The sequence below is a fragment of the Artemia franciscana genome, chromosome 3 (genome assembly GCF_032884065.1).
Source record: "Artemia franciscana chromosome 3, ASM3288406v1, whole genome shotgun sequence".
Classification (NCBI taxonomy): domain Eukaryota; kingdom Metazoa; phylum Arthropoda; class Branchiopoda; order Anostraca; family Artemiidae; genus Artemia; species Artemia franciscana.
The window spans coordinates 15,025,078-15,097,166 of NC_088865.1; the positions used below are offsets into that span (position 1 = coordinate 15,025,078).

Sequence of the window (72,089 nt, forward strand, 5' to 3'; positions counted from 1 at the left end):
AATAGAATTTTACGCTTAATATGGAAAATGTTTTATCTAATTTGTGACTGAGTGACCCCTTTTCAGTTTTTGCCAGACATTTTTTCTATATTATTTGGTTGGAACCAAAAAAAAAATTCTTAGCAATGAATGGTAAGTAAACAACGGTCATTGTCAATAACGAAAGTATAAGAGCCGAACTATTGATAACTTTCACTGAGAGAATCAGCTTTTTATGGTGATCCTAAACAGGTACTTGGTTATTAGTAATTAGTTCAGTTATTAGTACACAAGAGAGTTCATATAATTATAGAAAACATAAGGAAAAAACTTAATAAGGGGTAATTTCGGTAAAAAATGTCACCAGCTTTTGCTTGCATTGCAAGAGGACCCATGAGCTGATATATGAAGCCACTATAATCAGAAATGTTTATCCGTAACGGAATGCTGGAAATTTTTATATTTTCCTTCTGAGCATTTTTTTATTATTATTAACATTTTTTTTTTAGGAGTGATTGTACTTATCAAGTTGTCACTTCGAAAAAGATGTAATATTTTTCAGTTATGAAGCGTAAAGGGATCGAATATATTAGTTTTTGGTCTTCAAATTTAGATTAAACATATTGAATTAAAAACTTTATTTGATTTTAATAATTTTAGTTTTAAATTTTTACTTTTAACAAATTATTTTGACAATACGTTACTTCTTATAAATAATTGAGTCTAAGGGCCAAAAAATGAGAAAAAAACAATTGAGTCTAAGGTCTATCAATATTGTCAAAAAATATTGTCAATATTGTCCAACACTTCGTCATTGCTCCACAGAACTTAATAATGGGATATCTTAGTATCTTAATAATTTATCTTAATATCTTAATAAAATAAATGTATCTTAACATCTTAATATCTTAGTTTTTGTAAGTAAGCTATTGTTTTGTGTGTTTTTTGTAATTAATTACTTTTTTTCCTTACGATATACTTTTGCTTTAATTGACATACTTTTTCCATTGCCATTAGAAAATATTTGTCTCTAAGCTTCATTAAATTAAAAAAAAAAAACAAGTTTTTTCAACTGAAAGTAAAAACCAACATTTAAACTTAAAAAAACAGAAATTATTACGCACATGAAAGCTTAAATTTTATGAAAGCTAAAATATCTTAATATCTTAATAATAGGATATCTTAATATCTTAGTTTTTGTAAGTAAGCTATTGTTTTGTGTATTTTTTTTGTAATTAATTACTTTTTTTTCATTTTGATATACTTTTGCTTAAATTGACATACTTTTTCCATTGCCATTAGAAAATGTTTGTCTCTAAGCTTCATTAAATTAAAAAAAAAAACAAGTTTTTTCAACTGAAAGTAAAAACCGACTTTTATATTAGCTTATGGAACAAAAACCAGTTTTTTGACGTAACACCTAAGCGTACCACTTTTCGAAAGGGTCCTTTTTGGTTTAGAACCGACATGTCATCACCTTCCTATTAGCCTATGAAGCAAAACAAGTGTTGTAACGTCAGGTCTTAAATGTGCCCGGATTCCATATTTGTATCTTTTTTAATCAAATTGGCATGGCCGCAAGAAACCTGTTTTGTAGCATGCCATGAAAGGCTCGGCCTGTTTTCGACTGACCTCAATAGATGCCATAAATTCCAGGAAAGAAACACTTTTACATACAGCTGTTAAGAATAGAAATCTAAATATATGTCATCTATTAATTTCTAAGGGTGCAACAATAGATGCCATAGATTGTAGGAGAGAAACACCTTTACATGTAGCTGTTACGAATGGAAATCTAAATATATGTCAGCTATTAATTTCTAAGGGTGCAACAGTAGATCCCAAAGATCGTTGGAATAGAACACCTCTACAGACAGCTGTTAGGACTAGAAATCTAGATATTTGTCAGCTATTGATTTCAAGGGGTGCTACAATAGATACATTAGATACTTGGAATATAACACCTCTACATACAGCTGTTATGAATAAATATCTAGATATGTGTCAGCTATTGATTTCAAAGGGTGCTGCAATAGATTCAATAAATTATAGGATAGAAACACTTTTACATACAGCAGTTAAGAATAGAGATCTAAATATATGTCGGCTATTAATTTCTAAGGGTGCAACAATAGATGCCATAGATTGTGAGAAAAAAACACCTTTACAAAGAGCTGTTGCGAATTTGAATTAGAAATTTGTCAGCTATTAATTTCAAAGGGCACTGCAATAGATGCCATACATTCTTGGAATGAAACATATTTACATATAGCTGCTGCGAACAGAGATATAGATACTTGTCGACTACTAATTTCAAAGGGTGCTAGAGTAGATTCCATAAACTCATTTCTTCAAACGCCTTTACATAAAGCTGTTGACACTGATCTAGACATTTCTCTGCTATTGATTTCAAACGGTGCTACAATAGATGCCATAGATTTTATGAATGAAACACCTCTACATTATGCTGTTTTGTCTGGAGAACTAAAAGCCTGTCAGCTATTGATTTCAAATGGTGCTACAATAGATGCTATAAATTCTAGTAACTCAACCCCTTTTTATCTTGCCGCGCAGAACGGTCACTTGGATGTGTGTAGATTACTATTGTCAAAGGGAGCAGGCATTAATTCTTTAAACTCAAATAGTGAGACACCTTTAATGCTTGCTTCTTTCTCTTACACCTCAAACGTAAGAGTGGCTAAATATCTTTCAGAAAATATCGCAGTTTTTCATCCTTACACGTTGAAATCCATACCCCCAAATTTGCGATAATATTTTGGATATACCGGAAAATTTGAAAAAATACCTAAGTTATAAGGATGAACTTAAAAGTTTTACGACTAATTTTTTTTTATTCATTTTGTATGTTTCGTTGGTATACCGTAAAATACACCAGAAATATGAGAATTTGGGCTAGGAGAAGGAGTGCTTTAAACATGATTTTCTATAGCAATAAAAAGCCATATTTAGGTAGATTCATTAAGACTACTGGTTTGGTTCATTCCCTATAAGTTTTGTTTAAGATATATTTTATCTGGTTAAATTTTTATATATAGTTGCATGAGATTGGTCATTTGATTTGTTAGATGAAGACTCAAATTTATGAGTTTCAAATTTGATTTAGATCATATCTAATATGATGCTCTGTCTGTAGTGACTTGTCAAAATTCCAAAAGAAGATTCCTTATAAATAAAAAATCCAAAACAGTTACTTTGCAAAAATTCGTATTACCTTTATTATTACATTCATATCTTGACTAAAATGAGAAGCAAGAAGGGTTTTATTTTCTGAGATTATATACCCTTCTGCTCTCCAAATGGCACTTGAGATATTTTTTTCTTAAAAGAATTCAAACATGTGGAAGTTGATCACGCATGAAAAACGGCACTTAAAGTGTAAAAACACTAAGCTAAGCATTAATGTAATGGATATTAAATGAAGGTTTTTTTTCTGAAAGTAAGGAACAGCATTAAAACTTGGAACGAACAGAAATTATTGTTTATGAAGGGGTTATTCCCCTCCTCAATACCTTGCTCTTTACGCTAAAGCTTTTAAGTGCTTTAAAAAAACTTCCTTTTCTAATTAAGCGACCCATGTTTCAGTAGCTGTTCTTAAAAAATTATGACAAACAATCAAACTAGCGTAAATAGCAACGTATTGAGGGGGGGGCAGCCTCTTCATATACAAAAAAATTCTGTTCATTTGTTTTAATGATCTTTACTTATAGTTAAAAAATCGTATTTTTAATTCTTTCAAATCGCCCCAGGTAGAAATTCCTAAAAAATTCCCCCCAGAAATTTCACTCTCCATGAAAAACTCTACCACAGAAAGTCTCTATGCTTCCCAATAACAAATGATGTACGTAGATTTTACAAATTTCATAGCTTAAAGGCGTCTGAAAGGCCTTAGATATAATACGTAGTTAACATACAGATTGTATATTCTTAGCTGAAAAGATACTTAGGGATATGCAACCGTTTTTTACGCGTTTCTTTAACTGATCATAACGGTAAAACATATTTGTTTTAGAATGTCAAGATGGAGTTTATTCCATCATAATCTTAAGATTTAGTCATTTTTAAATAACAAAATGTCATAACAAATTTGTAAGTTTTTGCACTTTTTACTCCTACAAAACAATAATTATAATGGATATTAACTGAAGTTTTTTTCGGAAAGTAAGGAGCAAAATTAAAACTCAAAACAAACAGAAATTGTTTATGAAGGAGTCGCTTCCTTCCTCAATGCTTTGGTCTTTACGCTAAAGCTTTAAGGACTTTGCGAAATGCTTCCTTTTCTAATCAAACGACCAATGTTTATGTAGCTGTTCTTAAAAAATTGGGACAAACAGTCAAACTTCAGTGTAAATATCAGTATTGAGGTGGGGGGTATTCCCTTCATATACAAAGTAAATTCTGTTCATTTTAGTTTTAATGATCTTTACTTTCAGTTAAAAAATATGTTTTTTTTTATTCTGATCATTTTTTAAATAACGCCCGTAAATTTGGTCCACTGTTCTTAAATATTCCCTTCTCACAGGAAACTCATGCGTAGAAATTTCTACCACGTAAATTAATTCCCGTAAAACCCCTCCAGACAGTAAAAAACTCGCCCCCGTAAATTTCCTTGCGGTCGATTCAGCTTGAAAAATCAGATTTACCGACATTATTTTAAAACTTATCAGAAACTTTATTAACTTTTTGTTCGACTGAAAGTAAGGAGCATCCCTAAACTGAGAACAGCGAGAAATTACTCCATATATGAGGGAGTTCGGCTATTTGTCCCAAGTTTTAAGAGCGACTCCTGAAGCCCAAAGGGTATCTAATTAGAATAAAAAGCTCTTTCAAAAGGACTAAAAGCAATAGCTCAAATAGCAAGGTATCGAGGAGCAAGATAAAGAACAAAAGATGACCCCCCCCCCCCTTGTATGCAGAGTAATTCCTGTTCGTTTTTACTTTTAATGCTGCTCCTAATTTTCTTTTTTTTTAAACAAAAAGGAATGGACAATTCATAGTCTAAAAATAGGCACCAACTACAGATTGAATCTGAATATGGCTATGTATAGTACTTTTTCGACGACCAACTTTCAGAAATATGGTCAGTTATGTGAATAATTTGAGAACATTAGCTGGAATAATCATTTTCTCTTACAGCTAGGATTGAAGCTGAATGAGTTCCGTACCTATTTCGTATATTTTGCTCAGAAAAATTAATATTTATAAAAAGCTCCAAAGCTAACATTAAATCTGTTTTGGGGAGAGGGAGCTTCGAAATTTTAATTGCTGTACATGTTAAACAACATTACATATACCTTACAATACATTTAGTTGTTTGACGTCATTAAGTCACTTACTCTGACCTACTATACCAAATGATTACGTTGTTGTTTTTGGGTCTTTGATTAGACTATAACAATCGAAGAAAAAGACAGCACTTATTGAATCGCTATGTAATCAGTAGAAAAATTCGTGAATCTAAAAGAAAGACGTTTTTCCTTGGCTCGTAGATGCTTTCATCAACACTCATTAAATCTACTCGAATTGGGTTCATTTTCTTGTTTTATTTACTATGTTTTATGGCACAGATAAAGGAATAGTATTACAAGTACCTCTTGATGTCATAATTCCCTCATTTTTAAAGAAATTAGAGCTTATCAACGGCCCCTTTCACAAAAGTAATATTATAAAGTTGGTATACATTTCTTAAAGTCAAATTTTATTGAACATAACATATACACGTTTTTTAAACATTAGTAAATAACTCTTAACATGGTAATATTAATTAAATCCTATTCGAAATACTCATTAAGCTAACACACGCTTTTGAAAACATCATGGGATCTTTTGTTTCATTGTTTTAGTTAATTATCAAGAAAACGCTGGATAGATAATGCTTAAAATAAGCTCCTTAAAATAAAAAAGCCCTTAAAATAAAATTCTGACACTTTAAAAAAAGAAAAAAGACTATATTAAGCCTGAAAACAAAGAAATATAAGCTGTGCATGGTTATTTCCCTTAGAATTACTCGTAGATAGATAACAACACATGAACTACTTAAGCTGGGAATGTGAAGGAATTTCTATAGTTAGGACTTAGGTAAAAAGTTGTCCCCTGGCTTCTGTGACATCTCTTGTCTTTTATTTTTAGCTAAAGCACCCTTTTTGGAGTGGTACTATGCAGTAGATTTATACATATGTTATCAATGGTACAAAAAGAGGACGTGGTCTTATCTGAAAGCAAAGTTCACCTCTAACTTCTCAGCAAAAAGCTAGGCAGTTATTTTCATTAATTGGTTTAAAAGTTAGAACGTTCTAACGATCAGATTCTGATGTGAATCTGTCTCTAGGAAAGAAACTCCTTGACTTCGTCTCTTCGTGTGTGCAACCGAATTTTTATTTTAACGGAGCATTGGTGACTTCTTTTTGAGAACCTCAACAAGACCCCAGACCTCAGCCTAAATACTGCAAACCTCCTAAGCAGTTGATGTCAATTCTAGATGCGGTACCAGTGAAAGCGTGGGAAAAATCCCTGGTGAAAAACAAAAACCAAGTGGAGATATCTGGGACAAAAGAAAGGAAGGATCACCCAAAACCAACATGTTAGATATTGTCGGTGACAATTGAAACAAAGCTATACCTCTGGCTATGCACAGTACCAAAAGCAAGAAATTTCGAGTTATGGCCGAAGGAATAGGTGATGGTTCTGATTTTGAGTCAAGCACTTCTGAAAGTGATAATGAACCAAGAGAGTTGTTGGCTGGTGCTGTCGATGTTGCAGATAAAACAGGCAGTGATACTAAACATAAAAGGAAGAAAGCAGGACCAAAAAAGCGAGAGGTTGAAGGAGTAGCTGATACTTCTTATACAGGTTCGAGCAGTTCTGAATGTGAACTAGAAGAGCTGGTGATCGGTACTGTTGCGGATGTAGACAAGCGGAAAACGGGTGCTGGCTCTAAACGTAAAAGAACACAAGTGGCAACAAAAAGACGACGCTTTGTATGCTCGTGGGAACAAGATAAAAAGCTGAAACATTTTGTGATGAGATCACTACATGACGGCAAGACAGCATGGTACAAATTCTGGTATAAAACTCTGAAGGGGTCAAAATACAATATGTTTGTACACAGCCAGAGGGAATCCCACAAAGAGAAGGTAATGATAAGTTCTAGTGCCTTTTTTAAGTGACCAAAAAATTGGAGGGTACCAAGGCCCACTCCCACGGTCATTTTTCCCCAAAGTCACCGGATCAAAATTCTGAGATAGCCATTTTGTTCACCATAGTCGAAAAACCCAATAACTATGTCTTTGGGGACGACTTACTCCCCCGTAGTCCCAGTGGGAGGGGCTGCAAGTTACAATCTTTGACCAGTGTGTACATATAGTAATGTTTAATAAGAAGTGTGCAGACGTTTTCAGGGGAATTTGTTTGGTTTGGGGGGGATATTTCTCATGGGGGACTTCTCATGGGGGAAGAAATTTCAATGGAGGGGCGCAGGATTTTCTAGCATTATTTAAAAAAAACAATGAAAAAATAAACATGAAAAGTTTTTTTCTACTGAAAGTGAGAAGCAGCATTAAAACTTAAAACGAACAGAAATTATTACGCATATAAGGGGTCTACCTCCTCTTAATACCTCGCTCTTTACGCTAAAGCATTTTTAGTAATTTCAACTATTTATTCTACGGCCTTCATGATTCAGGGGTCATTCTTAAGGAATTGGGACAAAATTTAAGCTTTAGTGTAAAGAGCGAGGTATTGACGAGGGTTGAACCACCTCATATACGCTATAAAAACATACGAATATTGAAGTTCGCTACGTAATTTAATTCGTAAGTTACGCATATTTTTCACTTACGAAAACGTTCGTAAAAATTATAAGTTATAGTTGCCTTTTTAAGTAATCAAAAAATAGGAGGGCAACTAGGCCTCCTCCCTCGCTCCTTTTTTTCTCAAAATCTTACGATTAAAACTGTGAAAAAAAAAACATTTAGCTCAAAAAATTAATATTCAAATTTCGTTTTAATTATTTATATGTTGAGAGCCAAGATCGAACCATGCATTAATTCAAAGACGTCCAGAAATTAAACCAAAAAAACAAGTTTTTATAAATGAAAGTATGGAGCGACATTAAAACTTAAAACGAACAGAAATTACTCCGTATATGAAAAGGGCTTTTCCTCCTCAACGCCCCACTCTTTACGCTAAAGTTTGACTTTTTCTCTTAACTCTACATTTTAAAACAGTAAAAAACTTTAGCGTAAAGAGCGGGGCGTTGAAGAGAAAAAGCCCCTTTCATATACGGAGTAATTTCTGATCGTTTGAAGTTTTAATGTCGCTCCTTACTTTTACTTAAAAAAACTTTTTTTTGTTTGTTTAATTGTAGATAGGAGCTTGAAACTTCTACAGTAGGATTCTCTGATACGCTGAATCTGGTGGTGTAAATTTCGTTAAGGTTCTATGATTTTTACGGGTTGTTTCCTCCTCACCTGTGCTTCCAAACTTTAGTCTCTAGATCGTGCACGAAAGATTCAGGATCAAAAATCCGTCGGTAATCCTTCAATTCGTCGCAATCCAAGTTTCTATCACCAGTCACGATCCGGTAGGGCAATGGGGAAGAAGCTACGGGGTTCTGCTCCACCTCAAAGTTTGTCCCTTGACCTAAATCTCTTGACTTGTCTATTTCTTCGGCGTACCACATTATTAGGTATTTTGGATATTTACATCTACCAAGAATTCAATTCAAGAGTTTAAGTTTGGAAAATATTAAATATGAAAATTATCATATGGTAGACCGGACAACGATCGGAACGGCCAACGTTTACCCAAAACAAATAATCTCAGTATAAAAACCTATTGAGAACTTCTGATGGATTATAAAAGCTCTGACGGATGGCAGTGTATGTTTTTAAGATATCTGGTGTTGAATAATTCTTTCACCAAAAATATCGGATTGGATAACGTCTTATGGTGATTGATGCTAACAATTCAGTCATTCTCAGCTCTGTTTTCATCAGCACTTATCTTAATTCACCATGATTCACTATTTCTAATGTATCTGTAATGCACTATTCACAATCTTCATACTCTAATTGTGACCATCAATCCCCCCCCCCTCGCGAGTAGCTCTGTTTTCTTTTCTGTTTTCACAAAAAAACAGAACAGGAACAGAATCTGGTTCTTGCTTGGCTGTCCTTTTTTATTCAGGCCCTGTTTATTTTTTTTTATGTTCCTTCAGAAAGACACAACAGTGCCAATACTTAGAGAGGGCTGACCAGGTAGGGAAGGAATCACTTCTCTCCAAAAACTTAATTGACTTAATTGAATTAACTTAATCGACGCTATTGGATCCCGCATAAGATTTTTAAAAATTACTTTACTGAATCTTGACTTAATTTATTTTATCAGTGTGTTTTTGGGTAAGTCAGTTATTTTTATATATTTTTCTTATATAATATAGCATTGATGAGTGCTGTTGATTATATTAACTTAATAAAGCTTTTTAAACAAGACAAGTTTTTCAAAAAAAATTAAAGAGCTCCATTAAGCCAAGAATGAGTAAAAGCAAAGTCGAATAATCCTCAAAGCATAAAACTACAAGAAATCACCATCAATAAATAAATTAAAATCAAAACAAACAGAAACTACAATAAATAACCGAGTCAGACTCAAAATGAGCAAAAATTAATATGAGTGGGGCTGATAACCCATATATTGTCAGTTTCTTTGATATGTACTGACATTTGTTCTTTAAAGTTTTGATAATATTTCCGTTACGAAAGTAAGAAATTTGAAAAAATTTCAAATGTATTTTGTTTTAAGTAAAGCGCAAATTGTGTTCTGGGCCCCCACAAATGAAGCCAAAGAAAAAGAAAGGTTTGAGTTCTGTAAATGAAGCCCTACTAAGTTCCAAGCTTTTGTAGATATCTCCCCATGACTACCGCGCCCTCCTAGGAAATATGAATCCTATTACTTCAAATAAGTCAGGCATATAAGATTTCGCCTTTGGACCATAGCAGTTGATAGCCTAAATTACAATTGAGAGATATTGCTGAAATACTGTCTGGCCCACAATCTTACCATTGCAAACCCTTGGCTCCAGATATCTGATATACCTAGTATCGTGCCAATGGGTCAACGAAGAAGATGCTCGACTAGATTATCATGCGTCAGTGATGGCTATCGTCTATACATGATTGTTGCACCTTTCGAGGCGCTGAATTTGGAACACTGCTTATTGCAGTCAAAATCAGATTTCGCTTTAAAGCTGTATAAGAAGGCCAATCACCGCGGAAAATTGACACCTACGGCATCCAGCAAGACCCCACTCTGGCTGAGGCGGTATCCGGTGGAAGTATCCAACAGATTCAAGATCCTTGAGCAGTACAATAATAGTGAAGCGGCATTCAAGGTCTTAAAAGAAGATTTTCTTGCTGCAGCAACTAGTGTTGCTGGATTCCAGAAGTGTAAGAAAAAATACTGGATCAGTAATGAGTGATTTGCCATCATTGTCTGCAGACGAGAAGTCAGCCATTTCGGGAACGACGACATATATTCAATCAAACAACTCATAGTAACAAACTGTGAGTAAGGAGCTATGTGGATCAATAGTAACCAAAACTCAATAAGAAACATATTCTTGATAACAACAGATAAAAGATACAGATTGTAACGCTACGTATCAACAGTTATAAGCCTGAGAATATATGCCCAATTTTTGAGAAGAGGAGGGGGGTGAACAAAAACAAAAGTGTTTTTGTTCACCCAAAAACATTGTGAACATAATGAAAATCTTACGATCAGATTTAGCATAACCGAGAATCCTACTGTAGAGGTTTCAAGTTCCTATAAACAAATGTGTGGAATTTTACTTTTTTTTTGCCAGAAGAAAGATCATAAACGCGTGTTTATTTGTTGTTTTTTCTCAAAGATGATCGTATCGAACCAGTGATCCTAGAAGATCAGGATTGGGTTCATATGATCTGAAGTTGAAAGTTCTAGTACCCTTTTTAAGTGACAAAACATATTGGACGGCAGCTAGCCCCCACCCCACGCCCCTTTTTTTCCCAAAAGTTACCCGATGAAAATTTGGAGATATAATTTTTATTCAACATAGTCAAAAGATATAATAACAACGTATTTTAAGGATGAATTGACCCCCCCCCCCGAGTTCCTTGGGGGAAGATCTGTATAAACTTGGCCCACTGTTTATATATAGTGTCGGCTATTGGGAAATATACAGACATTTTTGGGGGGAAGGGACCATCGGAGGCTCTTTCCATGGAATGGGGTCAGATTTCTCGGAATTATTTGAAAAACAATCAGAAACTAAATAAACAAACAATTTTTTTCAACTCAAAGTTAAGAAGCAACATTGAAACTTAAAACCAACAGAAGCTTCATTACCTCGTTCTTTCCACTAAAGTTCTTTTTTAGAACTTGGAGCGAGGTATTAAAGAGGGAACAGCCCCCCTTATATGCGTAATAATTTCTGTTCGTTTTAAATTTTATTGTTGCTCCTTGCGTTCAGTTGAAAAAACTTGTCTTTGTATTTATCAAACAAAGGGCATAACATCTTGAAGCACTAAGATTTTTATTGAAGGCAAGGCATTCGAGCTTCAAGAGGCCGTTATAAAAAGGATATAGGAGTCACATACAAGATCCTTTGTGAGAACTCAACACAACACAAGGAGATTACGACTTATCTCCAAAACGTCTTTTCGAAGAACACGAATAAAACTTATGACCAATTACAGTGCCTCCGCCTCTGGGAAGATCACTTTGAGAAGCCACTAAATTAAGAGCCACCCGACCAAATTGACGGCCAACTTACTGCTTCTGCGCCCAATGCTACACCTTCCCCAATGAGACTGAATTCACAACAGAAGAACTGCAGCCCGAAAACTGAAGAACAGCGAAGTGCCAGGAATATGCGGCCTGACACAAAAAATCCTAAAAAATGACCGTCCATCCATGATCATGTGGCTGCATATGCTGTTCAATATTGTGTAGCGCTCTGAAGTAATCCCATCAGACTGGAAGACTACTTGTGCCAGTCTACAAAAGAAAAGGAAGCAAAGCAGAATATAACAACTTTCATGGCATAGCTTTGTCAAGGGAGACGCTCTCTAGGCAGAACAATTTCAAAAATTGAACGCTGTTGATTGTTTGACAGAGCATAGAGATACTCCGGTCTTTTAAATTGCCATCCTTTTCGAAGCAGCTTGAGTATTGCTCGCTGACCTGTACTTTGCAGGTCAAATCAAACACCCGTTTGACTCATCTTCGACCCAACTACATAAGGCTTTAAACATGTCAGAGGTAGACCACGCACAAGAAGGGTGGGTGTCATCTTGCGATTAGCTTACTATCGGCAACATCAACCCGATGAAGCTCCAACTCTTTAACTCAGAGTAATTCAAGTCAAAACAGTGCCCATGGATATGGCCTTGGGGGAGGGGTACGAGCCATGCAGACAGTATCCTTTATACCCCAAACTCTATGCACGTACCTCCCTTTTTTACGGATCAGACACAAATTTTGAGGGAGGGTTCTAACCTCTTCCTGGATACGGCTGTGTTTGCATATATGTTTACTTCAAAGCTTGCAAAATTCTATATAAAACTACAACAAAGAAAGTCTTTCAAATAATCCCATTTAGAAGTTCCTAGGCACTAAAGCTCACTATTTAATCAAAACTTCGAACACTCTTTAATATGTAGCCAATAATATCAAAAAGTAAAAAGCCCTGTTTTTCATTGAAGGTCGTTTTTCTCTCTTTTGCCGATAGTGTCTTTGCATATATTCTTACCTGTAGTACCAACTGCTTGATGTCTATGTTTTGCCAATGTAGAGTGGGCTATCTATTACAGAGAAACTAACGATCAACTTTTTTCAAGTACCTGAAGAATCTCCTACGACTCCTTCTGACAACGCTAGTGAACATGAGGTGTTTCGATTTAGTTCAACATTCCCCTTAATATTCTCTGAAAGGTTCACCTGAATGCTCTTTAGCCTTGTGGACACCGAAGGTCAAACATGCCAACCTTTCTCAATAGTAAATACTATCAAACAGTTCGTGGTAACGAACTTTGACCGGGTTCGTTTTAGCGACGAGGCTTAATAGCAACCGAAACTCTAAAAAACAGAATTTTAATACCAGTAGATTTATCAAAAGAATTGGCTTGTTATGGATCCCAAATAAATAAGATTCATTAAGTTTATTGTTACCCATCAAAGGTTACGAGCCAGAGAAAATTTGCCTGATTTCGAAAAAGGAGAGAAACACCCCAAAAATTAAAGGAATTTCAATGAAAATTACTCCATCAGATTCAGCGTATCAGAGTACTCTACTTTAGAGGTTTCAAGCTCCTACCTAGAAAAATGTGTAATTTTATGTTTTTTGCCAGAAGAAAGATCATAGACGCGTGTTTATTCGTTTTTCTTTTTTTTTTTCGCCAGGGCTGATCGCATCGACTCAATTGTCCAAGGATACCACGAGAGGGCTTCTTCGGATGGAAGATTATAATACCCTTTTTAAGAAGCCATGACGATTTGAGGACAGCTAGGCCCCCTCCCACGCCCCTTTTTTCTCCAAAATCGTCTCATCAAAATTTTGAAACAGTCATTTCGTTAAGTATAGGTAAACAGCCTGATAACTCTGCATTTGGAGATGAAATGATCCCCTTCCTCACAGCCCCTAGGGGAAAGGTCTAAGTTATAAGATTTTCCCATTGTTTAAGTATAGTATTTTTACTGGGAAAGATGCACATATTTTGGGCGGGAGGGGAAGTTGAATTTTATGTTGAGGGGGGGGGGGGTTTCTACGGGGAGAATCTTCCATGGGGAGGGAAGCTTCCGGGGGTGAGTTTTTCAAGGAAAAATCAGTCAGAATCGCTGGTTAAAATTATTTTTATTTGTCTCACTTTCTCTTTGACAACTCAATATTACACGTGGAAATGTTAAGGGTAATTGTTCGGGATGAATTTTAACCGGGATAGAATTCCGCGAGGAAAGAGATTTTTCCGTGAAGATGGTGCCGGGTTTTCTGGCATTATTACATGTATAATGGCCACCCCCTCCTCAACACCTCGCTCTTTGCACTAAAGTTAACATTTTCCCCCAATTCTTTATGAATGACTCTAGATTCACGAGGGCCGTTTATTTAGGATAATAAGAAGCTTTTCTAAAAGTACTAAAACAAACTTAAGCGTAAAGAGCGAGGTTTTGAGGAAGAGACGACCCCCCTTATATTCGTAATAATTTCTCTTCGTTTGAAATTTTACTATTTTTTTACTATTATTACTTACTTTCAGTTTTAAAAACTTCTTTTCTTCATTTAATATGTAAAGAAGGAGTAAATTACATAGCTTACGGACTTTATCCAGAGGGCTACGGATTGGGGGGGGGGTGGCAACCAAAAGACATAGTTACTAGAATTCTAAACTGTATTCAACAAAATAATAATCTCAAGATTTGATTGGATGCGTTTAAGGAATTGATTGGCTCGGGAAGGGATGGGATGATTGCTCTCTAACCTCTTCTGACTCTTAAAAAGGGTGCTTGAAAAAGGAACTAGAGCATCCAATTTCTAATCGAATGAGCCCCCTACAAGATCAATTTGACCAATAGCTCCACAGAAGCCCTCCAATATGTAAGCAATGAGCAGCTTGCATAAGTTACAGTCCTTTCCTCAGAGACTGGGTGGATTTGTCAACTCCTGAATAGTAGTTATTTGAAACATCTAAACTTTTATCGGATGCATTTTGGGAAAAAAGGGCGTGAGGGAGAAGGCTAATTACCCTCCAATCCCTTTTGACTCTTAAAAAGAGCACTAAAACTTTTGATTTCATATTGAAAGAGTCCCCTTCAAATTTTACGTGATCATCTATTCCATAATAATATTGTATGTTAACAATGGGCAACTGGCATAACTTGCAGCGTGAGCCCCGAGTGTTGGCGGAGATTTACCGAACTTAGAACCAAATCTATTTGACCTTTGAACCATTTTTAACGAAATTGCTATCTCAAAAATTTGTTTGATGAGGGGAGGTTATTAAACCTGGAACCAGCTATTTGACTGTGGTAATATTTTAAATAAAAAGAACATCTCAAAATTTAATAAGAACCAGCTGTGGGAAAAGGGAGACAAGGAGAGCAGGCTGGTTGCTCTCTGATCCTTTTGTTAACAATGAGCAACTGACATAACTTGCAGCGTGAGCCCCGAGTGTTGGCGGAGATTTACCGAACTTAGAACCAAATCTATTTGACCTTTGAACCATTTTTAACAAAATTGCTATCTCAAAATTTTGTTTCGAAGTATCTGGGGGAAAAGGGCGATAGAGGGGTGGGGAGAGAAGAATGGTTGCCCTCCGATCACATTTGACTCTTAAAAAGGAAATTACAACTTTCGATTTCCAATTCAGCTAACTTCTATGTCGAACATACAGGAAAGAGCCCTCGAAGGACAATATGTGCACTCAAGATGTGTTTCGCATCTTATGCAAAAAGAAAGGCCATACATGCTACAACATGTCCGGCTAATAAAGCGACAATCAATACGAATTCCCTACCAAAATGAATCTAGAACCCGCCGGTGCTAAGCATGCAGTTGCAATGTGAAATTTAAATAGAAAATCTCCTTAACTGCTCTGTTTTTATCAAGGACCTTCTTTCAAGATATGATATTGTGTGTTTGCAGGAACATTTTGCAACCTCTCTCAGTCTTACCTTATTGAACCTGTCACCAAACTATCAGGTTTTTACGATCGCAGCCAAACGCTCTCACACTCATGGCCAGCCATCTGGCAGCCTTGCGACTTACGTTTGATCCTCTCTATTTACTTCTGTGTTTGACTCGGGATTAGACTTTCTCGCTGTCAAAATCCAAGATATGGTTATTGTGAACCTGTACCTCCCTGCGGACTATCGTGATGATCGATCAGATAGACTGTTTGCAATAAGCATTGTAAGGCTATCAAAGTGTATTGATAAAATAAAAAAGTATGGACTATCGTGTCTGATAACAGGTGACTTTAACTGTGATCTGGATAACATGAGCGGCAACAACTGTTCAAGTTCTAATCGTTTTAATATGTTACTCGCTATGCTAGGTGATGAGTTTATACTCACGTCTAAGAATAAGAATTTTTTATATATTCATAATTCGGGAAGTATGTCAAACCTAGATCATGTTATGCACACTCGATCAGTTACATCGAGTGAGCTTCTTGTTTCTGATTCAGACTTTACGTCACACCATTTCCGTTTTTTTTTCAATATTGATTTAAATTTTAGTGTTTTGCCTCCTCCTGGAAGGCTCCAGAAGTGTCCTTATTTTGTTTGTGATTGGAAATGTGCGTCTTTGAATTAATTTCAGTCGACTAGTGATGTACTAGTTTCAAATATCCGTGTTCCTTTTGATCTGCTGATAGTTAGTTTAACGAAATATCCGATGGAATCACGGATTTGGTTGAATATTTATTTTAGTGAGCTTGTGCACGCATTACGTCTCGCTGAACAGTCAGCAGTACCGTCTAGACAGGTCTGGCCTGGTACCGAAGTACCAGGCTGGTCTGCAAATATTAATCTGCAGAACGTGTGTAACTCGGCAAAATTTTGGCTTTCGGTTTGGCGTGAGGCTGGCTGTCCACGAGACGGTTGGGTGAATAAGGTTCGAATTTATAGTAAACGTAATTTCACGAAAGAATCACACTACACAGTAGTGCAATTATTCGTTCTTCATCTCAGGCTGTCCTTACCCACCCGAATAAACTTTGGTCTTCATTGTTTAAAGAAAGGTCTCATGTAACAATGACCTCAGTATCTCGAGATAATTGGGTTCAGTATTACAGATGAATTTTCGGATCCTGATATCCGGCTACAAAAAAGTTTCGGTGTGAAACTGGAGGATTTCTTCTCACGTAAGCGAGAAAAAAACAGTCCGGGTATTATAATTACGAGGTGTTTTGTCCGTACTGCTATTAGAAAACTAAAAAAAGGAATCTTGTGGTTGTGATAGTATATCAATTCTTCACCTGCTGTTTTGCAGCGAGATGTTCCTTGAGCACCTTGCCCTTCTTTTTCAAATGATTTTTAACCTGGGTATTGGGCCTGATTCTTTTTCAATAGGAATACTATCCCTAAAAAGGGATAGCCACCTTGCCAGTGCTCGTCATTCCGACCTATAACTGTGGCTATAGTTTTTTGTAAGTTATTTGAGGCACTTATTGTTGACGAACTGCGGTCAAAATGCACAGTTTCAGACCATCAATTCGGTTTTCAGCCTAGTCTAGGCTGTGGCCATGCTTTTTCTGTTCTAGTTTCGGCCTTGATAGATACTGAGAAAAGCTATGAGAGCATAGCTCTCGCTGCGCATGATGTTAGACGGGCCTTCGATTCACTAGTTCATGAGCAGATTTTTTTAGACATGGGCCTAGCAGGTGTTGACCCATGTATGTTAAACCCTTTATATGATATGTATCAAAATTTTAAAGCTGAGTTTGAGCTACCGACAACCCTAAACTTGACAAATAACCGGGTGCTTCCTGTTAAAAAAGGTGTAAGGCAGGGTGCATTGACATCACCTACCGCATTTAATAAGAGCAACGTCAAACCGTAATCTAAGTCAAATATGACATACATTCTGAGAGGAATTGATCCATCACTAATAAATTATGCAGACGATGTACTTAATCTGAGCCGTCTCCTTCGCGGTTTGGAGAATTTTATTCAGTTCCAAGTAGAATGTGGAAAAATAGGCCTTCAGTTTAATGAGAAGAAATCAGAAGTGATGTTATTTAATGCTAAGCAAGGGTCTGCCTTTTTTCCTTTTTCATTCAGGCACTGTTTATTTATTTTATGTTCCTTCAGAAAGACACAACAGTGCCCATACTTCGAGGGGCCTGACCAGGTAGGGAAGGAATCACTTTTCCCCAAAATTAGCTTTTGAGGATGTTTCTTGGGGGGGGGGGTCTTCCTCTTAGCCATGGGAATGATTGAATTCATCACATAACCAGGTCCTTATCTAGACAGATTAAAAAAAAAAAAAAACCTGAAATTCGATTTGGCTGCACTATCCCACACGGCCTAATAAATTCTTCAGTTCATTGGTCAATTAATTTGCCTACAAATTAGTCAATGAAACTTAGAAATCTTGTAACCAAATTCGAAAAAAATTATTATAAGCGAGGTAGTATCAGAGTGGTCTGAATTTGCGCTTTTTTGAAGCGTTTGCGCACTATTTCTTTTTTTTTTTATCGGAATTTTTTTTTGGAGGGAGGATCATTCAGTTGGCGCATTTTTACTGAAAAAAATGGAGGTTTCGGCGCATTTTCACTTTTACAATGGCGTAACTTAAAATCAAACATCTGGCAACAATGGACTATATACACAACAACAATTTATGACCTTAACGTTGGAAATCTCTAGTACTAGATTTCAAAAGGATAAATTAAGAGAGAGTATGTCTATCAACCATTTATTTCAGCTATAATTTCAAAATTTGATACACAAATTTAAAGAACATACAGGAACTAAATAAGAGGCACAAGAAACAATTAGCACAGCGATTTAAATCAGTATCTACACATACAGAAAAATCAGCATAAAGCTCACCTATTACAAATTATAAAATACTGGCTATTTTAGTTATTACAGGCAACTAGTATCATTGAAACTTGGATATATATATATATATATATATATATATATATATATATATATATATATATATATATATATATATATATATATATAATAACACACTTACAATAAACGTTCTCGGTCAAAAATCCTTTTTTTTTTTTTTAAATAGCCTATAGATCATAATAAGCACATATCGGTCAACTAGCTAGGAAACTTTCATTTGAAAAATCAATAGAAAGAAAATAGTTGAAAAGAACCAACAAATATCTTGACTTAAATGTTAGATTAAACATAGAATCAAGTTCACAAGAAAACCGTCAGATAAACAAAAAACCATTCAACTTCTTAGTGGTTTTCAACTTAGACCAATAAGGATCATGAAAAATTAAGTATCATGGCTTTAAATTAGTAAAAAAATGTAAATAAAGAAAAAAACAACAGAAAATCAATAATACAATTAAAAAAGTTTTTGTTTGACGAAAGTTTTTTTTTATGCTTCTGAGAAAACTCCCCACGCTAAATTAAAATACAATAATAACTTTTAACTGAACAGTCTTTGCACATAATTTTCAAATTCCGCAGTTTCGAAATTTTGCATTATTAAGGACGGTTTTACTAATTCAGCTTTGTGCATTAAAATACACTCAACTTTTATAGCACCAATAATCTTTGTACGATGATTACGCAAGTTTTACCGTTGAAATTTGCATACTTAATGTTATTAATTTAAAATCATATGCACAGAGGAATTATTACAGAAATTTGTGGGAGAAGAGAAAATTATAATTTCATTTTAGTGTTCAACTAAAATCATAAATAGCAAACAAAAATCATTACTTTAGCGTAATTATGGTAATTATTTCTCCAATTTTAGGGGAGTAGTTAAAGTTACGTCCGAAATTTTATACATATATATATATATATATATATAGGCTATCCATTGATATAATCAATGGATATTAAAAAAAAAGATTATATTTTGAAATAAAGGAACTGAATAAAACATCCCTAACATTAAAATACAAATGAAAAATTCCAAATATACGAATTTTGCCGAAAAAATCAAAACAAGGACGATGAAAAAAAAATTACTGTTGCTTTTAAAATTTAGCGTGGAAGGTTTGGATTAGTTTTTTTTTTTTTTGTTATTTTCTGACTGACTGACTGAGTGGAAGTTTTTTTTTGTTATTTTCTGACTGTCTTATTAGAAAATTAATACCCGTTTTATATTTTATTTTGTTTTAATTTTTCCCAAGGTAATACACTAATGGAATTGAGGATGGACGAATATGCTAAGCAAGCCATTTTATTCCTATTATCCTAAGAAAATTATTCGCGTCAGTTCATTGAACTGTTTGATTATGCTGACATGAAGATGAATAGTGTCAGAAACTCTCAAACTTATCACAATTAGATGAACCGACTCGTTTGTCAATTCTATACCGTTACCACCAATTCCCAAATGAAGTAAGAAAATTTATCAAGAGTGAATGTCTACGGGCCATAAGAGACCCATCTTTTCCTATAAGAGCATACGTGGAAATACTTATGACAACAATAGCATCAAAATCCATATTGGTCGGGCCAACAAATTCAACGATTTGTGCAACATACCACACTAGTCCCTACATTTTTCAGACATGGTATCGATTTGGATTTAATTTGAAAATTTATGCTATGGATCTCACGATAGCTAAATTTGGTGCAATAGATCTTATGGTAGCTATGGAATAATTAAAGACAATAAACAAGCATTAACCTTCACACAAATTCCTACATAAAATTCAACGATTTGCACAAAATACCCCATTAGTCCCTAAATTTTTCATACAGTCCTTTGATTTTGAAGTAAAAGTAATCAAAGCTATCCCTCTTACCTTCAGCAATATAAAGTCTAATTCTGAATATCTCATCCCCTTTATGAGCACCGGTATAAGTCGGGGCAAAAATGGTCCCAAAACATCTCGACACACTTGTTGTTCAGCCAAATTTAGCCAGAATTCACAAGCTTCTAATGCAACTTCGAGGAGCATCACAAATGCTCGACATACATTTTTTCGAATATCCGAGTCATTGTCCACTGCCAGAAGAATAAGTCCCTGAAAAACGAAAAATTAAAAAGAATTATATCTCTATTAAAAAGAATTATTTTAGATTGCCTAGAATTACCATTAGATTACCGTTAGATTGCCTGGTAGATTTCAAAAACAAGAAGAACAAAAGGGAATTTTTTTCGTAAGACGATGGAAATCTATTTTGAATGAATATTTCGGCCCTAAGTCCAAGGGCCGTCCTCAGCAAAACTTATTCAAATAAGCAAATATTCATTCAAATTAGATTTCCACTGTCTTACGAAAAGAATTCCCTATAGTTCTTCCTGTTATGGATGTTGGTGATGGAAAGGCAGTGTAGTCTTTGTCACTATTTGCGTCTGATAGATTACCGTTAGATCGAATCAAATGAAAATCGATTTTAGCTTTGTAAATTTTCGTTGTCTCTTCCACCTTGGACGAAACGAAATAGAAATCTAGAAAAACGAGTATAATATTTCAAATAAGACAGTCGAAAACAACAAAAAAGTTTTTTCCCTAGTAATAATAAAAGTCCAAATATGTGGGCTTTACGTCCGGAAGCCTTTACCAACCGAAAAAAAAAACTAAACTAGATTGAACAATACAATTACAAATAAAAAACAAAACACAAACGACAAAAACTCACACCTTAACGATGTCCATTATGAAAATATTCACCATGCAATAGCACAAATACAAACATAAGTACGTCAAATATATAAATTTCATTAAACCGGATCAATTATTTTAGATGGTGTATTTTTTTTTTCTGCCTTAAAAGAAAACGAAAAAAAAACGGATATAATATTTCAAATAAACAGTGGAAAAAAAAAAAAAACCATCTTCACTAATAATAATAAAAGTCCGTATATTTTGGATTTACGTCCGGATGGCTTTACCGACAGAAAAAAAAATTAACCTAAATTAAACAAAACATATAACGAAAAGGAGAAACAGAACAACCCACAATCGAAAAAAACACACCTTCATACAAAGCAAACATAAGTAGGGCATACACCACTTAATCTCATTAAAAAGAATCCGGATCAATTAGTTTGGATTTTGAAAATTATTTTTGTTTCTTCTGCCTAGGTCGAAATCAGGATGAAAATGTAGAAAATGGGGCATAACATTTCAAATAAGACAGTGGAAAATAAAAAAATGAAACCCTTAATTTACTAATAATAGTAAAAGTCCAAAAATATTTCGGCTTCATGTCCATCAGAAAAGGCCTTTATCAACGATAAAAAAAAGCCACCCTATTATTTAAGAATTGAAATGATTAATATGCATGGAAACCTGGGCTATGGATTCGGAGTCGTGGAGTTGAAATTTAGTCAGTTTTTGCTGAATGGGGTTGGTATATATTGAAAATGTCTGGAATCAGAGTCGGTTATAACTTATAACCGAATCCAGAGCCTGGATGAAAACTATCTAAATATAGATAGATAGATAAGTGTATTTTAAAGCCAAATATACAGCCATGAACACAGTACCATAACATAAACAAAAGACACAAATAACATAAACTTTGAACAGCGATCATCATAAAACGCTTAAATGGAAAACTACTTTAACCTAATACTAGTACTTAGAAATTGAAAAAAAGGTCCTTGAAACAAACACTTAACACTCAGAAAAAGGCATAAATAAAACATTACATTTACTCTGTACTGAGATTTTTTTATAATTATTATTTTGTTTTATTTGACAAAATTTCCAGATACCTTGCTACTCTACAAATAAACTGAGGCAACGTACTATTTAAGACACTATATACTATATAGAACTTTGGATTATCCTTTTTGAGCCAACCTATTTAAAAAAATGTCCTTTTCTTTTTCATCATTCCCTTAGGCTTATACGCCGCCACGCAGCAGCACCTGTTCCCACTCTTCAGGCGACCGTCTCGGGACACGTGAGATATGAACTAAATTTCTTTTCACTTTTCCGAAATTTTACGGTTCTAAAGTACCAGCATATTTATGTCATTTTTTTTTACAATTTGTGTTGATTTTATCATAGTTTTTCAACGATTTTGTACATTTTAGTAGCACGACATAAAAAAACTACAGTTCTGGCATGTGAAAGATTTTGAGATTTTTTTTTTACTTTATTTTTTTCACAAAAAATAGTTTACTGAAAAAAATAAACAAAGAGAACCATACCTCAATAAATGCATCAATATTAACTATAAGTGCTTGAGGTCTTGACAAGATGAACTGGTTGATGCAGGATATGGAATGTGACCTGATTTTATGGGTAGTATGGCTAAGCAACTGAAGGAATTTCGGTATGAGATAATTCAGATCATCGGTCATCGTGAGATAGTAAAAGTCATCGGAATCTTCATATATTTCCTTCAATACTCCAAATATTCCCTAGGAAAAAAATTTAGACTTGATCAACTGAAATAAAAAATCTGAAGAAAAACTGAACGAAAAAAGGAAAAGAAAAAAGAACAATAGTCGCACAGTTGCGTTCTTGATTTACCAGGCTTCATTTCTAAGAGAAATCTCGTTGAGTGTGGACTCCTTCTACACTCAAAGATTTTGTGGCATCACCCGTGCCAAAATTGGTCAATAGTTTCACATCACGGCTATAAAAGATATCGTAGTTTGAAAGCCAAGGGCGCATTCAGGATTTTAGTTGGGGGGAGGGAGGGGAGTTACAATAAAAACTAAAAAAAAACGCTCAAAATTGTTTATATGCATTTTTTTACATTTTCACGAGCCATTTCCAGGGGGGGGCAAATCCTCTACCCTCTTCCCTAGACACGGCCTTGTTCAAAGCATAAATAAAAAGATACCAAAAATAGTTTTTAAAACCAAAATTTTGTATGGTGGAGCAAGACATCTAAAAAGAAAAACAATTCCTGCATCCAAAGGCTACAGATTTTGAGACACTAGGTACATGAAAATTGCTAAATGAAATTTTTTAATCATGCCCAGATTTGTGGTACCAGTTATGACAAAAAGCTCAATATACAAGTCATAGCTACAAAAATGTCAGTCTCAAAGCAAAATGAATCAATTTTTAGAACAAAAAATAGCTATATAAGGTGAAACAAGCAGATTATTTACTCAATAAATCGTCTATTTTTTTTTTTTTTAATTCTCCCTCTCCTTCCAAAAAAACAATACTTCCAGCCCTGCATGTAGGTTTTGAGGCATCAGTCATATCAGGATTTCCCAATAAAACATGTTCCTATCACTGCAACAAAAGGAAGTCATAGTTTAAAGGAAAATTACAGGAAAGAAGAAGAAAATGAAAAAAAAAAATAAGGAACAAAATAAAAAAGTGAAGCTAAAATTTAACCTACTTCACAGACATTATAATCAGTTGAGTCCAGTAAATTACTTAAAGTTGGTAACAATTCTGGCCAGCATGAGAGTTCGCCTCTTGATGCTATTGTTGTTATAAGTATATCTACGTATGTTCTTAAAGATAAAGATGGGTCTCTTATGGCCCACAGACATTCACTCTTGATAAATTGTCTTACTTCACTAGGGAATTGGTGGTAACGCTATAGAATTGACAAACGAGTCGGTTCATCTACAAAAGGCACGTGTTAAAATGCTCGGTTATAATTCTAACAACAAAACAGTAAACAATAACAAGAGCTAAGAGCTCATATGGCACTTGTGACGAGGCGAGAAGAGCTAAGAGCCAAGAGATCATATGGTATGAGCTCTAACAAAATCCTATGAATCAATAGATTGATTTAAAAAGGAAAATAAGAGGCTTAATGCCGGTCAAGATTTAAAATAAGAGCTCTGAGTCACAAAGTCCTTCTAAATATCAAAATTCATTAAGATCCGATCACCCACTCGTAAGTTATAAATACCTAATTTTTTCTAATTTTTCCTCTCCCTTTCGCCCCGCAGATGGTCAAATCTGGGAAAACGACTTAATCAAGTCAAATTGTGCAGCTCCCTGACACGCTTACCAATTTTCATCGCCCTAGCACGTCCAGAAGCACCGAACTCGCCAAATCACTGAACCCCTCCCCCCAACTCCCCCAAAGAGAGCGAATCCAGTACGATTCTGTCAATCACGTATCAAGGACATTTGTTTATTCTATCCACCAAGCTTCATCCCGATTCCTCCACTCCAAGTGTTTTTCCAAGATTTCCCCCTCCAACTCCCCCCAATGTCAAAAGATCTGGTCGGGATTTGAAATAAGAGCTCTGAGACATGAATTCCTTCTAAAAATCAAATTTCATTACGATCCGATCATCTATTCGTAAGATAAAGATACCCCAATTTTCATGTTTTCCAAGAATTTCGGTTTCCCCCTCCAATTCCCTCGAATGTCACAGGATCTGGTCGGAATTTGAAATTAGAACTTGAAAGCACAAGATCCTTCTAAATATCAAATTTCATTAAGATCTGGTCACTCTTTCGTAAGTTAAAAAAACCTCAATTTTCAAAATTACCCCCCCCCCCCCCTCAATTCCACCAAAGAGAGCAGATCCGGTCCAGTTATGTCAGTCACGTATCTTAGACAGGTTTCTATTCTGTTTCTGTTCGGAGACCAAGCAGGCAAAGCAAGACAATGCAAGGCAACAGGACAACAAAAGAAAAAAAAATTAGAATTCCAAGTACTGACCTTTCTTTATTATAGCTTTCTTAGGCGAAATTGGTTGAGTGGAAACAATTTTCAAATCCGCTTAGTTGCTAAGAAAAAAAAAATCAGAAGCGCGAAGTCTTTTCCTGAAAAAGCCTCATTGAAATCATGGCTCAAATAAGATTTTTTTTTAGAAAAATTATTATTTTCTTTTTTTCTGTGGATAGCTTCGTTTTTTTTTCCGTGTCCTTATTCTCCCGTATTGTCAAATAGAGACGGTTCAGAAACTTACATATCTGTACGATATTTTTACATATTATTTCTCCTTATTTGAGTTCCAGCAATTTCAATTTAAGAAACTCATTTATCGACAGCATGAGAAAATATTAGAAAACGTGGTAGTTTGCAGCCAGTTGAAAAGCAGAATAAATTTCAAAAGCAAAGGCAATTTTCACATTCAGCCGTGTCTTCAATAAAGTTTTTCAGGCAAAGCTGGTGTACTTTTTTAATTTTTCAGGGCAACTACAATGAAAAGGCCTTAACTAATTATGGTGTTTGAAATGGAAAAAGGAAAAATTATGAACTTGTATAAAGCTAATAGATTGGTATTATGTGAAATTTTTTTAGGTAATTGGGGGACCACTGTTTGTTGATTTGAATTTTGAATGAGGGTATATTTGTTTCACGTCTACTGGACTGCCCTTCTAAAGAGCCTTTTGTCAGGCACTTGACAAGATCAGAAGAGTATTATATTGTAATGTATACTGTAAATACTTACTTCAGTACAGCACTAGGTATCAGTCAAGGGCCCTGTTTCTATATCAAGCATTGTTAAGATTAAAAAAGAAAGTGGAACGAAACTTGAATTGGCTTTCACTACGTTTGTTACTAAAGAGAACCCGTCCATCAGCAATATGGACACCCCGCCAGAGATATTAAAACAACATGCACGATTCGTAAGGTGTTCAACTTATGGCGTGCTGACACCTTCCCTCCCCCCACGGCAAAATAAAGTTTAACATTTTATTTTGCACTGATTTTATTTTCTTTGGCCAAATTGAATGAAAATTTGGCCAAAAATGGCCAAATTGAATGGAACTACATTTAGTGTTACAAGGGTTGTAGACAGGCAGATACACAGAAGAAATGTCTCAGCCGAAAGCACAGAACAATTTTAAAGAATTAACTTATTCATCTTCTGGATTGAAAGTATAAAACTTTATAGAAGAACGTCTCTTAAAGCACAAGAATATTTTAAAAGGGTTTCACTGTTTGCTTCACACTTATCCACAGAATAGTGAAGAAAGTAAAGAGATGAAAGAGCCATTTTTGAAGTTGATCGAAATTTATGAAGAAGATGTAGAAAACAACACCTTAAACGTTTGATGGCGGAAAGAAAAATTTGGCAAAAATTTCTCTAACGGAACAAGGCACACCATGTCAATGCAACTGATTTTCTAAATATTTGTGGCAAAGCAATCTCTCCGAACATCCATATCTTACTTAATATTTTAATCACTACACCTGTATCGACCAGCACAACAGAGCGCTCCTTTTACACTTCGGAGAATCAAGACATACCTAAGAAACGTGACGTAAAGTAGGCTAAATGGTTTTGTCAATCTCGATGTCCACAGGGAAATTCTAGTTGACACAGACAGTGTATATATCCATACTGACGAAGACTCAATTTTGTTTTGTAAGACAGCTAATTTAGGAAGATTGTGTCAGAATAAAACGTAAAATCGTATTTAATCTGCTGGGTTTTATCAATCATTCTTATAGCCCCTACTCGAAACTAGCATCCAAAGAGCTAAAATAAACTAAGTAATGCCTTAAATTACCGGTTTTTCTGAGGATTTTTGAAGTTTTTTGTTGATTAGCCCGCACTAGACATCACCACCCTTACTTACGGCAACTAACGTTCATTCTAAGCTTGCTTTCATTCACTCTTTTCATTTTTCTTCATTTTAGGTTTCCTTCTCTTATGGATTTCTGCTTGATTTATCAAAATTATTTTGCTCAAACTAAGAGTTTATTCTCTGCAAATTATACACAAAGCTTGTTCCCAAAAATGAATGCCCGTGTTCTGCAGAGCTCATAGAAAGCTGTTTATACTCCTCCAAAGGATTAATAATGCGGCTTCTAGAGATATAACAGGATGTCAATGGATATTCTTCTGAGTACCCACCATTCTTACTAGCTATATACTAGTATCACCGTTACGGTAGGTAAAGAAACACCTCACAAGGGATAGTCAATTCCTATGTTTAGACAGCCTGATTGCACTAAAGTCATTACTAAAAAATACTACTGTTGCCAATAATCTATGAAAAGGGGTTGAGCCTTATATCTCGAATCGGCAAAAAAATTGTTATCAATTACAACAGCAGAAAGAACTTGTTTCCCGAAGAGCAAGCTTATGAAAAATGCTGTTGCACTTATGCTATAAATAATTAACGCTTAATGCTATAACCTCTTTTGTTCTAGAGTTACTTTCGATTTACAATCAACTCAAAATCTATTATAACCAAATTTTCATGAGTTTTAGAGACCGAAAGCGTTAAGTACAGGTCTCCCCCACAGTCAAAAGTATAACGTCTTTTCAACAATCGACGGTTTAAAAGGCGTTTTATATATTTTTTTGCTAATCTTCAACATTTTGTAAAATGTCATAAAATATATGCCATATTTCCACGACCTTACTGCATAGTTCTTTTGAAGGACGATAAAAATTCTTCTTCAATAATTTTATTAGGTTCTTAACAGCTTCCTCTAGGCTTCTCATACAAGCCTAGATACTCATGAAAACGCCCAAAGGTTTTTTGGGGTTAGGATGCTCATCCATAGACCAGAAGCTATCGTCAACGAAAAGTACTGTATACACTGTTATTTGATTTAAAATTCAATGCATGAAAACGATGCATTTTCGCGAAAGAAAAGACACAATTTTAGAGACCAGAGCGGGCATAAGTCGAATCCTCTAAGTTAACAATCTTAAACCAAACAGACTAAATTGAATGAAGAAATCCAGCACAAAAATAAACGGAAAATGCCATTAATATGAGTTGTGGAACCCTCATTTAACTCCCCAAAACAATTAGTAGCATTGCCTCTTCAATGAATACGCAATATATTTTCAATTGAAATTATTCTTTACCCGATGGTCAATATATTTGAAAGAATGAATTATTTTAGTCATTTTATGATTATTATAACTTCGCCATTAGTAAGCATATAGATACAGTAAACCCTGGCATTGGGGTTTTTGGACAAGCAAGATCCCCTTCCCTACTTTTATCAGGTTCACTCTATATATAAAATAGTCCTAGCTACATTTTTTAAGTTTAGCATTAATCCGCAAATATGTAATGGCGGGCCCAAAATAGGTCTGTCGAAACTGTTTTTGAAACAAAACCACAATATCACTTTTCCTTCATGGCATCCCCTTCTTAAAAGGGGATGCTTAAAGTTGAAAGTATACAATAGTTGTTCGTGTATAGTGAGTGCTCTTCATAAATTGTTTTGATAAACATAGTTATGTATTTATTTTAATTTTCTCTATCTTGTACTCCGTCCCTATGAACTATCCCTAGCTCTAAGAACAACAAGCAGTTTGCAAGAATACAAAGAAACAATATTTTATTGATTAAATTTATATTAAAATATAAAATAAAAAAAATGTTGTTGTATGTTGAGTCAGGAAGAGGTTCTTTGGCAGGAGCAGAGGCCACATAATTGCACAGCTTCAATGAGCAGTAAATTCGTTAGGTGAAGGATGAGCAAAAAATTGAAGCAAAATTAATTAAAAAATTTTTTAGGGTTCTATTTTTTTTAGTAAAATACAAAAAGGGGAGCAAAAAAAAAATATATATATACGCGAATTTTACCGAGATTCTATTTAACTTGAGGTTTAGAACCCTTGTTTTTTTTATTTAAACTTTAAAATTATAAGAAACCAGTTCTGCTGCACTGTCTTTTTATGTAAAAATAAGCGTCTATACACAAAAAGACGAATGCAACAGAGAACAGGCTTATACAGAGAGTTCCGAAATTTACTGCCCAGCTACTTCATTATCTAGAAAAGAAAAGAAAAGTCAATCATTTGCAGACAATAGACAATATGTTTTTCCGAACTAAAAAATTTATAAAAGGATAAATTTTGAAGACTGGCTAAATACATTACAAGAGCGGAAACCTCAAGATGGTTGCGATGTCTGGTCAAGACCTTTTTTCTTCACATGTAATTATGCTTGCTATTAACAAATCCTTTTAGACTTTCCTGGAACATTTTGTGATATAGGAAAAGCACAGATACAAATGTGTTCCTTAAAACTGAATTAGTCAATACGAGATAAAAGCTCAATGTGAAAATGAGCGCTACCTAAGGAGGGGCGGGGGTAGCATGGATTAGTTTTTTGCGGAAAAGAAATTTTCTGGGCAAAAACTTTCATGGGTAGATAAGGTGTGATTAAAAAATTTACATTTTCTAAGAGCCCCACGGAAATAAAACCATCGAAAAAGTGATGAAGAACTAACATATTATGCAATACACACATATATATATATATATATATATATATATATATATATATATATATATATATATATATATATATGTGTGTGTAGCTAAGCGTATTTTACTTATTATCAATTCTGGTACCCCCTTTTATTGAAATCCTTGGAAATCAAATTTAGCTAGGTCTTCGGGGATGGTGAGAAGGGTGGTGAACTGTATGATAGTCAGGAAGGTGCACTATGTGTAACAATGTCATAGGAAAGACGCATTTGCACTATCAAGAACGGCTCAGAAACGACTAAGGCCCAGCGGTCAAAGGGCAACTTTCTTACAACTAGAATTGCCAACCGATTGCACGCAACTGTTTTGTGACCATGGCCTTGAGGAAGTGAGGTCCAACCCACGAGGCAATCCAGATGTTACTGGTTTCCAATCAGTCTAAAACCGGTTCCAAATGAGACCCCAGTCATGGTCACAGTTGCGTTGCAGTGCTGTCCCAGACATTTTTGGGAGCTACCGCGTTGATATTGTCCAATTATTTTGGCTCTCAACATGTCAGACCAGGAATTAAACATGAAAGTAGACTAAAAGTAGACTAATATCATGACTGTCAAAATGGCTAGTATAAAATAACTGAGCAGCTAGGGGTTTTTAGTTTAAACTTTAAGGAGAAGGTGGAGAAGAAAATCGAATTGAATCATAAGAATATATGTGCATCCAGGTAGTCAAAAGAGCACATCTCCAATATCTTAGTAATTTCTAAGGGTATTAAGTTGAAACCTTCAATCATTGGTGAGGAGGGTGTCGAACAAAATCAAAGTATACTATATACACCCTAGTCGAAAGGGCGCGTCTGCAAAATATCAAGAGCGGCTAAGAGTTTTTAGTAGACGCTTTCAGAGGATGCTGGGGGATGATTCTAAACTAAATCGAAACACTATGTGCATCCATTTCGTCAAAATGATGAACCTATAATATTACAAGAATCGCTTAAAGTTGATATAATATAACAAGAATTGCTTAAAGTATAAAGCTGAAACCTTCGGTGCATGTTGAGATAAATCTCGAACAAATTGTCAAAAGAAAGTATCCGCAACATGTCACGAACAGCTTTTGATATCAAGCTTAACCTTCAAGGAATGATCAGAGAGCAAAAATAAGATACTACCTGCATTCAGGTTGAAAAAAGGGCATATCAAAAATATCTCAGCAAATTATTAGGGTATTAAGGCGACTTTCAGATAATTGTACAGATGGTACTGATCAAAATAAAAACGCACTATGTGCATCAAGGTTGCCAAAAAGACATATTGACAGTATCTCAGGAAGTTCCATGGACCACAGTAGAAACTTTCAGGGAATAAACAAACATTGTACAACAAAGTCAAAAGCAACTGTGACCATAAAGGTAAAAAAAGGGCACATTTATAATATTTCAGGAACAACTAACAGTATTAAGTAAAAATTTCGAGTGAATATCGAGAGGTATATTGAACTAATTCAGGAGACATTAAGTGCATTATGAATGTCAATATGGCATATGTGCAATAACTGGGGAACATTTAAGAGTATTAAGTGGGAACTTTCACCGGAAGTTGAGAGAAATGTTAAACTAAATCGAAAAACACTGTCTTGAGGGAATGCCGATGGGGATATTGAACTAAATCGGTGAACTGTATGCATCCAGGGTGTCAAAATGGTTCATCTGCAATACGGCAGGAACGGCTAAGATATTTGAAACTTTCTGTAAATATTGAAGGTGATGTTGAGCTAAATCAAATGACACTATCTCCGTCCCGGATATCAGAATGAGACGTCTTCAATAGTTCATACACGGTTAATGGTATAGATTAACGCCTTAAGCGACCAACCTGAAACTGTGAGGGAATATTGGACGGAAAGGACAAGTAGATAACAAATTTTGATTTGTTGACTGAAGGGAGCTCATCAGCGACAAAGAATGTTTGAAAAAAAATGATTGTATTGATTCTTAGCTTGAAAGTGTGTTATAGTAAGTGTTATTAGTGTGTTATATTCTTAGTGTGATCTCTTTTTTTTTATCTCATTAAAATTTCAGGCCGTGAAGACACCTTAATAGAAGTTTCAGAACCAAGGGAATCGTAACTGGAAACAAATCTTGTCAGGGATTCTTCATCTCCTTTTTTTTTCAACAAATTGGAACTATATAAGCTAATATACTAGCTCAAAATGCATAAATGTAAACAAACAAGCTATTAAAGCAAAATATAACACACACACAAAAATTCCTACACGAAGTGTTTGATCATTATTCGTCTATATCAAAGGTTGTAACAGTAGATACGACGGAACAGCTTCACCCCCCAAAAATTCCCAAAATTGTTCACATTTTTTAAAATAATAGTACCCGTATCCAACCACTTGTAGTTCTATAATATAGCTATTTTTAGAATTCCTAGCAAAATTTTGTCCAGAATATGAAGAGCAGCCCAAAATCTTTTTTGCTTTTATTCATTAATAAAAAAAATATCAAGAAAACTTACAGAAATTAATTTTTTTAACTTAACAAACAGATGATGTTTCAACAAAAGAAGTTTTTTAAAATAAGATCAGAACTAATTTAAACCAAAGGGGAGCAGAAGTAGTGAAAAAAAAAGTCATGCTTAAAACGTAAATAAATCATTAAAAATAAACTAATGAAACCCTCTGACAGACCGTATTTCAAACAGTAGGTGGTGCAAATATCGTAGGTAAATACCGCTTTGTAGGGCTGTAATGAGAGAAAGGTAGATATAGCTGGGGCACAATCTGCGGATAAAGGATGACAGATTACCAAAAATTGTCCTTTTCAGCCAACTGTCTAGGGCTAAACAGAAAGCAGGTTGTCCGCAGTTGAGGTGGGAGGATGTCATAAAGAAAGATTTAAAGGGAATAGAAACTTCCTGGGAGGGTGTAACGAGGGAAGCTCTGAATAAATTGGGATAGAGGAGCGTGCGTAGCTGTGTTGGACTCCAGTGGCTTGGTGCTGCGGTGAGTTCTTCATAGTAGTAGTAGTAAAGAGAGTGGAGGGGTTTCCCCCTCCAACTCGCCCCAATGTCATCAGATCCGGTCGGGATTTAAAATAAGAGCTCTGAAACACAATATCATTAAGATCCAATCACCCGCTCATAAGTTAAAAATACTTCATTTTTTCTATTTTATGCGAATTAACCGCCCACCCCCCCAGATGGTCAAATCGAAAAAACGACTATTTCTAATTTAATGTGGTCCAGTCCCTGATACGCTTGCCAAATTTCATCGTCCTAGCTTACCTGGAAGTGCCTAAAGTAGCAAAACCGGGACCGACAGACCGACCGACAGAATTGGCGCTTGCTATGTCACTTGGTTAATACCAAGTGCCATAAAATTATATTTTGGTACTTGTATGATATACCCCCACCACTAAAGTTGTTCATTCCTTGAAACATCATAGAACCGTTTTTGTTTTGTTTGCTTTAGGTTCTTTTAGCTTAGCGTGAGACGAGACAAAGAGAAGTTACAGAAAAGATGGAAAGTAAATAATTTGGGCTCTATATTAGCAATTTTTTTGGAGGAGGGGGGGGGGGGGTTAAATATTTGGACAGTGGGAAACTTAGAAAAAAATTCTTACTACATAATATGCAGAATAACCTAAAAAAAATTAGGCATGAAGACCCAATATACTTTAACCCCCCCCCCCAATGTATAAATATATAGCCGAAATTTGTTTCTAAAGTATCAGATATTTATCATACTTCGGTATACTTCAGTAAGATTGAGCCTCAGAGAAGCAGGTCCTACTTAGATGAAGAATATTAGGTCAGGGGTATATCATACAAGTACTTATTTTTTAAGACATATAACATAAATTTTGAGATTTTAAGTTTAATCTGATTTTATTAAAATTTGAAGTTTAACCTGACACTTTATATACCTAAAAAAAAACACGCGCAAAAAGCAGCGCAATATTAACTGGTACTACAGGTATAGTATGGGCTGTGTTCCCTCAAACATCACCCTAAATGACCGATTTCTAATAACTTCCCAGGAAATTAAATAAAACACAGTCCATGAATGAGCTAATTTACAAATAGAACAAGAGCTAAGAGCTCATATGGCACTTGTGACGAGGCGAGAAGAGCTAAGAGCCAAGAGATCATATGGTATGAGCTCTAACAAAATTCTATGAATCAATAGATTGATTTAAAAAGGAAAATAAGAGGCTTAATGCCGGTCAAGATTTAAAATAAGAGCTCTGAGTCACAAAGTCCTTCTAAATATCAAAATTCATTAAGATCCTATCACCCACTCGTAAGTTATAAATACCTAATTTTTTCTAGTTTTTCCTCTCCCTTTTGCCCCCCAGATGGTCGAATCTGGAAAAACGACTTTATCAAGTCAAATTGTGCAGTTCCCTGACACGCCTACCAATTTTCATCGCCCTAGCACGTCCAGAAGCACCGAACTCGCCAAATCACTGAGCCCCTCCCACCAACTCCCCCAAAGAGAGCGAATCCAGTACGATTCTGTCAATCACGTATCAAGGACATTTGTTTATTCTATCCACCAAGCTTCATCCCAATTCCTACACTCCAAGTGTTTTTCCAAGATTTCTCCTTCCAAATCCCCAATGTCAAAAGATCTGGTCGGGATTTGAAATAAGAGCTCTGAGACATGAATTCCTTCTAAAAATCAAATTTCATTACGATCCGATCATCTATTCGTAAGATATAAATACTCCAATTTTCATGTTTTCCAAGAATTCCGGTTCCCCCCTCCAACTCCCCCGAATGTCACAGGATCTGGTCGGAATTTGAAATTAGAACTTTAAAGCACAAGATCCTTCTAAATATCAAATTTCATTAAGATCTGGTCACCCTTTCGTAAGTTACAAATACCTCAATTTTCAAAATTACCCCCCCCCCCAATTCCACCAAAGAGAGCAGATCCGGACCACTTATGTCAGTCACGTATCTTAAACAGGTTTCTATTCTTCCCATCCAGTTTCATCCTGATCTCACCGCTTTAAGTATTTTCTAAGATTTCCGGTCCCCCCAACTACCCCCCCAATTACGCTTGATCCGGTTGAGATTTAAAATAAGATATCGGAGTTACGAGGTCCTTCTAAATATGAAGTTTCATGAAGATCCGATAACTCCTTCGTAAGTTAAAAATACGTCATTTTTCTTATTTTTTAGAATTACCCCCCCCTCCGCAATTGAACGGATCCGTTCCAATTATGTAAATCACGTATGCAAGACTTCTGCTTATTTTTCCAGCCAAGTTTCATCCCAATCCCTCCAATCTAAGCGTTTCCCTTCATTTTAGGTCTCCCCACCCCAAACTTCCCCCAATGTCACCAGATCCGGTCAGGATTTAAAATAAGAGCTTTGAGCCACGATATCCTTCTAAATATCAAATTTCATTGAGATCCGATCACCCGTTCGTAAGTTAAAAATACCTCATTTTTTCATTTTTTCAGAAATACCCCCCCCCCCCAACTACCCAAAAGAGAGCGGATCCGTTCCGTTTATGTCAACCATCTATCTAGGACTTGTGTTTATTTTTCCCACCATGTTTCATCCCGATCCCTCCACTCTAAGTGTTTTCCAAGTTTTAGGTTTCCGGCTCCCAACTCCCCACCCCCATCACCAGATCCGGTCGGGATTTAAAATAAGAGCTCTAAGACACGATATCCTTCTAAACATCAAATTTCATTGAGATCCGATCACCCGTTCGTAAGTTGAAAATACCTCATTTTTCTAATTTTTAAGAATTACTCCTCCCCCCCCCCCAAAGTACCCCAAAGAGAGCAAATCAGTTCCGATTATGTCAATCATGTATCTGGGACTTGCGCTTATTTTTCCCATCAAGTTTAATCCCGATCCGTCTACTCTAAGTGTTTTCCAAGATTTTAGGTTTCCCCCCTCCAACTCCCCCCAATGTCATCAGACCCAGTCGGGATTTAAAATAAGAGCTCTGAGACACAATATCATTCCAAACATCAAATTTCATTAAGATCCAATCACCCGCTCATAAGTTAAAAATACTTCATTTTTTCTATTTTATCCGAATTAACCGGCCCCTACTCCCCCCCAGATGGTCAAATCGGGAAAACGACTATTTCTAATTTAATCTGGTCCGGTCCCTGATACGCTTGCCAAATTTCATCGTCCTAGCTTACCTTGAAGTGCCTAAAGTAACAAAACCGGGACTTTAGGTTTTCCCCCTCCAACTCCCCCCAATGTCATCAGATCCGGTCGGGATTTAAAATAAGAACTCTGAGACACAATATCATTCCAAAAATCAAATTTCATTTAAGATCCAATCACCCGCTCATAAGTTAAAAATACTTCATTTTTTCTATTTTTTGCGAATTAACCGGGCCCCCACTCCCCCCCCCCAGATGGTCAAATCGGGAAAACGACTATTTCTAATTTAATCTGGTCCGGTCCCTGATACGCTTGCCAAATTTCATCGTCCTAGCTTACCTGGAAGTGCCTAAAGTAGCAAAACCGGGACCGACAGACAGACCGACAGAATTGGCGACTGCTATATGTCACTTGGTTAATACCAAGGGCCAAGAAAAAAATAGAAGCATCTTATTACATTATTTTTTCTTTGGAAAGCATCTTTATGCACTGTCAAAGCAATTTTAATCAAAATGACATCCAAAGAAAGCCAAACCCAATCATACATGGTGTCAACAAGTATTGAGGGAATAACCTAAATCCAAAGGCTTACAAGAATTAACCCAGTCAATGGGTCAGAAAACGTCTATTTTTAAATAGAAGCACTTCTAAAACTTATAGCGCCCCCCCCCTAAACTAAATTTAGGTAATTTATCCATTGGTCTAACCTGCCCTTTTTGACGTAAATGAAACTTTGGACTGTTTTTAAGAAAATTCTGAACCACCAAATGAACCTTTCTTAATTTTAAAAGTGTCCTTGAAAAACCTATGAGATGTAACCTCTTAGTCTGAGCATTTTGATATATCCAATATAAAAAAAAAGGTAAAGGATACGGCATTAGACTTTACAGTCCGTACCGGCGGTGCTGATCTCCGTTTCTTGGCCCTTCAGCTAATATATATCCAATAGACACAATTAATCACTGTTTTTTCCAAAAATTTTAAACTTTTTTCAAGTACAGGAGATGACAGCAATATAGAAATTCAAGTCATAAAAAAAAAAAATTCTGCCAGTTACCAGAAGTAGAAAAGAACACAGATATTCGGTGTCTTTTAGTCAACTGCCTGAACAAGGGTAGCTGTTTGTGCAGGCCTGAAATGTCATCGTGAATGGGCCTTACCTTTCCTATGCAAATAGTAATCATTTTTGTTTTCACCCGCAGCAATTCACTCTTGATAAATTTTCTTTCTTCATTAGGGATAATGTGGTAATTGTCTAGAATATCCCGACGATTCTTTTCATATACAAAAGACCACAAGCCATTTTTGAGCTTGTTAATGCCTTTTCCAAACAAATTTGTAGTAAGAATTAAAAAAAATCCGACTTCTATAGAAAGACTGCAAAATGCTCTCACTATTTGACTTTAGTCTAAAGGAGGGTTGAAATTTACTGTAAGTTGACATTTTCAAAGGTTCAAAAATCGAAGAATATATTGTTAATATATAAAGTTAACAGCAAATCAACTGCTTTAAATCTACATTCTAAAAAGAAATGAAAATAAAAAAGAAAAAGAAATAAAAAAGAAACAATTATTATTACCAGTACTTCAAAACATCTTCTGGAACATAAAGGCAAAGTTCCGTCTGTTAGGGCCCGCAACAATTCACTCTTGATGAATTGTCTTTTTTCATTGGGGATATGGTGGTATTTATCTAGAATATCCCGAAGAATCCGTTCATCTACAAAAAACACGTGTTAAAATGCTCGATTATAATTCTAACAACAAAACAGTAAACAATAAAAAATGTATTTTGGTACTTGTATGATATACCCCCACCACTCAAGTTGTTCATTCCTTGAAACATCATAGAACCGTTTTTTTTCTTTAGTTTCTTTTAGCTTAGCGTGAGACAAGACAAAGAGAAGTTACAGAAAAGATGGAAAGTAAATCATTTGGGCTCTATATTAGCAATTTTTTTGGAGGGGTGGGGGGTTAAATATTTGGACAGTAGGAAACTTAGAAAAAAATTCTTACTACATAATATGCAGAATAATTGTACCTAAGAAATTAGGCATGAAGACCCAATATACTTTAACCCCCCCCCCCTAATGTATAAATATATAGCCGAAATTTGTTTCTAAAGCATCAGACATTTATCATACTTCGGTATACTTCAGTAAGATTGAGCGTCAGAGAAACAGGTCCTACTTAGATGAAGAATATTAGGTCGGGGGTATATCATACAAGTACTTATTTTTTTAAGACATATAATATAGAAGATAAATTGAGATTTTAAGTTTAATCTGATTTTATTAAAATTTGAAGTTTAACCTGAGAATGGAAAGGATCACTCCCTTTATTTATACCTATAAATATAAATTTATCTGATTTTTCATTAGAGCTGTTTAGGGGCTCATTTGAAATTTAATTAGTGACAGCCCTTTTATGAACTTTCAAAAGAAAGTTCTGCTCTGCTTAATAAAATAAAAAAATCTCTATCACCAGCACAAAACAGGAGAGGTCAAATAGTTTTCCAAGATTTCTGGGAAAGTATATGTTAGTTTTTAGTTTGCTGTTATTATTTTGGATCTCTAATCCAGCCTCTGCAAGTTTTGGCAAGACCCTCCAATACTTTTTTTGATATTATTTAAAAACAAATTATAAATTCCAGTTTTTGAGGCTTCAAGTCTTAGGCCTTAAATAATCTAGCCACAACTAAAAAGTTTATAACGGATGACATAGGGTGATCATTTAAGGTGATATTCGCTTATAAGAGTCAGTCCCTTAGTAACCCCCTAAAAAAGGTTTAAATTTGTCTGAGGCTGGTTTTGTGGAATATTGTTATTTGAAGTATCTGATATTTTGACCTGTTCTTTAATTCAACCATCATAAATAGGATTCAGTATATATTCCTCTTGATTTCTATGTATACTAATAAAAATTAATAAATCTTTAGGTGTTTAAATTGTCAACTGAATATAATTAATCATGGTTGCATCAGTAGTTGCAACCTAGTAAAGAACAAACCTAAGGCCCATATTAGCCAAAATTTAAAAGTAGAATTTTCAAAGAAACTGTCAAGTCAAAAATTTTCTAGGGCAACACTGTTTTGAAAGCAGTAATTTCCATTCAGATTCAAGTAAACATAGTTACAAGAATTTTTTTCAAGAATTTCGAAAAAGAACCACAAACCCCTTCAAATGACATACAATTAAAACAAAAAGTAAACCATTGAAGCTGCCATTGTTGAAAACTTTTGACTGGATGTTTACAGTCAAAACTTAAAACATGAAGGAAAATCACGTTTTTGAGTGGAATGAGAGTAGGATATGGGACTCCAGGACATTGTTTGCAGAAATAATGACTTGCAGGTTATTACAGGATAGAAAATAATATGCTTTAGCAACCACCACATTACAAACAATTAACAGGCACAAAATATACTTTTTGACAATTATTGGGACTGATTAAAAAGTAGGAGATCAATAAATGAAATGGGAAGATTATTAGATGGGTCACCAGGATTATTAGATGGAGCCAGATTGCTAATGCATTTACAGCGGTTTTTGTAGTTGATGCTCTGTTTACCTACAACAACACTGTTAACAAAAGTAATAATAAAAAAAGAAAACAGATCCACAGAAATTACAAAACTTGATCTTAGGACACATAAATCTCATGCAGAAAAGAGACATCATTTGACCAGTTTCACTAACATAAATAGCCTATTAACAATTTGCATATCTCCTTCCAAAAGTTCTGTGCATCATAGCAGCTTCATTTTTAAGAATGAAGCAGCAAAGTTACTATATGAGTTCTTTCATAGAAATTCATTTTCAGCTTATTGTTTCCCTGCAAACAACGATGATCTGGTGTTCCACTCCTGCAGTTGATCTGCCTTTAAATCTGGGCTGCCAGTTTACAAGGTTGCCTTTCTCAACAAATATGGGTGTGGGGCATATATATAACTAGCTTACCCATTGCTCCAATCTCAAAAGAAAGGGACTAACCTTAGACACAGGACCTTAAAGTTAGAACAAAGTGTCTAAACCACACACAGACTTAATCTTGGACATATCAAACAGTTTCTGCTAGCAAAGGAATAATTTGGCTCAATAGGAACCAAAACTCTAAAAATAGAATTTTAATATCAATAGATATATCAAAAGAATCAGTGTAGTATGCTGATTCCAAATATGTAAGATTCATTAAGTTTAATGTTACCCATCAAAAGTTACAAGCCTGAGAAATTTGCCTGATTTTTGAATTTAGGGGTAAACATCCCCTTCATGTCACACCACCAGTAATATGTTCCACAGGAGGCTCATCCCCACCTTATCTTGCTGGACGTGAAATTTAAGGTAAACTTCAAGGAATCCTAATGAAAATCACACCATCAGGTTCAGCAAACTAGAGAACCCTACTGTAGAAGTTTCAAGCTCCTATATACAAAAGTATGGATTTTTGCTTTTTTTGCCAGAAGACAGATCATGGATGCATGTTTATTTCTTTTTTTCCAGGGGTGATTGTATTGAAATAATGGTCCCAGAAGATCTGTAGATGGTGCATTTGAAGGAAAATTGAAAGTTCTAATGGCCTTTCAAGTGAAAAATATTGAAGGGCAACTGGCGCCCCCTCCCATAACCATTTTTCCCAAAGTTATCTGATCAGAATTTTGGGATAGCTATTTCCTTCAGATTAGTTGAAAGATCAAATAGCTACGTCTTTAGGGGTAAAAAGACCCCCCACAGACTGTGGCGAGAGACTTGTAAGTTGTAAAATTTGTCCATTGTTTATGCATAGTATAGTTCTACAATAACTATTGCATATTTATTGGGAAGCATAGACATTATTGGGGGGAGGGGGTATTTTGTGTATGGGGTTGATCTTAATAGGGAGAATTTGAGAGAATTCCTATGCAAAATTCTCTTAATTGTCTTACATTCTCTATGCCAACTCAATTTTGCATGTTGGGATATTCTAGGGAAAATATCTAGTGGCTATTTTCAGCATTCTTTGATTTCTGGGGGAATATTCCACCAAAGGGGGCATTTACAGAGTGATCAAGAAACCAATTAGAGATTAGACTTTTTCAAATGAAAGTATTCAAAGGGGAATTTTCCAGGCTGAATTGTCTGCAAGAAATTTTATAGGGAGACGGATTTCTAGCAAGGAGGGAATTGTCTAGAGGGAATTTGACAGGGTGTGTATGTTGGATGAAATTTCCATGGAGTGATTTTCTGTGTGTGTGGGGGGTATATTTCATTAAGGGTGAGCCAGATTTTCCTGCATTATTTGAAAAACAATCATAAATTAAATAATAAGCTTTTTTTATTAAAAGTAAAGAGGAAAATTAAAATTCAGTACAAACAGAAACCATCCTGTATATGAAGGGTTGTCCCTCCTAAATACCTTGCTCTTTATGCTAAAGTTTACTGTTTGTCCCAATTCTTTAAGAGTTGCTACTGAAATGCAGGGACTGTTTAATTAGAATAGAAAGCTTTTTTTTTTACTGCTAACAGTTTTTCCACACAGAGTAGGGTGTTGAGGAGAGGGCAACCTTTCATATACAGAATAATTTCTATTAATTTTGTGTTTTAATATTGCTCCTTACTTTCAGTTAAAAAAAACTTGTTTTTTTTTCATTTGATCAGAGAATGAAATATTTGGATGTGCACAAATATTTGTGCACATGCCAAAAATATTTGTATTCTTAAGGAGATTGGATAGTACCTTTTTATATAAGCTTACATACTATTTTTTTCCATTTGTCAAAGTGTGGTGTTCCCTCAGATACAAATTGAAATTAATAAAACACATTTTTTAATAAAAATAAGTTTTTTCTTAACAAAAGTTAAAAACTCTTTTCCTCTGATACTAATTGAAATTACAATTTGTTCCTCATTATTTAAAGAATGATATTACTTTTTTCATTTTTACAGTAAAAATTTGAAAAAAAAAAACATTCTTAGAGACTCCTTCTACATATGGAGTAAGACCAATACTGTTGGAAATACCCAATGATAAGTAAAAAATCTGTGCTCTACTGTTGCACATAAAAACTATTAACAGTTTTGTTTTCCATGGTTTTTGATATATAGATGTATCAGCTAGCATGTATTAGGGTGATACAATTTTATCTGTGCATATAGGGTTTAGTGAAAGATGTCAGATTTACCACCGACTATGGGGTAAGTTTGATCTCCTTGAGAAGTGTCAACCTATTTTGTGCAGAAATTAATGTAAGAAGCAAAAATAAATTCAAATAACTTTCAGAGCAAAGAACTACCACAAGTCCCCATCAAAAAGTACGTTAAACTAAAAACAAACAGATATTATAATAAAGGGGGAGATGGAGTGGAGGTGAACACCAAAATATTTTCCTGGAGATCATTAAGGCTCTGGATGTATTCCTGAAAGTTTCATTCACCTAACAACAACTTCCAAAGATACAGAAAATACATAAATTGCAATACTACCTTTCAGTAATGTCAACAACAGAAGAATTTACAGCTTCAAGACTAGGAGATGCTGCATAATCCATGGCAGCTATTCTGGGATGGAGCTATACTACATATTCAGGCTACTTCTTATTCTAAACCCTGAACCAGCACTGCTGATGGTTTGAAATAAACCTGTGGCAGTTTTTTGCTGAAAATTGTACCACAAAAAATTGGATATCTACCATACAGCTAAAATGAAAAGATTCCCATATATACACTTCCTAATTTTACCCATCTAATCAGCTAATAAAAAAAAATTATATATATATATATATATATACATATATATATATATATATATATATATATATATATATATATATATAAAAGGAAGACTGTTTTCCTAAATTAGTGATTAATATAGACCAGCACTTGAATGAGCCCTTAACCCTACTCATCCACACAATCACATGGTCAAACAGCGTAGCCATACACAACCAACCATAAAGAATAATCCATGGACAGGTAGTCAAAACGTCAATAAGTATTAGATAGATATATATATATATATATGATTGGCAGGATGTTTTCTCTATACATAAACTGCTAGTAATGTTTATGCATAGAGAAAACATCCTATCTATCATTATATATATATAGGCCTATATATATATATATATAAAATGTTTGATAAAATTCTAGTTAATTGACTTCTTGCTATTTCAGAAAGGCTTTAGGTTAGGAAAATGAAACTTTCAGGGATGGATCTACAGGCTAAAGTATATCCCAGGAAGGTATTTTAAAGTACTAAACTCCACTCCTTCTCCCTCTAGAGTGCCCTGAAATTTGCCAACATGACAGGTCTATACCTATTGAAATTTTGAAAAAACAACATTTACCTTAATTTTCAGTTACTAGTTGCTTTTTCTCTTCCTTTAGTTCTGAAAATACAATTCCTGTCATTTGAGTAGAATTTTTTAGCCATATTTGACAAGTTGGGAGCCTAGGCTACCTATTGGAACTATGACAAAACAACACTATAGGCCAACTTTATTTTCAGTTCCCTTCTCTGGTAGGCTAGGCCAATAGGATTTCAATATACAATTTCTCCAATTTGAGTGAAATTAAGCCATAGCATTGAATTTTTCTTTCAATTAAACTAGGAAATGTTTAACATCTTTAAAACTTCATAGCCTAATCTGGGAATGATTATAGTGGTAAAGATAAAAATTCTTTAATGTAGGCTACTTCATTCAAGCAGTTCTATTTTAAAAGGTTTCACTTCTATAACACAAAGATTTTAGTGAAAGGTAGGCTATTCCAAAGCACCCATCCAGGACATAAGACGACTTTTAAACTGTATATCCATCACTGAAAGTTGTATTTTCCTAGCTTATCCACTTTCCAAGATTACATCTAGTAGGCTAAACCTAGCTCATCTAAAATTTTATCAAAACAATTTGTCCAAAAAATGATCATTTCAGTAGGAAATAGCATAAAAAACACTAAGTGGATAATTTATTTTATACATAGGAATCTACCAAATCCTGAACCAGACACAATGTTTCAAGCTCGAATTTCATCCATTAAAGTGAAAAGTTACGCTACAAATGAAAGAATAAATAAATTTAATCACTTACGACTTGCAACAACGAGCTCTGTAGAGCAAGTGAAAAATGGCGTCGGGAAACTGATTTACAAAAAGAAGAAAAGATTTATTTGGAAAATGAAAACCCTGAGCGTGTCCAAAAGCTTATTTCGAATGCTGCATCCGGATGCAGGGTTAATTCTGAATACTCAGTCCGAAAGCTGTTTTCGTCCAGCGTGTCCGAAAGCTCAAGTATGCAGAATTGTGGTTTCTTTTTTTTTAACAGAAACCAGATTTTTATTTTCGACGGTAGTCGATAGCTCTTGGTGAGCTGATCAAAGTATATGCCATCCATTTGTTGGTAGAAAAATTGTTTCATGAGATAAACTAGTTTGAAAGTTTAAAGGGGTTGACAACTTCGGTGGTAAGGTTACACACTGAAACCGAAAATAGGCCGATACAGAAATGATGTCAGATGTGACTCTTAAACTTTAAAAGTTCTCTCATTACCAAAGAACTTAGAGTTTATCCTTTGCTACTTTATAAATGATGACGTTAAAAACTTGGCCTAGGGCAAAAAAGTCAACTTTTGAACTAAGACTGATAGATTTTTTTGACGGCAGTCGATAGCTCTTGACGAACTGATCAAAGTATAGGTCATCCATTTATTGGTGGAAAAATTTCTTCAAGAGATATTCCAGTTTGAAAGTTTAAATGGGTTGACAACTGCAGTAGTAAGGTACACACTGAAACCAAAAATAGGCCGATACCAATTGTGAGACTCATAGGGAGTTTTAAGCAACAATCGGCTGTTTAGCTCATAATCATCTTCGGCAATGAGAGGTTCGCAACTTTTGCTAGTTGATGAACCTATTATTTGCTTTCGTTTTATTTGATGGTAAGACCAGTTTGGTTCCAGTGGTAAAACATTTAGGGGACTTGCAAATAATAATCGGCTGTTAGGCTACAATCATTATCAGCAATGACGGGTTTGCAACTTTTGCTAGTTGCAATAGAGGGTTTTTAACTTTTGCGAGCTGGTGTAACTAGTATCTATTTTAAGATCCTTGTTAACAGATTAACAAGTTCAGCGTTTGATTGAAGCGAGAAAACAAAACCAAAGTGTTGCTCTCGTAAAACTTTACTCGGCAAAGCCGAACAAAGGTAGCCGCCACACCTCACGTTGCCTGTGTAACGTAGATCTAGTTTTGCCTGCCGAGGCTCCTGTTATTCCTGCTGTGGAATATTCTAGCTACACATAAAAGCTTGCAAGCATTGATTCGGAACTTTAACAAATTCTTGAGAAGATTTTGTCGTATGATCTTAATTTCACTCCTGTTAGCAGCCCCAGCCCTCAGTCATTGAATCATGATCAGACGGATGTTGTTATTTCAAAAGTCTCATCACAATTATACAATCCTACGATGCGCTGTGAAATAATAGACTGTATTCCAGGTAATGAATGCATTCATAGCATTAAGCTTTCTGGTGATAAGCTGGTGGTACGAATTGATAAAAATGCTGCAAAGGACTTTTCCTATGCCGTTCCATCCGTAATGAGAGATAGTGATGTCAAAGTAAGAGAAACGAAATATATTGGAATCATTAAATGTATATTGACCAATTTTGATGAGGGGATGCTAATTGATTGCGGTAATATTTCTCATGCGAAAAGAATGGGCAATTTTTCGATGTTAGAGTGTTTTTGAAAATGCTGTTGCGCTCGCTAATTCACTTTGACTTGGTGTAAAAATTGGGTATGAGATATATCGAGTATAAGAATTCCAACGCCCACCCAGATGTTGTTATAATTGCCAATCATCTAGTCACTTAAAACAAAATCGTGATAAAAAAAAAAAGTTTCTCCCATTGCGTACGACAACATGAATGTTGATGATTTCTCCGTGCCAGGCTACACCAAAATGTGCAAACTGTCAAAGTAATCACGTGTAATTTTCATTGAAATGCCAAATCCTTCGCGAACTTTTGTCGAAAATGGTAATCTTATACAAGAAGATGAGTGTTAAAACTAACATCACTATATGCTCATTCAATATTAACAGCACGAAGATCACAAATTAGAAAAGTTTGATTATTTATTCCTCGAGGAACATCTCCTACTTTTAGTGATATTAAACTCCCTACGCAGAAATAGTGAATTTTTTTTCTGAAAAGTTCTCACAAAACCTCTGGAAGACCATCAGGTTGCCTAGCATATTTAATAAAAAAAGACGCAGTTTTTACCACCCCATTTATATTATTACGACAGGGATTGTTGTATCGTTATTCATCTTGCCAGCCTTTTCCTCATTAATGTTTATCCCCTGTGACCAGAAATCCCTCCGAAGTCTTACAAAATTTATAAATCTTGCGCATTAATAAAGAGTTTTCTGAATGGCATTGAGAATAATGGACTGGACTTTTTATTAATTGGTGATATGAACTGTAATATTAACTCTTCAGTGGGTCGTATCGAGCTTCTCTTAGATTCACTACCGATTATTTTCAGAATTTTGAATAAAAATGCCTCCCACTCGTGTCTTCATAATAGTGGTTCACTTTCGGACATTGGCCATTGTATTGCTTCTTCTGGTCTCATCTTTGGTGAAGTCTATATTGATCAGGATAAGCGTAATTATGATTATCTCAGCCGACCCTCATTGTTACCCTTAATGCTACTGCTAAGAAAAGAGATCTTAAAAAATAGAACAAAGCTTACTAGCCTTTTCATTTTTCTGCGCTTATTAGCCTTCTATCAATGATTAATGCACCTTGTATTCCGTTTTGTACAGTTATTGGATCCCCACAAGCCAGAATTCAGCCTAATATCTATTATTCTCACATTGTGTCGAGGTTAAAGAGATCTGAAGAAGTAGCTGTTCCCCTATGTCGCTTTTGAGCACAAACTAAAACTTCAATTTGTAAGAATGATCCAGAGCTCAAAACTATACAAATTGGGCTAAATTGCGGCTCTAAATATAGTTAGCTTGCGGCCGCTCCCTAAAGGATAATTTTTCCTATATTAAACAAAGAACAAAGCTGGATTTTAAACATTATATTCGAAGAGTTAAGTGCAATGGTGCCACATCTCCTATGAGTCCTAGCCAGTGGAAAAAATTGGTTAGGGTGACAAAAATCGATAGATCGCCTATGGCCGATCAAATCTTGAATGTATTATCGATCAATCATTATAGTAAGATTTTCGATACAGTGATATATGTGGTCCATTCTCGTTTTGCCACCCTCTGTTCTAATCTGTTGCCCATGAAAATCACTCCAGATCATGTATCTTCTGTTTGCATTGACCGTGTCAAAAACGTGCGGAAAGACTCAAATCGAAATTTTATGATATCGACGGAATCAGAGAGAGAGAGAGAGAGAGAGAGAGAGAGAGAGAGAGAGAGAGAGAGAGAGAGAGAGAGAGAGAGAGAGAGAGAGAGAGAGAGAGAGAGAGAGAGAGAGATCGGCATATTTAAAAACTATCGTAGCATAGCTAAATTCAGTTTTTTTTTACAAAAATCATACATTTAAACAAAAATCACACACTACAACTCAGCATTAAAAACTGATGTGAAGAAAGGCACAAATGAGTTGGCGTATCGATTGGTTCGTACTTTAGGGGGGTACAAGTTTATTTTGTAACTAGGTTCAGCTATTGGGAGGGGCTGGTTCGGGTAATAGTGATCGGTGGCTCTTATTGGCTAGGACGAATTTTCCAAATTGGTGAATAAGTTGTTCAAGCCGGACTTTAAGTGGAGATAAATTTAATTTAGCGAGGGCTTGATCATAGGTAATGCCACGTTTTCGGAGTATAATCCTTGTTGCTCTTTTTTGGACGCACTCTATGTCGCGTAATAGGTACGCTGTGCGGATAGCAGATGGACCCCACACAGGGCACGCGTACTCGAGCAACGGGCGAACATAATCAGTTCTTTTCTTGTCAGTACTGATTTGGAGGAATTAGTTTGTTACTTTTAGCTATTTTTCTAGATGCGTTTATGTTCTTCTTTAGTCCTTGATTCATTTTTATTTGGAAACATTACGTCAATTTTGAAGCTTGGTAAAGATCCAACTATTTGCGCTTCGTATAGGCCTATTACGGTTGCTTGTACTTTAAGTAAAGTATTTGAACATGTTTTGCTCTCTCATCTCCTGTCTAAAGTAAATTATATGTCTAATCATTTTGGCTTCAAGCCGTATATAAAATACCAACATGCTCATCATGCTCTAGCTTCGCTATTACTTGAAGCACATAAAAAAGGTTTTGAGATTCCTTTTTGTCCACTCGATGTTTGAAAAGCATGTGATTCAGTATCCCATTGCCATCTTTGGTATTCTTTTAGCCAAATTGGTGTTATTGTGTCTATTATATCAACTCTTTGGTTTTGGTATGCTAATTTATATGCTCGACTCAAGTCCAATGACACTTAGGTTGGTAATATTCCTACCCGTTCTGATTTTAGGCAAAGAGGAGTCCTATCCCCGTATCTCTTTAATGCTTGTTTTATTCTGTTTTGCTACGTATTAATCCATTATGTTTTTTAGGCCTAAAAAATCTTTTAAATATTGCATAGGCATATGATTTACTTTTGATAGCAGCACTAAATCTAGCCTAATTAAGTTGACCCAGTCTGTTTTTAAGTCATTTGAGGAAATCAGCTTCAAACTTAATTCTGAAAAACGTAAATATCTAGTTTTTAATGGTAAACATCAAAGTAGTAATCTTGCTTGTGCTTAATTTTCAGTTAAGCTTGTTTCTTTGATTTGGTGGCTTGATATTAGTATTTGTTCATCTTTATCGGCTTTTCCATTATGTGCGCTTATAGATATTAAAGTTAAACTTCAAATTGGATAGGTGAAAATTGTCTTGAATCGAGGCAGATTTTCGTGAAAGACGTGATCCAAACTATATTCTATATATTGCAATTACTCTATATTGTTTCGGTCCGATTTGTGTCAGTTTTTTTATAATCAAGATTTAAAAATATAAGAATTATGTATTTTCATTATTGCAAATATTTATTGTATCTGCCGCGTTCTTGTAGAAATCGAAAGATTATTAGATAGTTTTGTGCCAATGAAGTTTTACAGATTTCAGAATTATCTTTAGTTTTTTATATGGCCTATCCTGCCGGGAGCGAGCAAGCGTAAACAAGTGACGGTCCCGTTGGTCGATTGTGGAGCTACAGCAGAAATTCTCGCCCTAAAATTCTTTAGGAGAACTCTGTTCTCCTTACATTTCTCCTTGTAGCATTACAATCTCTCCCCCATGCCCATTGACTTTGAAACAAGTGTCCTTTTCCGCAAAAGCTGCCTTTACTACAGTAGTGTATTTGACTCTTCGTCCCTTATTCGTTGGCCTAGGACCAGTAGTTATACTCAAAAATGTACTCTTATAGGCTTGATCTTTTTCACCTAAGCCAAATCAATTAAGGCTGGGCACAACAACATTAAAAAATTCCTTGCTATGCTACTTAGAATTTTAATGTTTTTTCTTTTCTTTTGAATAGACTGAAGAGGGATTTCATTTACGTATTAATCTTGAATAATTTTAACTCATCTGCAACATTAAAAGCCGGCAACACACTTGGGCGTTCCTTTGAATATTTCATCTACTAGACGAAGTATATTGCACTAAAAAAAATGGTAGGCTATGAAATTATCTTTCCAAAATTAAAAAGTCTTAACCTGGTGGCTAGATCAATTTTTTTGCAAAATTGTTTTTCCAAATTAAACATTATAATAACATTGCCCAAGTTTAGCACCATTTTATTCCCTGTTCTGTTAATTTATGCTAGACTGCATTAGATTTTGTAACTGAAATAGGGACGAGATGAACACACTAGACCACTCAAATCCTTTCTTGTCAATATTTCCTAGCCTGTATGAAATTCTGCAAATGACATAGGGACAAGGTGAAAACACTTCAAATTCTTTTTATAGGCCTATGCTGCCCAATAAAGGCTATCAACAGCAGCAATAAAGGTCCAGAATTGGGTAAACATACTGCAGAATTTCATTAAATGTTTGTATAATAGACTTAGGCTACTACTAAAGCAAACATACCACTCAATGCCTTTTTTTATGCTATTTACAAATATAATAGGTCTAATTGCTTCTATTGAAAATTCAAGCACTTTTTGATCCAACCTAGCCACAAATAAGGTAAAATTCTAGTTAATTGACTTCTTGCTACCTCAGAAAGGGTCTAGATTAAGAAAATGTAACTTTCAGGAATGAATCTACTGACTAAAGTATGTCCCAGGAGGGCATTTTGAAGCAACTACCTCTACTCCTCCCTCTAGGGGGACCTGACCTTTGATGACCTTTAAAAATATGTGTGTTATAAAAGTGAAACCTTGCAAAATAGATTTTCTGCTTAATTGAAGTGCAACAAATTGTTTTCAGCTTCATAACTTTGCTCAATTCCATTTTATAAGGTTTTAAAGATGTGCAAATACACTTCCTAAATTAAAAAAAAACAAAAAACATTCATATGGCTCAAAATTCTACTCAAATAACAGGAAATGTATTTTTCAGAACTATAGGCAGAGAAAAAGCAACTAGTAACTGAAAATTTAGGTAAAATGTTGTTTTTCTCAAAATTTCAATAGGTGTAGATCTGTCATGTAGGCAAATTTCAGGGCCCTCTAGAGCAAGAAGGAGTGGAGGTGGGTACTTTGAAATACCTTCCCGGGACATACTTTAGCCTGAAGACCCATCCCTGAAAGTTTCTTTTTCCTAAACAAAACCCTTTCAAAGATAGCAAGAAGTCAATTAACTAAAATTTTTCATAAATAATTTTGGCACTGAGAAAATGTAGTATAGTTTGGTTGAAAATGACACAAGAAAACAGTGCTGAGAAAATATAGTATTTTTTTGTTGAAAACAACTGATAACTCATAGCCTGCTTTAATTAAAAATTTTTCATTTGTAAGAAGTGCTAAAAATTCTCTGAATATTGACCAGTTGAGTGGGATACCACTCAGCTGAAGAAAAGAAGAAATCAATTGATGAATATTTATATTATTGATTTCATTTATTTTCTGAGTGAAAGGAACTAAAGCTCTTGCTACTCCTTTTGTTTGAGAAGTATTCTTTTGCTTTTTCATATAAGTTTATTATGTGGTTAGAGTTTCTGGAATTTCCCTCTCCTGAACTCAATGTTTCTTAACTCTTCTAGCCCCCTCAGGGAAGGGGACCAAGCATCTAATTGGTTATCAGTAGCGGATATTCCTATTGTTGTATCTCCAATATCCAATGCTGATAGCCTGAATGAAACCATGATTACTGTCTCTGAGTCACCAATCTCTGAAACTGATAACCTGCTAAATGAGGATTTTCAGACAGTGGGCAGAAAACAGAAACAAAAAAAGCCTTCTATGAGTCCTCCTGAAATAATTGGACTCTCAAACTCAGTCCCAGCTGTGGAGATAAAGGACAAACCCATTATCCTTTTTACTCCAACAGTAAAAGATCAATCTTTCTCTATCAAAAATATTACTAATATTAGAATGAATCTTTTCAAAGCTTTTAGATGCAGCTTCACTGTGAATGTGAACAGAGATGGTTCACGAACGGCTATGTTTCTAGACAGAAATGAAGCCTGCAAAGCACTTAGCCTACATAAAATTGGCAATATCCCTGTTACACCTGAATGGTGGAAACCAACCCTGAAAAATTCTCAGAAAATAGTGCTGTACAGCATACCATTGGAACTGTCAAATGATGACTTGAAAGATGGTCTTATGAACAATAAGGGGGAAATGCTAGAGGTTCTGGATGTTCATTGTATGGGCAAGCTAGATTCTAAGGGAACAAGAAGTAGTAAGAGTGTCCTCTTTATTTTACCTGCTAGTTCCCAATCTAACTCAGTTTTCCTTTTTGGTCAGCAAAAAGCTCATAAAATATACCAAGAAAAACCTCTTCAATGCTCAAAATGTTTTAAGCTGGGCCACTCATCTAAGTATTGTTCTTCTTCTGAACCAGGGTGCCCTAATTGCCTTGGTAATCACTCCTTGTCAACAGATAGTAGATACACTGAAGTGCCTAAATGTACAAACTGTGATGGTAGACATCAATCAACAGATCACAATTTGTGTCCTAAATATGTTCAACAAGCTAAAGTTTTAAAGATTGCTCTTCAAGAAAATGTCCCTTTCCCAATAGCTGCAATGGAGCTGGCCAAGTTCTCCAAAGTACCATCAGGTCCAAGAGTTAATGAGGCCAAGGAAGGGAATTTAGCCCTTCCTCAAAAACCCTGGCTACAGGTCCACAAGAACAACCAAAATCAAGCACTCATACCTCCTACTGCCCTCTGTTGGCTAAGGAGTATCCCAAGGAGGCTGAAGCTAGTCCATCCCTCAACAATCCAATAACTAATCCTAAATCTTTGGTCTGAAAGAGTGGCAGCTTTTCCTAATATTTCTACTCAAGCCATCACTATGCAAGATAGAGTTGGACCTCATATTACTAATTTAATTAAATATGTTGCATCAGTGGACCTAATCTTACAATCAAATATGGCTAAAGATAAAAAAGCCAGTATAACAAAAGAAATTGCAGAACACTACTTTTCCAATTCTATTTTCAATGAAATAGGAACAGAAGTATCATCCATTCTCTCAAAGTATCATGCATGTCACCTATTCAACCCTTCCTATGTTAATTATGCTGCGGATCCTACTATGGAATTGCGTCTCTTTAAATTCAAATAAACTTGCTGATCTTATCCAATGTGCAAATGACAATAGAATTGGAATTATTTGTCTAGAAGAGACTAATCTTCATCAGTACAAGAAAATCAAAATGCCTGGGTATAAGTGCTACAGGAAAGATAGATCAACTAACAGAAAGGGAGGGGGTGTGGCAATCTTTGTTCATGTTTCAATCAAACACTCTCCTCAACCCTTAACTATCTACAGGGATGAAATAGATGTTGTAGATATAATAATTACCTTAGCCAATGGTAACCATCTTGCCATAAAATCCTTTTATAATCCATGTGGGAGTAAGGACATCCGAAGTATCTTGGAAACAGAATTATCAGGTAATAATACCTTTATTTTTGGTGATTTTAATGCCCATAGTCCTCTCTGGGAACAATTAGCTGGTAGCAACAAAGCAGGAAGAGGAATAGAGTACATATTGTCCAATTTTCCTGACACCTTGATTTTCACTCCATTTGACATTCAAACCAGGTATAATATTTCTTGTAACTCTTTCTCAACTATAGATTTGCTTCTAGGTCCTTCTTCATATTATGATTTAGTTCAGATGGTAAAGGTGTCATCTCTTCAATCTGATCATTGTGCAATTCTTACATCATTTCAAGATTTATGCTACACTCCCAAACCCTACATCCCTACATTTTAACTCCGAAGGTAATTGGTCCCTTTTTTGTGAGATATTAAATGAAGTAGGTTTTTCCTTTGTTTCTCCTAATTCTGATATTAATGCCATTGAGTCTAATTTGAGATCAATCCTGCTGGAGTCAGCTAAATTGACAATTCCAATGAATAGGGAGCATTTTTACAATGGCTCCAAAAGACTTAAGAATTGGTGGAATGATGAGTGTAGGGTTGCAGTTCTGGCAAAAAGAAAGGCTCGTAAAATGTTTCAAAAGCACCCATCTCAGTCAACAGCAATCTCTTATAAGCAGTCATGTGCTAAGGTGAAACTAATTTGTAGGAGAGCTAAACAGAGTACATGGCTGAATTTCAGCTCAAGTATCAGTTTTAGAACCACAATTTCAAAGGTCCACAATTTCATTAGCCAACTAAATAGTGGAAAGCAGCGTAATGATGACCGTAGATTTACCAATATTTTTAAAAATGATTGCTCAGATTTTCATCCCAGCCAACCTCCTTTTTGTAATCTCCCTCTTACCTGTTCTTATAAGGGTACTCTGATGAAACCTTTTTCCCAAGATATATTTTGTGTAGCACTTAATTCTCTTAACATCAAGTCTTCCCCAGGTTATGATGGTATTTATATGAAGTGGATTCTTGAGTCCCCAAAGGTGGTTCATGCAGCCATATTAAGTCTTTATAATCTTATTTGGTCAAGTCAAAAGTTCCCAGATGCTTGGAAGAATGCTCAGGTATTCCCAACTTTAAAACCTTCTTATTCATCTAATGATCTTAAGTCTTACCGTCCTATATCGGTATTACCTTCCTTTAGTAAAGTTCTGGAAAGGCTTGTCTTATCAAGAATTGAGTGGTTTGCTGAAGTCAACAATCTCCTTCCTAGTGAACAAACAGGTTTCAGAAAAGGACATAGCTCTTTAGACAACATTACCCGGCTAGAAATTGATGTTTGTAACTCTCAAAATAAGACATGTCACAATGGCTGTTCTGTTTGACTGGTCAAATGCCTATGGAAATGTAGTCCACAATAAATTATTGGAAATACTAATAAATCTTGATTTCCTGTATCCTTTTATAAGTTTTATAAAGTCTTTTCTAACTGATAGATATTTTTACGTTCAAGTAAATCAGTCTAGAGGTGAGCCATGCCCCATTACGAGAGGACTTCCTCAAGATGCAATATTGAGTCCTCTTCTATTCAACTTGTATGTTTCTGAATTTCAAGCATCTCATGCATCATTTGGCCTTTATGCAGATGATTTGATCATTTGGAAGTCGGGAAGGGATATTAAGCCTTATTCAACAGGATATAAGTTTAGTCCAGAGATTCTCTTTAGTATTTGGCTTCCCAATCTCAATCAGTAAAACTAAAGCCATTATATTTACTAATGGTACTCTAGATCCTCCTAATCCACTGACAATTTTCTCAAGGGAGATCCCATATTGCAATTCAGTTAAGTTACTCGGATTATTAATGGATTCTAAAATGCACTGGCATGAACATATTAATTCTTTGAAATCTCTGATTATTCAGAGACTTTGTATTCTAAAAAGACTTGCTGGAAGTAAGTAGGGATGTCACCCAAAAATTATTTTTGATTTTTACAAATTATATATTTGTTCAAATATAGAATATGGGATTTTTCAGCTTGTCCTCCATCCTCATTCAAAATCCTTGAATCTTTACAAGATTCTGCTATTCAAATAGCTTTGGGTGTGCATAAGCATACTCCTCTGTCAAAGTTAAGAATACTGTCGGGATTGGTGTCCCTAAGTGAAAGAGCATCTAGTCTAAGGATAAAATGTTTTTCGCAAATCCAGGCTTATGGAGCCAAGCATGCTGTATATGCACATACCTTTGCTGAGAAGTCAGCCTGTCCTAATGCCCATTCATCATGGAATTAGTTTCAACTGGAGGTCCCAAACTGGAATCAACATTTGCTTTATGCATATCCCTTTACTGAATCTCCCCCATGGGAAATGAGTCCTCCAAGCTGTCAAGTAGAACTTATCTCCATTAGTAAAGATTTGATTCCTAATTACGAGATCCAAACTATTTTGGCTGAACACATCTCAAAGGTTTACTCCAACTATAGAAAAATATATACAGATGGATGTGTCCAGAGGGAAAGAGCAGGAGCATGTATCCCATCCCTGAATTTGAACATTTATTCTCCTCTCCCATTGCGATCTGTTATCTTGTCTGCTGAATTATGTGCCATCCGCCTGGCCTTGGATGCACTTATAAATTATAACATTGAATCTGAAAATATACTGTCTCTCTGACTCTAAATCAGCATTACTACTGATCCAAAATATTAATAGAATTGCTAATTGACAAAGATTTATATAATGTTAGAAGACAGCTTCTTAATCTTAAGATCAAAGAAAATGAAGTTTATTTTCAACATGTTCCTAGTCTTAAAGGTATAAAATATAATGATATGGCTGATTCTCTAGCAGCAAAGGCTTCCATGTTATCTCCTAGTCCTTCCTCTGACCTCAATTCACGAGACATTATCAGGCAAAGATGCAAAGTTAATCACAGTAAATTCATGTTATCTCCATTTCATACAAGATTAAATACAGTGCTATATTACCGGCTATACTCAGGTGCCTACTTCTAAATAGCTTGTTATTTAATTGGAAGCTACATCATTCCCCTTTATGCCGAATCTGCTTTTCAGCAGAGGAAACAATCCAGCATATTTTATTTGATTGTCAGGCTCAAAGTGAGGAGACTGTTGCTCTTAAGCGTATCTGCTCCTTGGCTAAGATTCCAAATACTTATACAGCTATCCTGGATTCTAACCTGCCATGGGAAATTGATTGTAAGATATTTAAGGCAACAATTGATACCTTAAAGAAGAGAAATATTGTTTAATAAAGATTAAAGCTTGAAGAAGTCTATTTTTAAAGGGACGCGATTTATCCATAGTTTTTGATTGTGCAGAAGAGAGCAGGAATGAGTAGGAAGAGCCATATTGGTACTGGCCGGCCTAGTGCCTTAAACTGCTGGGGACAGGTAGGTCAGGTACTCGCACTTCCCACAATCAATAACAAGTGTATTATTGTTCATAATCGTATATATCCCATTGTTTGCAGACTGGAGGAAAATAGTGCGTCCAGTAGCTATTTTTTCTGGAGAAGAAGTCAAAGAGGTGAAAGGACTTGTTGTTAGTCCATATACCTCCCTACAATTTTGGAACTGGATACCAATCTCATTAGACATACACCACTAGAGATTATCAAAGGCATTGTTAAGTAAGAATAATCCAATCTTATTGTCCTTACCCAATAAGCACCTATCTAAAATTTATCATAGAATTTAGTCTGGCTTAAATGGACTAAATTTTCAGGCATTTTCATATCAGTTCCCCAATTCAAGTGGCTCAGTTCCCTCTAACCTTAAAATTGCCTTGAATCACTCCTTGTGATGTCAGTTGCATATTACCTTAATTACCTTAATTCACACTTCAGAGCAAATTAGTTGCAAGAACTGTGATGCTCCATAGTTGATGATGGTGATAGATCCGTTGCTGTGCTAAGGTCAAGCGACAAACCATAGGGACTAGAGAGTGCTGGAGAGATGCAATTTAAGCCCACTTGGTAACGGTGATCACATGGTAGGTATGGTTCAAGGACCTTTCTCCAGCAATTTAGAGTTGGCACCACTGCACAACAGCAACTTTGGATTAAGTGTGTGAGATGGTTGGGTATGACAAGCCACATCATCCTCCAAGCTAACTCTCTATTGTCTTCCATGACTGTTATGGTAGTGAGGACTGGGAGGGATTCTCCCACTGGAATCTCCATGGTTTGGCCTCCCATTCCTTGTTAAGCCTCTTTGAATTCCTTGGGCAAGGTTGCCAAGACTGTCTCTTGGCTTAGTTGGTTCCAATCATTCACCACTTGCTGGCTGAAAAAATCTAGTCGGACTCTGGTGTTAATGCTGGATTTGAACAGCTTTTTGGTAAGTCCTTGTGTTTGCTTTTGGTGGGGAGAGAAAGTGAACAGCTTCTGATCCGCTTGCTGGAGGTACCTGTAGGTGAGCAGCATGTTGTTATGCCTACACTGAAAAACAAGTGTTGGGAGGTTAACAGAATGTAATCTTCTGCAGTAGGGCTGACTGTGTAAACTGTCAATGCATTTGGTGGCTCTCCTCTGGACACCCTCAACAACCTGGGTGTCACTCTTGTAAAAAGGACCAGCAAGACATGTTCCAAAATCTAGGATTGGCCTGACCAGAGCCTTATATAATTTCAGAAAAACTGTGGAGGATCGACTACTGACGGTTCTTGTCGTTGTACATAGTGTAATGGTGCTGCGGATTACCATGGCCAAAATGAAGAGTGACGCACTTTGAGATGTTGAAGGACAGAAGCCATTTATCTGCCCATGCTTGAATTTGGTTGAGATTGGCTTGTAGGCTATTGTTGTCCACGGTACCAAATAGCTTGGAGTCGTCAGCATAAATAGTCAAATTTTTTTTTTGTTTCAGCTACCAGGTCATTGATGTAGATGAGGAATAAGGTCAGTCCAAGGACAGTTCCTTGAGGGACACCACTCAGAACTTGGCAAGGTGTTGAATAGATCTATTCTCCATCCATGGTACAGAGCCAAACCTTCTGCGTTCTGCCACCAAGGAAGTCCATTAGCCAGTTGACTAGTTTTTTATGAGTGCCCACAGCTGTAAGTTTGGAGTGCAAATGACTATGGGGGACTTTGTTGAAGGCTTTGGCAATGTCTAGTAGAATTTGGTCAACAGGAAATCCTCTGTCAAGAAGCTGAGTAATTAGCTCATAAGTTTCAAGTAGGTTGGTTTTGACTGACTTCCCGGGAAGAAAACTATGTTGTTTGTTTGAGATAATGCTGTTGGAAACTTGGTGTTTGAGAAGTGTGTCATTGACAATTCTCTCTAAAACCTTAACGACAGCAGATGTAAGGCTTGTAGGTCTGTAGTTTTCAGCTTTAGACCGGTCACCCTTTTTGAATATGGGTGTAACATAAGCAGTCTTCCATTGTGAGGGAACAACTCTGCAACCAAGAGTAATCTGAAATAGATGGCACAAAGCAGGGGAAATCTCGGTGGCTGTTTCTTTGAGCAACCTCAGGTGGATTCTGTCAGGGCCGGCTGATTTGTTGGCATTGAGGTTTTTTAGCCTCTTTTGCACCATAGGTACAGTGATAACAACTGTACTCATGGGAGACAGTATGATGTATTTAGGAGCGGGTGGAGGCTCACCATCTGGTTCTGTTGTGAAGATGGAAGCAAACTGGTTGTTTAGTAAGTTTGCTAGTTTTTGGGTGTCAGTCACTTCTCCATCATCAGTAGTGAGGCGTTTAACACAGCGCCTAGCGTGGTCTTTACTAGAGACGTAATTCCAAAACTTTTTTGGGTTACTCTGGCATTCATTGGCAAGTCCAAGCTCAAAATTTTTGGTACAGTTGTATAGTTCAGTTTTGTAGTCTGTTCCAAGGTTGAATGTACTTTTCATAGTGACCAGGCTTATCTCTTTTTTTCCAGTGGTGCAATTTGCGATTTCTTTGTCTTTTAATGCTAGGGCTCATATACGGTAATGTCTTTGGAACGGGAACCATCCTTTCTGTCGTGTTTCTACTCTGAATCTGGGTGACAGCTGTCAGGAATTTCTCCCACTGGTCGTCGACATTGCCCTGAAGTAGCTCATCCCAGTCGATAAGTCTTAGCTCCTTTCTGATTGCCTCGTAATCCATGTTGACCTTTCTTTTGTGTTTACTTTTCACTGGACATCTAGAGGTGATAATTTCTACGGTAAGATGGTGGCTTTTCCCAACTGGTGGGAGATAATTTACGTTCTGAATCACTTCGATTCTGTTTACAAACACCAGATCTAATATTGTGGGTTGTTAGGAAGGGCAAAACCAAGTTGGTTGGTTGATTAGTTGGTAGGCAGAAAGGTCATGTACAATCTCAATGAATGGTCTAGCGTTAATTGGGCTACTGGCAGTAGGGTCACATCTTTCCTGATCAGTCCTGGGAAATTGAAGTTACCTCCAACAATAAATTCGCCTTTAAAGTTTTCAATGGCTAGGCAGAACATTAACGAGAGAGTGTTTTCAGTCTCAATGGCTGAGGGTGAAGATGGGATTCGATAAATACAACCGACTCTGAGAGGGCGTTGGCGCTGGTCTTCGTCAGTAAGTTCAAACCATACAGATTCGACGGAGGCTAAATTTGCCTTGATGCTTAGCTCACGTACTGCATAGGTATTTTTGATCAGAGCCAGAACACTGCGTTTGCATCCTGTACGAGAAAGGTTGGAGACGACTCGGTAACCAGGCATATTAATATGAGAATCTTCTAGCCTTGTTCTTGAATTCTTAGGACACACTTCTGTTAATAAGAGCAGGTCATAGTCTTTTTGATACATGAGACTCCTAAGCTCCTATAATTTGTTTGTTAGTTGATCAACGTTAGATATAAGAATAGAAAATTCAGGACTTGCTTGGTGACTGCTTTTTGTACCTGGTCCCAGCTGATACTCTTTGATCATTTCAAAGGGGGTAGCATCCAACTGAGAGTCTAGAGACGTGATACTGGAACTGCTGGTTAAGGATATCAAGGATGCATCTGTTGCAGTTGCGGATAACTCATTGTCGCGCAAGAATACACAGGAACTTTGCCATAGGTCTTGATCACTATCACTTAGTCCTAAACTATTCTCACTATAACTAGACACTTTATTTACAACGCTATATACAAGTCCCCTATTATGTAGATTTAGTGCTGCATGGGCGCCGACTGGGATGGGGGTACTTCCCTTTGGCTTGGTCCGTTTTTGACACAATTTGAAAGTCACGAATGGCTAGGTTTATCTCCCCTGCAGCAGTTCTGACTTTAAGCTCTTCTACAAGCGTTTTATGACGGGCGTGGTCTTCCCTTGACATGTTGTTTCTGAATTGTATTTCACCTTTCTTCTCAAAGGATTTCTGAAGAATTTGCTTTTTTAGTGCAAAGGAACTAACCGTGGATATGACTGGTGGTGTGCGGCTACCCGATTGCTGCACTATGGATCCCTCTCTGGTGCAAGGCAGGAGTCTGCACATTGGTTACCAAGTTGCATTTTATACCAAAATCATTATCTAGGATTGAAAGAATAGCTCTGCTGTCATCCTGGGAGGGTTGTATACCATAAGCAATGACATTATTTTTTCTATTCTCTCTGTCTTTTTCAGCACAAACAATATGACAAACATCCAACTCTAATGACTGTTTAAAGTTGAACTGCAGAGAAGAGACTTCACATTGCGCAATTCGTCTGGCGTCATCAGCGCTACACTTGCTCGCAAGAGACGATTTGACCACATTAACTTTTTCACGGATGGTCGTTAGCTCAGATCTCAGACTCTCTGCCGACTGCGCAATATACTGATTTATACTTAGTTGTAGCATGGTTAGTGCATTGCCCACAATAGATGTGATCTCGGCAGCTGAAGCACCTTGATGTGAAGCATTCTGGGGACTCACTTTGCATGCTGGGCACACCCACTTGAGACTGATTTTCTCCACCATCAAAAGTCCAAATAAGGACTTTTGATCCTGTTGAATCACTCCTTGTGATGTCAGTTGCATATATGGTTGATTAGATTCTGGTGCATCCCAGTTACATTTCCACAGTTTGTGACTCCACTCAGTATCCAGACGGCATTTGAATACATCTGTTGATTCAGCAGAAACAGTGTTATCCTTGAGATTGTTCCAGAGGCTCTCAATCTGGTTTGAGAAGAAGTTGCATCTTGCTCCAGTCCTTGCATGAAGTTTGCAGATTTGTTTTGGGCGTCCTTGTGTTACGTGGGAGGGGTCTCCAAGGAGCTCATTTTCTTGATTGGTAGAGAGGAGTTTGTGCACCTGGATCATGTCCCCACATTTCTGCCTGTAAACAGAAGAGGGGATGTTGAGTTCCCTCAGCCATTCACATTAGGGCTTATTTTCTCTACTGGCAATCAGCTTAGTGGCCCTTTGTTGAATTTGCTCAAGAATTAAGGAAATTTAAGCTAATTTGCAGGTGTTGTAATTCAAAAAATGAAATAATTGGCCATTGCCTATTTGAATGTAATATGCTGATGTCTTCACAGTACATTCTGCAATGTAAACTGTTAAAGTGCATCAAACACTTCAAAATATCACTATCAGCTAAGTGTATATCTGACTAGCCTATACCTGCACACAGAACTCAGAGCTAATCCTCTTATATTTCAACTCCTAGAATCAAAATATTTACTGAAAGAAATCTCAGCAGATTTAAGATAAATAAGAAGCAACCATTTCAGTAGCTCTGTTCTTCTCACAGAGTGAATCAAAAGAAAAAGGGCTTAGTAGTTTTGACTAAAAAGCCCTTGTTTGCTCAAACAGAAGAAGATTAAATTACTGACCTAGTTACATATTGAACTTACAATTTTAAGACCTTCATGTACCCTCAAAGATGATCCCTTTTCTCTCATTTTTGGCTATATAAAATGGTCAAAACTACCATTCTTGCTTCATTATAAGCAGAATATTTGTTGTTAACACATTTCAACTATGGTTCTACAATACTTTTGTCTGCTGCATCCATGTGAACCATGGTTTTGTTGCCCAGTCCTTGTCAAGATTTGATTTGAAGCTATTGATTGTTGTAGATCCCATTGTCAATTTCACTTAGGCTGTTCTACAGACTTGCTTGCAGAACAGCCTTGCTTAATGACCTCTAGTACTTGACAGTCAAGCAGGTTCAAACATATCTTTGTCATCAGACTGGAGCAACCTATAGGTCATTATAATATTGCCTCTGTGTTGATGGTATGGTAGAGTTGGTAGCTTCAGGCTCTGCCATTGACATCTATGCTCTATATCCTTGAGACCCTTTTTGCATTTAATTGCCTGTCTCTGAACAGATTCCAGACCCATCTGGTCTTTTTTATTAATTGGGGTTCTCTGCTACTTGACAGTCAAGCAGGTTTAAACATATCTTTGTCATCAGACTGGAGTAACCTATAGGTCATTATAATATTGCCTCTGTGTTGATGGTATGGTAGAGTTGGTAGCTTCAGACTCTGCCATCAACATCTATGCTCTTTATCCTTGAGACCCTTATTGCATTTAATTGCGTCTCTGAACAGATTCAAGAGCCATCTGGTCTGTTTTATCAATTGGGGTGGCAATGCAAATTCCATATTCCAATCTAGGTCTCACCAGGCTTTTATAAAGTTTTGTCACTATTGCTGGGGATCTACTAGTAATTCTATGCTTAATAATTCCAAGAGTCTGGTTAGTCCCTGCTACTGTAGCTCAGGTGTGGCAGATGATATTTGAGGTCTTCATCCACAACAAACCCCCAAATTTCTATCTTAGGTGCTCTTGAAAATTGGTTATCTCTCACTGGAATTTGATAACAATGAATATTGCCATCATTGGTTATTTTGTCCTAAATGTAAAACCTTGCACTTTTCAATATTAAACTCAGGTCTCCATATATCAGCCCATTGCAAAAGCAATCTAGGTCTAATACTATTTAGGGTATACCCTGCTGTGTGTCAATGGGACCAATAACGTTCAAGTCATCAGCATGTAGGCTAAGTTTATTAGTCATGTTTTTTGGAGTGTTGTTATTGTAGATATAGAAAAATTTCTTTTGGAGCTAAAACAGTTCCTTTGCACCTAAGACCTCTGCTATTTCAGAATAGAAAGCTGTACCACCCTCACCAAAAAAAATCTTACCCATTGGCTTCTTCCCTTCAAGAAGGACATAATCCAGTCCACCACACACTCTTCAATACCAATTGCCTTCAGTTTCAAGTGGAGCCTTTGATGGAAGACTTTATCAAAATCTAGCAGAACCATAAACACTGGGAGACTTTAGTCAAGGAGCTCAGCTATATAATTATATGAGTCAATCAGATTTGTTTCAACTGATCTACCTGGTCAGAATCCATGTTGGTGTTTTGATAAAAGTTTATTGGTGGTCAAATGTTTGTGAATGGCAGAATTTACAAAGCCTTTGAGTATTTTATCAACAGTGGAGGTAATACTGATTGACAGATAATTGGGAGCTTTGGTCTTGTCACCTTCTTTATGTATTGGTGAGATATGGGCAACACCAGTCCAATGGTATGACTTTGGCATCAATAGACTTTTGAATGTGTCTTGAGAGTGGCAGTGCCAATTTGCCATGAGCTTCCTTTAAGAGTCATGGATGAATGCCATATGGCCCAACAGACTTATTTGGATTTAGCTTTTTAGGCCAAAATTCAAGCTCAGCCTTATCCAGTATTATTGGAGACACTTGAGTGTTAATTACATAGTGTGGTTGAGCTGGGAGGGGGGCAGTATCTGCAGGTGTGAAAACTGATGTAAACTGGTGATTCAAGGCATCTGCAATTTTTTTAGGATCATTTGACTGGATTCCATTACAGATCAGATCAGTAGCCATATGCCTACCAGGCTTATGTGCAGAGTTGTATTTCCAGACCTTCTGGGGTTAGTTCTTGAGGTTGCTGCAATGGCCTCCTCATAATTCTCTATTAATTTTCTTGACAGTGCTTGAACTTTGTTCCTTGCAGCTTTGAACTTAATTAGGTTTTCATCCCTATGTGGGTTCTGGCTTATGAGCTTTGATGGTTTCTTTTTCTTGTTCCTGGCCATTTTAATTTTTCTGGTCATAAAGAGGAGAGTTCTTGGTTTGCATCTCTACATGATAATTGTGTTTTTATGGCACTTGGTATTTACAAAATGACATAGCAATTGTAATTTTGGTCTGCCTGTCTGTTGGTCCTGGTTTTGCTAGTTTTGGCACTTCCAGATAAGCTAGGACAATGAAAGTTGGCAGGCATATCAGGGACTAGACCAGATTAAATTAGAAATAGTTGCTTCCCCAATTCAACCATCTGGAGGGGGGCAAGTGAACAAGATAGTTAAGAAGAATTGTATTTGCCAATAAAACAAATGATTGTTGTTCTTAAGTGTGGTGTGCTGGTATAGTAGTATGATTTTGGTTTAGGGTGTCTCAGGTTCAAATCCTGGACCACCCTAATTTTTACATGAAGAAGATCCAAAACTAGATACATGATCAATATAGCAGTTGCTGAAAGTTGGCAGGCATATCAGGGACCAGACCAGATTAAATTAGAAATAGTTGCTTCCCCAATTCAACCATATGGGGGGGGGGGTTGAGTGGAAGGACAGTTTATTCAGAAAAAATGAGGTATTTTTAAATTACAAATGAGTGATTAGATCTTAAATGAAATTTGATATTTAAACAGACCTTGTGTCTCAGAGCTCTTTTTAAATCCTGCCCAAATCTGGTGATATTGGGGGGGGGGGAGTTGGAGGTGGAAATCTTGGAAAATATTTAGAGTAGAGAGATTGGGATGAAACTTGGTGGAAAGAATAAGCACAAGTCCTATATATGTGATTGATATAACCAGACCAGATCCACTCTCTTTGGGGGAGGGGGATTTCCAGTACTTTGGCAAATTTGGTGGTTCTGGATGTGCTAAGACAATGAAAATTGGTGTCAGGGACCTTCACAAATTGACTTGATAACTGTCGTTCCTCCAATTCGACCATCTGATGGGGCTGGAGGGAGGGGAAATTGCGAAAATTGAGGTATGTTTATCTCATAAATGGGTGATTGGATCTTAATGAAACTTGATATGTAGAATGATGTCATGTCTCAGGTGCTTGATTTTCAATTTGGATTGAATCCAGGTACATTGGGGGATGGAAGGGGAAAATGCTTAGTGGAGATTTTGAGATGAAACTTGATGGGAAGATTAAGCACAAGTCCTAGATACATGATTGATATTGCCATACCAGATCTGATCTCTGGGGATTTAGGGAGCTGGGGGGATTTCTAGTGCTTTGGCAAGTTCAAGAATAAGCACAAGTTCTAGATGCATGATTTACATAACTGGACCAGGTCTGATCTCTTGTCACAAGTGCCATATGAGCTCTTGTTATTGATGGTGTCCAACAACACATTTTTCATTATCTCCCATGTGTCTTCTACCTCCATAAATTTGACAAATGACCAATCACACTAACTTAGTTCCTGCCTTATTTGACTGTAGTTTGTATACACATAGTTAAGTCTGATGTCTGTGGATACAGTCAAAATCAACATTTTGTTGCAATGTGGTCAATATTTCAAATGGGGGTTGTGATTTTATGTTAATGAGTGACTCTGGGCCATTTGTTAAAATGAGATCAAGGAGTAAAGGATTTGTCCTTCTCAAAATCTTGTTGGGAATGTCACTACGTGGAGTAGCAATTGTTCCTCTAAGCAGTCCAGAAAAGACTGTTACCATATTGCTTGTGTGGCTATACTCCTCAGCCCACTCATCAAGTTGCCAAGTATGAATAAACTCTTACATTTTTGGGCAACACTATCTATAGACCAATGAATAGCCAAGAGTAAGTTCTCCATACTTGTCAAAGTAGAGCACCTGTAAAGACAACCAAGTCCAATGAGACCCTGAGGTAGGTTAATAGATATCAAAATTTGTTCTACCTATGGCTCTGAATATAACCTTATATAAATTACGCCTACCTGGATCTCATCATGTACATATATGATAATTCCTCTTCCTCCATCCATGGAAAGGTTGGTCATCAGACCCCAGGATCTGTATCATTGTTTCAGTCATGGGTAAGGAGGTTTATATTGGTTTGATTTCCCAAAATCATAAATATGCCCCTCATCTACAGAGAAGACATATGATTTCCTGAAAATTTCAAAGTTCTGCAGTAGATATTACTAAAAATAACACCAATTGACAAATCTTACTAAAAATAGCTAACAAAAATAATTAAGCTATTGTCCTTCCAATAGCTGTTGCTGGCATCAACACAAGTCTGCCAGAAGGCACAGAAGTTTCTTGGTTTGCCTCACTACTATTATTACTTGTAAACACTATACTTTGAAAAACCTTACCATCTAACTGACTATTTACACTGGTTACATTGTATGGTATATCATTTAATGTTCCATTGCAGTCAGATGAGCTGCACAAATCTGACCTTTTTTGGAACTATAGAGTTCCCATGGATAACCAAATCAGCTTTGCTCTTTTCTCATGGCTGGTCTTGGAGACATCATTTTGAAACTGGATTGTACCTGACACTTTTTTGTCATAAGACTTTTGCAGAATCTGTTTCTTAGTCTTGAAATCTGGAACTGAGTATAATATAGAATAGTTTTTTGTTTTTTTTTTGCATCAGTGGTTTCAACTTAGCTTTGTTGACTGCTCAGATGACATACATTAGAGATGCTTATGTTTGGGAGCTCATAATCACTTGCAAGGTATCTTTTGATGTAAATTTAACCACTTTTCTGAGGGAGGACACCAAAAACAACAATATTTAGCTTTTGATGCTGATGGTCTTTATCATCTGCAACCATCTCTTTAATTTTGGTTTCAAGCTGCATCTCAGGATCTTTTTTCAATGTTTGAATGTCTGACTCAACCAAATTCACATAAACAAGTTGTTGTTGTCAAGTAGAGCATGATGAATTAATGCCTATGGAGGTTTTTAACCATTGTTTTAACCTGTTTCTATAGAAAAAATAAGAGAAAAAGGTATCATATTCAAGGGTCCATGAAGTGCTTAAAATGGAATGTTCAAATAAGATGACTATTATATTCAGATAGAGCTTAAAAAAGACATAGATTGGTATGTTCACCTGAATTATGGATCTATAATTTATACCTGTCCATATTTACTGAGATGTGTATTTAGATAGCTGATTTTGACAGTTTTGTGCTTGTTTTCTTTTTGTCATTTAACCACCACCATCCCCTCCCAAATGGTCTCCTATTTCCCTAGGCTATTTACAAACTAGCATAAAAATTAAGAAATTCTTAATTTAAAATATGGAGCATATTTACATTAATCAGACTATCATGTTTACTTCTTTTATAATTCTATTTTCGACTCATTTAATTTATCTTTTTTTTTATCCTGTGTTCAGCAATTTCTCTCAGGCTAAACTGAAGTCCACACAAAGTAACTGGTTTACAGCAGATCAATCAATAAAAAGAATAAAAACAAATTCATTATCAGGTCTGTGCATGGGTCCATTGGAGGGGGAGGGGTACATTGTTAGTGTAATGACTATTATGTTGAAAAAAAACCCATAAAATAAGAAATCTAATGGTACAATTTTTATTTTATGTTCTATCATTGCCTGAAGGAAGTTTTACTACCTTGTGTAAAAAAAAAACTCTTTTGAGCGGTCTAATTGACATTACTGTGAGACATCTCCAACTGCCTTTTTTTTGCAATTTTCCTTTTCTGAATTGCATATGTGATTCCTTTAAAGTGCTTTGTCAAATCATATACAGCATCTTCCATTTTGCTGAAAATTGCTGATTTGCTGAACAAAAATTTGTTACATGGCCAGATTCATGTTTGCCTCAAAATTATTAGCTTTATGATGCAAGACATCCTGAAGAAGCATTCTCACATCCAGAGTATAACAATGAAGTTTTCTGAGCCTGACAACTCCACAATTCAGCAGATTTAGCTTAGTGCAATTTTCAAAGGTTAAGTTACTACAGTTTTAAGCAAGGACTATGCAAAAGGTTGTTCTATGAAACTCCATTTGCAGATACTACTACTTCTGTAGTGCTGATATTACCAGAGGCTAGCCTAAGGAGGCCATTGCCCAATATGCCAGACGTGAATTTTATGAAAGGACTACTGCCTCCTGTACCTTCTAGTGCAGGAGTTGATTTCCCAGCAGTAAAACAAAGACATAGAATTGCTTTACTGTTTCATGCCAACAGTAGATGTGGTAATTGTGAAAAGTCTTATTAGAAGTTGTAACAACGGTGAGGTACCTAGTACTTCAGGTGAAATCACAGATTGTCCTGAAGTAGCTTCTGCCTCTGAAGGTTAAAACATGAAACTCCAAGGAACTTGCTGCTAAGTGAAACCTCACGCTGACCTTTTGTTACATTTTAGTTTAAAACTCCCAGTTAAGGGTCAAAATTAAACCTTGACAATCAGGTGAATTGTTTTTTGCTGAAAGTCACATTTCTAATTGATGCTGAGTAATTTTTGTTTTGCCATATTTACGTATGCTCTGGAATTTTCAGGTGGTTTTGCTGAAACTGATATTCATTATGTTTTATCTAAGGAACAACTTATCTTAGGCCAATTAAAATAAGCACAATATAAGGGATTTTTTTTGAAACAAAAATCGACAATCTAGTTGAAATCAATTCTGAGATACAAACGTAAAAATTTTCAAACTTTTTTTCTTGGTTTTTGAACAAACAGATTCAGCAAAACCACTTTCATGCACCACTATACGACCCAGTACTATATAGGGATGGCCTTGGATGATTTGTCAAAAGCACAAATAGAACCATAAAAATGAGCATGAAATTACCAAATAGTTTGGAGTAATGAATGTAAGTAAGGAGCAACTCAGCTCAATAGTAACCAAAACTCTATTAAAAAATTGAATTTTAATATCAATAAATACATCAAAGGAATCAGCTTGGTATGCTGATTCTAAATATATAAGATTTATCAAGTTTAGTTCTACCCATCAAAAGTTACAAGCCTGAGAAAATTTGCCTGATTTTTGAAATATGAGGAAATACCCTTTCAAATTCAAGGAATCTTAATGAAAATCATGCCTTCCTATTCAGCATACCTGAAAACTCTATTGTAGAGGTTTCAAGCTACTATCTGCAGATATGTGGTTTTTTTGTCAGAAGACATGGATGCATTTTCATTTGTTTTTGTTTTTTATCAGGGGTGGTTGTATAGAAATACTGGTCCTAGAAGATTGAGAGAAGGTGCATTTGAATGGAAATCAAAGTTCTAGTGCCTTTTTAAATGACCAGAAAGATTCGGGGGCAATTAGACCCCCTCCCATCCCCATTTTACCCCAAAATTTGGGATAGCAAGGATAGGCTTGTAAGTTATGAAATTTTTCCATTTTTATGTACAGTATTTGTTATTAGGAAGTATTCAGACATTTTTTTTTATTGGGGGGTTGTGTTTGGTGTGGATTTCTATAGGGAGAATCTTCCTTGGGGAGGAATATTTGACATAACCACTATACAATTTTTTTTTAATTGTTGTACATTCTCTTTGCCAAATTCTTCATGTGGAGATATTCCAGGGAAATTGTCTGGGGGCTATTTTCTTTGTGTTTCAATTTCTGGGAAATACTTTCCATGGAAGGGGGCATTTCTTGAGTGATTGAGAAGCCAATTAGAGATTAAAGTCTTATCCAAATGAAAGAATGCTAAGGTGAGTTTTTCAAGCTGAATTGTCTGCAAGCAATTTTATAGGGAGGGGGATTCTCAGCAAAGATGGAACTGTCTGAAGGGAATTTGATAGGGAGGTGCACTTTATGTTGGATGAAATTTCCATGGGGGGGGGAAGGTATATTTCATAGAGGGTGAGCCAGATTTACTGGCATTATTTGAAAAATGAATAGAAATTATTCTATATATGAAGGGTTGCCCCCTCCTCAATGCTATGCTCTTTACACTAATGTTTGACTGTTTGTCATTTTTTTACAGTGGCTACTGAAGCACAGGGCCGCTTTATTAGAACAGGAAGCCATTGTAAGAGTGCTAACAACTTTAGCATAAAGAGCAAAGTATTGAGGAGGGGGCAACCCTTCTTATACAGAATAAATCTGCCAAACTATTATGCAACAACATCTTAATTACAGCCAGTAGACGCAAGAATAATTAAAAACTTCAAAGATACTTTACAGATTTGAAGTAGTCTTAAAATATATTTCTGACATTGAAGACAAAAAGGTGTACAATATCAATCTCTTAGCGGCTGTGCAATTTGCCCAAAAATGTTGGGGCAACATAGTAAGCAAAACAATAGTCAACTGCTTTCAGTCCTGTGGATTCAAACTTCCAGAAAATTGAGCTGAAACTGAAAATGGGCCAGTTGAAGAACAAAATGAAGTGGGGCTACCAATCTACACATTGGGCCTGAGTGGAATGAGGTGAAAATGCATCTGTCATCAGACAAGATACTAATATTTAAAGAATTTACCACTTACTGGCAAGGGGGTAGCAGGATTCAGCATATTAACTGATGAAGAAATGATAAGATCCCTAACTATTGATGATGGTTCTCCTTCATATGAGGAAGATGAGCCAGTGGACATAACACCTAGAGAAGCCAAAACTGCAGCTTGTACTGTATCTATGTTTTTAGGGAAAAAAGTATTAAACTAGACAATTAGTATAAAGCAAAGAAAAATTAAGATTTTGAACTTCTATTGTAACATAGCTTTCTTTATGTACAAAAGGTAAAATCTCAGTATCATTGAAAGCTGTCAAAAGTTTGGGGTTTGACTCAAACAGCAAAACCATTTCCCTTTTGGTGGTGAGTGTGTCAATCAAAGTGCGTGACCCCACAGGGAACTCCCAACATAGCTAAACTAATGAAATGATAATTCTTTTAGACTGACTTTTATTATCTACTAAATAGGTGTGATAGAACTTTTTTAGGGATTGTCCTTCTCTGAAAGAAAATTCTGCTCCAATTAACCAAATTCTGTTTTTCTAATCATATAAGTTTCATTAAAACTTAATCTTTCTATTGTCAATAAAAACGGGGGGGTGTGGATGTTTCTCCTAAGACTTCAAGGAAAATAGGTGTCAGAATTTAATTTTTGGCTGTTTATTAAGATCTATAGTCTGAATTCTATAAGTTAAAGTAAGACCACCCAGTCACTACTAAATAGTTAAGCCAAAAAGGGTGATCTTTTAAGGTATCAAATCCTCTTGATAATGTTAGGTTGATAGAATAATGTCACTTGGTAGTATCAAGTATCACAAGATCTTTCAAATGACACAAACAAGTGCAAGCAGTAAATCCAAGAAGGATAAGAGAACATTTAGCCAAACGATCCGTAAAACGTTGCGATTTTTGCAGTTTATCCTGTAATACCTTATCTTTTTTTATAATTTGCTGATTTTGTGGATTCATATCCTACTCCTAAATCCATAGGATAAAAGCCTGCACACATACCTGGTATTAGCTATGGAAATCTTTACTTACGTTAAAAAATTCAGAAAAACAAATTCATCAGGAAATGTATCATCATAAAACTGAATAGAGATATTATCATAGCTTCATTGAGCAGGGCTTGTTAACAATATGCTTAGCACTAGATGACATATTTACTACTGACTTTTTTTTAAGAAATACTCATAAATAAACAAAAAATGAAAGCAACTACAAAAACGAGTATTGTTAAGCAATAGAAACCATTCTTTTATCATGGAATTGATCTGTTTCATAATAAACTAGCTGCAAACAAATTAGATCATCCAGTCTCAGGGAATTTAAGAAATAGTTTTGTCTAAAAAAAATCTTATTTTTTATGAAGAACAGAACTACATAGTAAAATCATTTCAAGAATTGGGAAAGTCTGTTCAATTCCCAATTGATTCTGATCCATTAAAGACTATGGTTGTCAAAATTCTATTTAATTGTCCTGTCCAACTTTTGCTGATTTGATTTTATTTGCTACATAAAAGTGTTGTTCAGACTGGGCTGTGAACCTCAGAGCTAAATATATAACATTTTCTTTTTGCCATTATTGACCTTTCTCTGTGTTTAGTAATTTCAAAATCTAAGATTTTATTATCCTATCTTCATGCTTCTTAAAGTTGTAGATAATTAGCTTATATTTACGGTTTTCCTAGGTGTCCTTAAACCCAGTGAGGATATTGAAAGCCGAGGCTGATGAAGAGAAGG

The 72,089-nt window shown here is 35.8% G+C and overlaps 2 protein-coding genes across 2 annotated transcripts in view; one reads left to right on the top strand and one right to left on the bottom strand.

Annotated features, from left to right (window-relative positions):
* Nucleotides 1-18,742: 18,742 nt before the first annotated feature.
* LOC136024923 (transportin-1-like) lies at nucleotides 18,743-44,029 on the bottom strand. Its single transcript, XM_065700505.1, has 4 exons — nucleotides 43,996-44,029; nucleotides 37,511-37,650; nucleotides 22,862-23,074; nucleotides 18,743-20,720 (listed from the first exon to the last, which is right to left on the bottom strand). Exons 3-4 carry the CDS (start codon nucleotides 23,012-23,014, stop codon nucleotides 20,406-20,408), a joined length of 468 nt encoding a protein of 155 aa, XP_065556577.1. The 5' UTR covers nucleotides 23,015-23,074; nucleotides 37,511-37,650; nucleotides 43,996-44,029; the 3' UTR covers nucleotides 18,743-20,405.
* Nucleotides 44,030-49,476: 5,447 nt separating this feature from the next.
* The window catches only part of LOC136024926 (T-complex protein 1 subunit beta-like), a 59,674-nt gene continuing 37,061 nt past the window's right edge, over nucleotides 49,477-72,089 (top strand). The window contains exons 1-2 of the mRNA XM_065700507.1: nucleotides 49,477-49,589; nucleotides 72,038-72,089. The exon at nucleotides 72,038-72,089 is cut by the window's right edge and continues 122 nt beyond it. Of these exons, the coding sequence (XP_065556579.1) occupies nucleotides 49,587-49,589; nucleotides 72,038-72,089 (55 nt within the window). The 5' untranslated portion in view covers nucleotides 49,477-49,586. The remainder of the gene's footprint in view (nucleotides 49,590-72,037) is intronic.

What these genes read in the sequence shown, in the direction of transcription:
- LOC136024923 (XM_065700505.1), bottom strand. Translation starts at nt 23,014, where the DNA reads ATGACCGATGATCTGAATTATCTCATACCGAAATTCCTTCAGTTGCTT. An exon ending in ATATTGATGCATTTATTGAG is followed by an intron (nt 20,721 to 22,861) that starts GTATGGTTCTCT and finishes TTCGTTTTTCAG; the next exon opens with GGACTTATTCTTCTGGCAGT.